This window comes from Garra rufa, chromosome 6 (assembly GCF_049309525.1).
Source record: "Garra rufa chromosome 6, GarRuf1.0, whole genome shotgun sequence".
Classification (NCBI taxonomy): Eukaryota; Metazoa; Chordata; class Actinopteri; order Cypriniformes; family Cyprinidae; genus Garra; species Garra rufa.
In genome coordinates, this window is record NC_133366.1 from 48,523,167 (window position 1) to 48,595,255 (window position 72,089).

Sequence of the window (72,089 nt, forward strand, 5' to 3'; positions counted from 1 at the left end):
AAGATGGATCTTATAATCATACAGTCATTGTTTGAAAGTGTTCAAATACACATAAATGCTGAAAAACCAAAGAATTTGTGGGACCTGAAAGATTTTTCTGAAGAACAGCGAGCAGTTTGTACTGTTCAGGACAAACAAGGGACTCATGAACTGTCACTAAAAAAAACAAAAAAACATTAAGGATCATTAGGTAACAGCACAGCATTAAGAATCAGGTGTATGTTAACTTTTGAAAGGTCATTTTTATAATCTTTTTGAACATATTTTATGTGAAATATCTTATTCAGGTCAGTACTAAATTTAAAAAAAACTTATTTTGCAAGGTGCATGTAAACTTTTGACCTTAACTGTATATGACAAACCTTTGCATTTACTGTAAATGGGTTCAGACAAAATGTGTCAATAACAATTAAAAATCTACAAAATAAACCTAAATAAACTACATTGACATAAAACTAAAAGGCATGGAATTTTCATCAATTTGACTAATCTGAATATAAAAGAACAATCAAAACAAGACCAAAAAACAATAACAACCCATCTGGATGTGGAATCAAGACTCTGAGGCATTTTCAGTGAGATAAACAGCTTTATACAATCATCTGTGCTGAAACAAACAAAACAAAAAAAAAGAGAAAAATGTGGAGCTCTGAAAGCTGTTATCCAATCAACAGTCAGCTGTTGCAGAGCAAGTGAACGGTGCAAAATTGAAGTGGTACAGAAAGTCAAAAGCAGCAGCTTTCTAGTAACAAACACCAGCAGAAAAGCAGAACTTAGTGTGATCGCAGTCTGAAGCCTCTGGTTTCATTTAAAGAAACAGTTCAGCCAAAATGAAAATTCTGATCATTTTCTCAATTCTCAAATCCACAGGACTTTTATGCTGCTTTTATACATGTGTTTGGAAAGGCAAGAGGTTAAATAAATAACAGAAATAAGACCCTGGACCACAAAACCAGTCATAAGGGTCAGTTTTTTTAATGACATTTATACATCACGTGAAAGCTAAGTAAATAAGCTTTTTGTGGTGATGTATCATGTATGGTCTGTTAGGGTAGGATAATATTTGGATGAGATACAACTATTTGAAAATATGGAATCTGACGTTGCAAAAACAATCGAAAAATAAAGATGTCTAAATGAAGTTCTTAGCAATGCATATTACTAATCAAAAATTAAGTTTTGATATATTTCAATAGGAAATGTACAAAATATCTTCATGGAAAATGATCTTTACTAAACATCCTAATGATTTTTGTCAAAAGAATTAATTTTGACCCATACAATGTATTTTTGGCAGTCCAGGGTCACAAATTTTCTTTTTAGCTGAACTATTCCATTAAATCTCCAGATAAACCATACATACATATATATTCGGTAATACATTTTGATCTTCAAACAACAACAACAAAAAAAACAATTGTTTCCCCATTGTATATGTCTTTTTTAACATTGTGTAAAACATCATCGTGAAAAAGCTCTAAAAAGTCAAATAAGGAGAAAAATTGGGGCTTTTAAAATTTGTAGAATTTTTCCCCCTTTTTTTAATCAAACAAAACGTGGACAAAAGAGGGTTGGGACAGTCTACGGCAGCCCTAAACCTTTGGTACATTCAGCACAAGTATCAGCACGGCACTGCAATAGCCTCAATACAAAAAGACGCAGATCTGTCTGGTTTGTATTAATGATATAGCCAGCCATAATCGAATTGACAATAAATGATATGCTCGTGTTTTTTCCTCAAAATTTGACGGACCTCATAAAGCCCCATGGCAGTTTCAACTACACCAGTTTTCACTGGAAGTGATATTAGTTTCTTACACAAAATTCAGATTACAAAACATTCAGAACTAGAGTTCAATCCAGCGTCCCGCAGCCACGGCAGTGTTTCATAAAGGCTGAGTCGAGTTAACGCAAATGGAAAAGTCTGGAATGTATTGATATGCTTTCATGGGCTTGATATTCCAGTTGCAGATCATACAAGAAATCAGGGGGGAAAAGATTAAAGAAAAGCTGTGTTTGCATCAGCAAACATTAATGTCAAACAAAAGCTATAAAGGGATATGGAAATAATAATAAAGTCAACATGTTATACCATAATAGAGTCTGTTTTAATTTCATATTGACTTCTATAGCTTCATTCAGTGGGTTTCTAACCACTTTCCTTTTTCAAATGTCATCAGAAATAAAGCGGTGTTATCCGAGGACAACAGAAAGGCCTATAAAGTCCAAAAAAATCATTTTCTGTTGTTGATTTTTTTATCAGTTGCACATAGTGGTCACATTCATGATGTAAGTGTAACATGCCCTTTGAAAACATCGCTTGTGAGAGTATATAAACAACTGGAATCATTCAAAAGCGTCACAAATGTGACAGGACAGCTATTGGACAGCGTACGGTGTTGAAACAAACATATAAGATAGGCTTAACATATAAATATGATAAAAAGAAGAGAAAACATACATTTCAATTCAATATAGGGCAGCACTGTCATGTGTGTGAGAGCGTTTGAGGCGATCAGAAAAAGCTTTCACAACACAATGTTCGTTCATTCACGCTGCTTCGTAGAAAAGTCGTTTTTTTTACAGATAAAAAGTGTGTGAGAATATCAAAGTCCTTTGGGATTGTTTCATTCCTCATTTTGATCAGTTATCAACTCAGCTTTGCATTTGGCTGGTCACCTCATCCTCGATTCTCCCAGAGCTGAGAAACAGTTCGGACGACATCAAATCCAGTGACTGACTGATTTCGTTTCTGTCCGAGGAACTATTTTTAAGTGATACGGTGTACAAAATATACGTCTTCTAAGTGCTTCTGGTGTCTGTTTAGTTGTTACTTCCTTTGCTCCTCCTGACGGCTCGTGGAAATGAAGTATGTTTGAGCAGCTCAAAAAGTGCAAAAATCAACATTCACTCCAAACCGAAAGTGCTGGTCTCCTCTACTGCCGTCAGCATCTTCTCGTACAGCATGGAGAACGAGGGGTACGGGGGGAGGTCCAGACGATTGAAACACGTGTGAGCTCTGCAATCACAAATAAACATGCGAAAACTATTAGTATTTGCATCCAAACTATTTTTAAGCGGCTGTTTTATGAATGTGCCATCTTGTGGATCACGTAAGCAATGACGATTGTGGGGAAAATGGGTTGTTTGGGACAAATCTGCTATTATTGAACTACACTAAACATGAACCGTGATTTTTTTGGGGGGTTAGATTGTAAAATTGTAATATATGTTATTTTTATTTATGTGGGAATTTGTGGTAAATGTTTAATATATAACACTGGACACTTTTTTAGCACACAACGATTTTATTTTGTGATTTTTATTTTATTTTTTTAATTTTATTTAATTTTAGGGTTTTTTTTCAGGGTTTTTTGCTCCTAAATTCAGCAAAAATTCAAAATTCAACCAAGTATGAACCCAGGTTATAAATACATACATACATATATATATATTTTAAATTTAATTTAATTATTTTGAAAAAAATGAAGAATAAAGAAAGTAATATTTAGCGTAAAGACATTTACAACATTACAAAAAATTATACTACTATATAAATTATATTCTTTTGAACTATTTAAAAAACTAACTTTTTAACAAAAAATAAACAAACAGATGCATATAAACTACTGTTAAATGTTTGGTCAGTTTTTCAAAACGTAATTTAATTTAATTTAATTTAATTTAATTATTTTGAAATGAAGAAGAAAGAAATTAATACTTTTTCTTAGCAAGGATGCATTAAATTTATCAAAAGTGAGGGTAAAGACATTTATAATGTTATAAAAAAATTATATTTTAAATAAATGTTAAATAAATTATATTCTATATAACTTTAGCAAGGATGCATTAAATTGATTAAAAGACATTTATAATTTTAGAAATTATATTTTAAATAAATAATATTTTTTAACTTCAGTTCATCAAAAAATATACATTATAAACAAATGCATAAAAAATACTGTTAAAAAAGTAAAAAAAAAAAGATTTAGTTAAAAAAATAAAATTAAATTAAATTAAATATTTAGGAAAAAAATAAAAAGAAAGAAATTAATACTTTTATTTAGCAATGGTGCATTCAATGAATTAAAATGGCAAATTTATAATTTAGTGAAAATTATATTTCAAATAAATGATATTCTTTTGAACTTCTGTTCTTCAAAAAAATCCTGAAAAATGGATCACAGTATCTACAAATTTTTTTAAAAGTAGCTCAACTGTTTGCAACATTAATAAATAATAATAATACATATTTTATAAGCAAAATCAGCATATTAGAGTGATTTCTAAAGGATCGTGTGACCCTGAGGACTGGCGTAATGAAGCTGGAAATTCAGCTTTAATCACAGAAATAAATTACACTTCAACATGCATTAAAATAGAAAAGAGTTATTTAAAATTGTAAAAAATATTTCACAATATTACTGTTTTTATTGTATTTTTGATCAAATAAATACAGCCTTGATAAGCAGAAGATAAAAAAAGACTTTTATATATTTCTATAGATACTCCCCTAAATTTATTTTAGTAAATTGCTACTAATTCTTTTTTATTAATTTATTTTTATTTTATTTTTTTGTAGTGGGCATCAAACAAAGAAATGCATTCTAATGATAAAATAACGTTCAAAACTTTTCTAAACAGGACCTTGAATTAAGAGGCATGTTACCTGGGCAGAGACGTGATTTTCCCCCATTTCTCCACACAGAAGCGGCGCGGCCCGTTGCTGCCCCTGAGAGAGGCGAAGCCCTCATAAGGGATACTGGACGTCCCTGTCACAAACTGAGACAACAGAGACATTTCATCCACAGGTCAAGCACACACACCATACTCTGTCTTATAAAAAGAGCTTGTGTTTCTCTTTCATCACTCACTTGCAGCAACCTCAGTCTCTGCTCATTGTTGAATCGCTCCACTGCCGCCCAGAACCAGCGAATCACGATGTGGTTGTCATGGTAACCTGGAAGGAAAACCAATAAACTTGTCCCAATAAACTCCAAATGTGACCTGTAGGGCTAGGAGACGCTGTAAAAGCCCACAGTCTATCTGACGGATAATATTTCGCTCATAAATCAGATCAGATACCATGTTTTGGAATCTACGATTATGGTAATGAATTAGTGAAGTGAACCTGTCAAGACTATCGTTACCTCCTCTGTACTCTGTGTTGTTCCTCCAGTCTCCCAGATCGATCTCCGCCGTCCCAGCAATCACCAGCTCCAGCTCTCGTGCATCAAACACAGACACCAGCCGTGCATCTACAACCTACAGTCAATACACAGCCGTAAAACATCTGCTTCCAGCTCAGTGCCAGCCTTATAAAATATGATGTGAACAGTAAGATTTTTAATGTTTTTTAAATAAGTCTCTAATGCTCACCAAACCTGCATTTCCAAAAAAAAAAAAAAAGCAAAAAGCAAAAACTGTAAAATTTTGAAATATTTTTACTATTTAAAATGTCATTTATTCCTGTGATCAAAGCTGTATTTTCAGCATCATTACTCCAGTCTTCAGTGTCACATGATCCTTCAGAAATCATTCTAATATGCTGATTTGCTGTTCAAGAAACATGTTTTATTATTATTATAATTATTATTATTATCATCAATATTTATTATTATTTACTCAGCTGTTTTCAACAACCTTCAGCGTTTAGAATTTTTTTAAATGATTTCTAAACATTTTATGTAGTTGTAACGCTGTAAAACTACTTGAATTTTAAATGTAACATTATTAAATTACATTATTCAATAATATTAACTAACTATATTTACTATATTTATATACAGTTCACTTTTAAAATTAATAAACATACTGTATGTGAGTTTTATAGTTTTTTTTTTTCAAATAACTTCTGTTCAAAAGTCTGAGGTCAGTAAGATTTTTTAAGTTTTTGAAGGATGTCTTTTACGCTTTTTTTATCTACAATACAGTAAAAACAATAATATTGCGAAATAATATTACAATCTATTTGAATATATTTTAAAATGTATTTTATTCCTGTGATCAAAGCTAACTTTTCAGCATCATTACTTCAGTCTTCAGTGTCACATGATCCTTCAGAAATCTTTCTAATGTGCTGATTTTTTTTTTTTTTTTTTTTTGGTCAAGAAATTATAGAAAATTAATACTTTCATTCAGCAAGGATGCTTCAAATTTATATAAAGTGCTGATAATAACATTTATAATGTTAGAAAATACTTCCATTTCAGATAAATGCTGTTCTTCTGAACTTTTTATTCATCAAAGAAACCTGAAAAAGAAAATCAACTCAGCTGTTTTCAACATAATAATAATAAATGTTTTTTGAGCAGCAAATCAGAATATTAGAATGATTTCTGTAGGATCATGTGACTGGAGTAATGATGCTAAAAATACAGCTTTGAAATCACAGGAATAAATTAGATTTTAAAACATATTCAAATAAAATAATATGTTTTTTAAATAGTAAAAATATTTCAAAATTCTACGGATTTTGCTGTACTTTGGATCAAATAAATGCAGGCTTCTTTTAAAAAACAACATTACAAATCTTTTGACTGGTAGTGTATAAATGGAAACCTGTATTCCTGTTGGGTACAAGTATAAGTAGACGCACCTGAAGATATTTCAGAAATGAAACTCATCAATCATACATTAAACCTACCATACTGTATTAATTAATTCATCTTCTTTCTCATTTCATTCAAGGTTACACTAAATAATTTAGGATTTTTAAAAATACATTTTCTTTCTCATTGGCTGACTTGATGCTTTGTCAGTGATGCTAATTAAAGCATTAAAAAGTCACAGAATTAAGAGAAAAAATCTATAAGAAGACTTTTTAAAATTACATCATGTTCCACAAATAAAAAAACAACAGTACATGAGAGTGAAAAAAAAAATGATTTAATTTTTATTTATGTTCCTGTTTCTTTAAGATTATTTTAATGAAGGAAGCAGGCATTATAATCATATAATGGCCAGGGGTACTGAAATAATTTTTTAATTAAAAACTAACTTGATTTGATTAACCACACTGACATTTAAAAACTGACCTACTTAAAAAAAAAATATATATATATATATATAGAATTTAAAAATGTAATATTATTAAACTACATTAATAAATTATATTAACTAACAATATTTAAAACTTAACATTTAAAAGATATAGTTAACTAAACATTTAAAATATATACTCATACGTGACCACAAAACCAGTTATAAGGGTCAGTTTTTTGAAATTGAGATTTATACTTCATCTGAAAGCTGAATAAATAAGTATAGTTATAGTTTGTATAGTTTGTTAGGATAGGACTATTTGAAAATCCAGAATCTGAGGGTGCAAAAAATCGAAATATTGAGAAAATCACCTTTAAAGTTGTTCAAATTAAGTTCTTAGCAGTGCATATTACTAAACAAAATTAAGTTTTGATATATTTACAGTAGGAAATGTACAAAATATCTTAATGGAACATGATCTTTACTTAATATACTAACGATTTTTGGCATAAAAGAAAAATCGATCATTTTGACCCAAACAATGTATTGTTGGCTATTGCTACAAATATACCTGGGTTTTGTGGTCCAGAGTCACATGTGTGAATTTTATAGTTTTTTTCCTAATAGGTGCTGTTCAAAAATACAGTAAAAACAGTAGTATTGTGAAATAATATTACAATTTAAAATAGCTGTTTTCTATTTTAATATACTGTACAAAGTAATTTATTCCTGTGATCAAAGCTGCATTTTCAGCATCATTACTTCAGTCTTCAGTTTCACATGATCCTTCAGAAATCATTTAAATATGCTGATTTGCTGTTCAAGAAACATTTATTATTATCGTCAATGTATAAAAAACATTGTTGTAGAAATAATGCATTTTCATTTTCATGATTCTTTAATGAGTAGAAAGCTTGAAAGAACAGCATTTATTTGAAATAGAATTTTTTAACATTATAAAATGTCTTTATTGTCACTTTTGAGCAATTGAATGCATCCTTGCTGAATAAAAAGTAATAATTCTTTTAAAAAAACTTTTTTAAAAATTGTTCAGACCCCAAACTTTGAAATGACAAGCAAGACGTCTTGCTCTATTAAAGCAAACGAAAGCACTTGAAACCAAAATTGTACCACGACCCAAACCTATCAAACAGAAATCCAATAAAAAGCATTCTGGAATATCTCAGGGCAACTCTACAGGGCATGTTTTTATGTGACTGAAAGCTACTGGAGTGCTGATTGGATTTCAGTACCTCATAAAAGCCTCGCACTAGACTCTCCGTCTGTTGGACGACACCCCGCTCTATACGCCACTTCACCATGCGCTCGATGTACTCCTTCTTATTCTTCTCTGACACAGGGATATTTGCACCGCCAGGCTTCAGCTCCCGCTCTGTGATCTAACACACACATATGCTTCTGTAAGAGGTTGGACAAGCTTACAGACTGTTCGTATACATAAATAGTCAGACACTGACTTGTCCGAACACTTCCTCGTTGACGGTGAAGGTCAGGTCCAGCATGTCCTCTATGTCATTGTCCTTCATCCACTGAAGACTCTGATGAAACTCCTCATCGAGGTACTCCAGGTCACTCAGATCACACGGACTACACACAGGTATCAATAAAGACACATTTGACCCTGGACCACAAAACCAGTCATAAGTAGCACGGCTATATTTGTAGCCATCGATACATTACATCCATCTTTTATGCCAAAAATTGTATCAAAATGTAATTTTTATTAGTAATATGCATTGCTAAGAACGTCATTTTAAAAATTTAAAGGTGATTTTCTCAATATTTCTATTTTTTTTTTTTTGCACCCTGAGATTAAAGATTTTTAAATAGTTGTATCATAGCCAAATATTTTCCTATCCATACATCCAAACCATACATTAATGGAAAGCTTATTTATTCAGCACTCAGATAACGTATAAATCTCAATTTTAAAAAAAGAGACCATTATGACTGGTTTTGTAGTCACATATAAACTAGAATGATGGCTGTGATCTAGGAAACAGAGTGTCTAAAGTCTAGTTCAAGCACCTAAGATCTCTTAAAGAAATGTTAGTTAGTATTAATATAAACAGAGATGCTAATTAAAGGTTAAAAAGCCAAGAAAAATTAGCAGGGATGAAATTTCAGAATTAAGACACTGAAAACTAAAAGAAGGGACTCAAAAATGAGTAATAATGACTGAATTGTATTATTCTTTATTTATTTTATTTTTCATATTTTGTTCTTTACTTTGTATTTGTTCCTGTTCCTTGCTTTTCTTGGTTGAAGCAGGTATTCTAATCATATAATGATAAAAAAATATATATATATGAAAAGCAAACATAATTTGATTACAATGACATTTAAACATTGACTCTTCAAAAATCATAATTATGTGAAATAATTATGTAATTGAGCCTTCAAAAATCATAATCATCTTATGATTTGGTAATGACTATAACTTTTAGCATCAAGAAATACTATATGTATTAATATTGTAATACTTTTCAAGATTTTATATAACTTCACTTTTATTATTTTTATATTATTATTATTATACATTGTAAAAATTAAATATTAAATGATATTACTAAATTATATTAACATGAGCACACATATGAATTTTTTATTTTAGAATTATAATTTTACTCCACATCTGTCAATTTTAGAATTTTTTATTATACAGGTTTTTGTTATTTATTATTATTAATGTCTATATATATATATATATATATATATATATATATATATATATATATATATATATATATATATATATATATATATATATATATATTTATATAAATAATGTATAAAACACTTAAACATAACACTTTTTTTCAAGATTTTATATAGCTGTAACTTCACTAATATTATTTTTATATTATTATTATACATTTAAAAAATTAAAACTTATTAAATTATATTACTAAATGATATTAACATGAGCACACATATGAATTTTATATTTTAGAATTATAATTGTACTCTACGTATGTCAATTTTAGAATTTTTAATTATACAGATTTTTGTTTTATTTTGTAACTATATTATTTATAATGTTAATTTAAAAAAGATATTTTTTAAATGTTGAAAATGTTAATTTAATTATTAAAATTATTAAAGTTTATATTATAATATAAAAATATTTTTAAAAATAGTTATACTACAACAAAATCCTGACACTTAAACATAACGCTTTTTTTCAAGATTTTATACAGCTGTAACTTCACTAGTATTATTTTTATATTATTATTATACATTTAAAAAATTAAATATTATTAAATTATATTACTAAATGATATTAACATGAGCACACATATGAATTTTATATTTTAGAATTATAATTGTACTCTACGTATGTCAATTTTAGAATTTTTAATTATTCAGATTTTTGTAACTATATTAACTATATTATTTATAATGTTAATTTTAAAAAAGATATTTTTTAAATGTTGAAAATGTTAATTTAATTATTAAAATTATTCAATTTTATATTATAATAATATAAAAATATTTTTAAAAATAGTTATACCACAACAAAATCCTGACACTTAAACATAACGCTTTTTTTCAAGATTTTATATAGCTGTAACTTCACTAGTATTATTTTTATATTATTATTATTATTATACATTTAAAAAATTAAATATTATTAAATTATATTACTAAATGATATTAACATGAGCACACATATGAATTTTATATTTTAGAATTATAATTGTACTCTACGTATGACAATTTTAGAATTTTTAATTATTCAGATTTTTGTTTTATTTTGTAACTATATTATTTATAATGTTAATTTAAAAAAAATATATTTTTTAAATGTTGAAAATGTTAATTTAATTATTAAAATTATTCAATTCTATTATAATAATATAAAAATATTTGTAAAAATAGTTATAACACAACAAAATGCTGACACTTGAACATAATGCTTGATGTTAAAGGTTATTGTCATAATCACATATTGTCTAGATGTTAAACATGTAAACAATACATGTTTTTTTATATACAAATACTAACGTGATCACATTTAAGTAACATTCGAATAATGTCCCTGCAGTAACTTTATACTAATCGTTTTATTTCAATCTAGAATTTAAAAAATAGTTTTAGAAATCTATTCACTAAAAGTAAAGTGTCATAAATGTTTAACTCACATTCGCAGTAGGCCTTTGTAGAAAGGTCTTGTGAAGAAGGCATCCAGCAGGTATTGATGGATAAGAGCCAGACCCAGAATACGACCACTAAACCGAAACCTGAAGATAGAACATGTTTAAAAATATTGAGGTACATTTCTATTAGTTCAGTCTATTAAAGAACATCTTGTGGGCACAGATTGAGCCAAGTACTTTCTAAATCCTCCATTTAATATTGGATGTGCACTGATCAAATCAAACCAAGCTCCAAAGCAAAAGAAAATGTGCACTCACCATTCATGATGGTTGTCAACGAAGGCAGACATTGGGCTGATCTGGACGGTGTAAGTGTCATTGGCTGAATACTCAAACAGGCCGTAGTATGGGTTAAAAAGCTCCCGCGACACCAGAAAGAAGAACTCTCGTGACGGGCCACTGTAGTCCAGTCTGAACAGAAGCGAAAAATAAACAAATGTGTTTAGAATCAAAAGAAAATTTTAAATTTAATTTAAAAAAAATAGTGTGAAAAATTAATGTAAAAAAAGAAAAAATCATAAAAAATAATCACCATTTGAAGATAATAATAACAGGCTTTGAATATTGGAAAAATTTTTTATTTTTGACTATTTATTTTTAATTAAATACTGTATATTTTTTATTAAAATTGTGTAAACACTGACCCCTCTTCTCCGACAAAGCTGACGTAGAGTTTACTCCTCTGCAGATCTTTGCGAGAGTAGCACATGATCTGATTGAAGGCGTCCTCCAGCAGATGATCTCTGCGGATTATCAACCTAAAACAAGCACAACGAATCAGCATGAGTGTGAAAATGTGTTAAAACAGTAGACCTCAGGGTATGAGTACTGTACACATGCTTACTTGACTTTGCCTGGACCCTGTCCGTAGCCTTTAGTCTCCAGTTTGCGATAGAAATTTCGAAGTTTAGCTTCAAAGTCACGTTTGTATGGTGCAGGGGCCCGTGCGTTGGCTCGCTGTGTACCTGAGAGGAAACAGATGATAGTTACAATACAGTATGGCTAAAAAAAGTGGCAAAGAAGTGACAAGAGCCAAAGAATCAAACATAGAGAAATGTGTAGAAAATTTATAGATAATGCCGAAAAATGATTAGGTTTATTTGAAATCTCTTTTATGTCCAATTAAATTAAATTGAATTTAACTGAGTTTTCTATTATTTTTCCTGAGATACTGTATAACCTGTGAGCAATGAAAATGTCCACTGGGGAAAGATAAATAAATAAAAAAAATAAAAATAAAAAAAGTTAAATTAAATATTTTTTTTTTATTAAATTAAATTAAAAATAACTGAGATTTCCAATTTATTTCCTGAGATACTATATAACCTCTGAGCAATGAAAATGTCCACTGGGGAAAGAAAAATAAATAAATAAACAAAAATAAATAAAATAAAATAAAATAAAATAAAATACAATTTAAATTAAATTAAATTAAATTAAATTAAATTAAATTGATATTTCCATTACATTTCCTGAGATACTGTATAACCTCTGAACAATGAAGATGTCCACTGGAAAAAATAAAATAAAATAAAATAAAATAAAATAAAATAAAATAAAATAAAATAAAATTAAATTAAATTAAATTAAATTAAATTAAATTAAATTAAATAAAACTGAGATCTCCATTATATTTCCTGGGATGCTGTATAACCTCTAAGCAATGAAAATGTCCAATGAGGAAATAACAATAAATAAATAAAATACATTTTGAATAAAATAAAATAAAATAAAATTTAATTTAATTGATTAAATTTAATTTAAGTTCTCCATTATATTTCCTGAGATACTGTATAACCTCTGAACAATGAAGATGTCCACTGGAAAAAAAAATAAATAAATAAATAAAATAAAATTAAAAAAAATAATATAAAATTAAATAAAATAAAATAAAATAAAATTAAATTAAATTAAATTAAATTAAACTGAGATCTCCATTATATTTCCTGGGATGCTGTATAACCTCTAAGCAATGAAAATGTCCAATGAGGAAATAACAATAAATAAATAAAATACATTTTGAATAAAATAAAATAAAATTAAATTAAATTTAATTGATTAAATTTAATTTAAGTTCTCCATTATATTTCCTGAGATAACCTCGCAGCAATGAAAACGTCCACTGGAATAAGAAAATAAATAAATAAATAAATAAATAAAATGTAAATTTAACTGAGTTCTCCATTATATTTCCTGAGACACTGTATAATGTCTGAGCACTTAAAAAGTTCCACTGGGAAAAGAAAAATAAATAAATATAAACAAACAAACAAACAAAATAAATGTAAGGTTTTAATTAAATTTACTGTAGTTGGTATATGGCTTTACACTATTTTATTCTTTAGTATGAAGTCCAGTTAATGTTTATCAGAATGGCTTTTAATCAAGCAAAAAAAAAAAAAAAGACCTGCAGAATCCCTTCTAACCAGTGAACAGTGTAATCCCTGAGTGTCAGCGGTGACTAAAGTCAGATCATGCTGAGTTAGACCATGATTCCCTCTGGCACTGTGATGTCCGCCAGACTCCAAACAGACTTGTGAAAATCAGAGTGTCAGTATAACGGTTAAAAACCAGCCGGCAGGGATTAACCAAAAACCCTGGACTCCAACTACACATCAAATCCCAAATAGTGGATTTGATGCTTTGGCAGCTAACTGAAAATAATACCCAGGAAATCTGGTCGACTGCATGTCAAGCTCTACGACCAAACCAAAGCAATGCTGTGGAAGGTTGGCAGACCCAGATACATTACATTTTTTTTAATACTATTCATATGCTTCTTGAACTTTTTTAATGTGACTGACCAGGAGAGTTCTGAGGGGAGGAGACCGGAGACCCTCGTGGTGATTGACAGTAGCTGGGGTGCAGTAAGGCATGAGGTGGCACATACGACATCACTTCCTCTTCAAACAAGCTACAGCAAAAAAAACAGACAAAGATTGTTAGTGTTTTCGGCGGGCCAAATTTGCTTAAAGGGAACCCTGGGTATTAAGACTTGTATGGCTTGATGTCTCTTAGTGAAATATGTAGTAGAAAACCCATGAAAGATTAAATAATAAAATACTGATATGAAGACCGCAGCTACTGAAAGAGCATACAGGTGGCAATGGATGTAGGTGCAGGCATAAACAAAATGCAGTATCATCACACTTTTTCCCAACAAGGAGTTTAAATGCCCCCAGGAATCGAGTGAAATCCACACTAAGAAAGTCCTATTTCAGTATTTTATTTTCCGAGTTGTGTTGTGATAAAAACAGCAACAGGAAGCACCAGTCACTCACTAAGTGCAACTATTTCATTCAATAATGGTGCCCTCCATAGTCCAAAATATGTATAAAACGATGTTGATTTTTCAAACAACGTAAATCTTTCATGTATTTTCTACTTCATATTTCAGTAAGAGACATTATTTATATTATATTAAGCCATACTCATTAAAGCACCCTGCATCATATTTGCTAAATAAAAAAACAATACTTGTTTCTTACTCATTTTGGGGTCCTGATTCTGGAAATAATGCCTGTTTTGCACTTGCATTTCACTCTTTCTCATGAAATATGTATTATTTTTGTACTATTTTTGCTGTTGATAACCACCTGTAAGGTGTAGATGTTTTGTATTGTGCCTTTATTTGTTCATTTTCACATGTATGAATAATTGTGAAAACATTATTTTATGCCTAATCCTGATTTCAAGTTTAGAATTATGACCAGTGGCAAGAAAATGCAAACATGACCCAAATGTTTCTGCTGCATCTGTGGGTGTTTCACTACATCCAAACTTTTTTTTTGTTTGTTTGACAATAAATTGAGCATTTGAACATATTTTCCCACTTTTTTGCAGATCATAAGTTGAATAATCGTTTTTCTCATTTAGAGACTGTTTTTTATTTTGTTAAATGTATTAAAGTTGAAACATATATAATAAGTTTGGTATCAGTAAGATTTGTACGTTTTTTTAAAGAAGTCTCTTATGCTCATCAAAGTTCCATTTATTTGATCAAAAATACAGAAAAAATGTAATATTATGAAATATTATTGCAATTTAAAACAACAGTTTTCAAATTAAAATAACAGTTGTGCTGCTTAATATTTTTTGGAACCTAAATAGAAATCTTTTCTAACAATACAAGTCTTTACTGTCACTTTTTATCAATTTAACACGTCCTTGCTGAATAAAAGTATTCATTTCTCTAGAAGAAAGAATGAAAGGAAACATTTTACTGACCCCAAACTTTGAACGGTAGTGTATAATGTTAGAAAAGATTTCTATTTTAAATGAATGAGGTTCTTTTTAACATTTTATTCATCAAAGAATCCTGAAAAAAGTATCACAGATTAAAAAAATATATATATTAAGCAGCACGACTGTTTCCAACATTGATAATAAATCAGCAAATTAGAATGATTTCTGAAGGATCATGTGACACTGAAGACTGGAGTAATGATGCTGAAAATGCAGCTTTGCATCACAGGAATAAATTACATTTTAAAGTATATTCAAATAGAAAACCACTATTTTAAATTGCAATATTATTTCCCAATATTACTGCTTTTCTGTACTTTTAATTAAATGAACTCAGCCTTGATCAACATCATCAAATTAGCTAATATTAGGTCTTTTTTACAAATCAGAAACTGTGTTCAATTTGATTTCAGAGAAAGGTTTTGTTCCAAGCTTAAACCTTCCAAAATGTGTTATTTCATATTTTCAGATATGTTTTTGCAGGGTAAAATTCACAGAAAAGTACCTGAGCAAAATCACCAAGTCTGCGTCGCTGGAGAGGCGAGCTAAACCCGACGCTCCTTCATTACGAATAAACTGCACCTTCTCCCTGCGGATTAGAAAAGTCAACATTTTCATAATCAGTAGCTCAAGACTGAGGTTTGTTTTGCAATATTTCTGCGAGTCTCACCTGAGTGAGTGATTCCTAATGAGCTCAGGCTGCCTCTCCTGAAGGATCTCAAATATGCTTGGCTGCCGCAAAAACGCCACTATTTTGTCATTATAGGCTATAAAGAGTGGAACAAAGCAATTGGTGAAATGTCAAACTAAGACTATTCAAAGGTTATAACACCTTTTTAGAAAACAATGCATTATGAAGGATTTAACAAGATGAAGAAATCAAATTCTGTCCGAAAAACTTTCTGAAGAAGCTTGGCTTGTAACGACTCACCAACAGGAACTAAATCTTGACACTGGTTGCGATTGGCTGTGAAGGTGTTGGAGGGGCGTGGCAGTACAGCGGGTCCAGCATGACGAGGGTCATCGCCCACCTACAACACAAAAACAAAACAGGAAGTGACCACTATGCACTTCAAATGCACACCATGTCACACAAGAAAACACCAGTTTACTGCAGAAATACTGTATCGAATTCATAGTCAACTACCAATACATATTATAGACGTTTCAAAAATATATATTTATAATTTTTTTTATTTTATAATATTAAATGTTAATTTTTGCATATATGTTAAAAAGTTTCTCTCTCTATATATATATATATAATAAATTAAATGTATAATAAATACATTTTAAACAACGACAAAATATTAAACTGTTTTATTCTGCATATATACATGCATACAACACATTAGCTGAAAATAAATTAATAAAATGAATAATTAATACATTTTAAACAACGAAAAAATATTATAAACTTATATTATGCATATAAAAATCTTTTTTTAATATATAAAATAATGTTAAAAAATGAATATATTTATTATTTTATAATTTTATTTTATATATATATATATATATATATATATATATATATATATATATATAAAATGTATAATTAATACATTTTAAACAATGACAAAATATTGTTATAAAATTTTATTATGCATATATAGTACATGCATACAAAACAGTTTATAAAAAGTCTGATTTTTTTAAATATATAAAATATGTTTAAAATTATAAATATATTTATTATTTTATAATTTTGTAATATTACATGTTAATTTATACATATATATGTATACATATATATATATATATATATATATATATATATATATATGATTACAATTAATAAAATGTATAATACATTATAAACAATGACAAAATACTGCTATAAAATTTTATTATACTTATATATGCATACAACACATTATTTAAAAAAATGTTTTTTAAAATATATAAAATGATGTTTAAAAAATATTTATATATATATATATATATATATATATATAAATACATATTTGTACTTTTTAATATATATGTATAAATGTAAAAATGTTTAATATTACAAAAACATACCACAATACACATTAATATGCAACAATTAATTTATATAAAATTTAAAAAATATATGTGTACAAATACACACCAACATTTTTATACACACATACAAAACAATAAAGACAAAATCTATGTAATAATTAATTAAGCTGCAACGTTGTCACTTTCCTGTAAATACTAAATTACGAGGCTTCAGCTTTTGCATAATTTACCAAATATTTGCTCCCTAGTGAGTGCACTTTAAAGATGAAAGCTTCATTAAGGGCCCTCCGACTAAAGATCTGACAGCTCTTTTGCTAAAGCTGAGTGGATTGTAAAACTTTTCCCTGGCATTTATTCCCGAGGTGTTCATATGAGAAGGGGACTTTTTTAATTAAGTGGGTTAATTTGCATTTTTATGTTACAAAGACGCAGAGGATTTAAAGACTAGTGGAATAATATTTAGACACATGTTTACATGCATTTACATATGGCCACTGACAAACACACACACACACAGGGGACTGTGGGTGGACTGACGTGAAAATGACACAGTGCATGCTGGGACGCAGCAGAGACTGCTGCTATGAAATTAATCAGCATATCTAAAGAGGCCTGAGAGGGCGAACTGTTCTCCACACGGCCACAACCTGACAGAAGATCAGATTCCCTAATGAGAAACCTGCTGAGAATATTTTATGATGTAAAGATTTATGTGAAACTGTTACAACTAAAAATACATTAAATTAAAAGTTTCATACAAGTTTACATCCACCTTTTCAGAATCTGCAAAATGTTAATTATTTTACCAAAATAAGAGGGATCATACAAAATGCATGTTGGTTTTTATTTAGTACTGACCTGAATAAGATATTTCACATAAAAGATGTTTACATATAGTAATAGTCAAAAAAACAATAGTTGAATTTATAAAATTGACCCTGTTCAAAAGTTTACATATGCTTGATTCCTAATACTGTGTTGTTACCTGAATGATCCACAGCTTGTTTTTTTGTTTTGTTTTGTTTAGTGATAGTTGTTCATGAGCCCCTTGTTTGTCCTGAACAGTTAAACTGCCTGCTCTTCTTCAGAAAAATCCTTCAGGTCCCACAAATTCTTTGGATTTCATCATTTTTGTGTATTTGAACCCTTTCCAACAATGACTGTATGATTTTGAGATCCATCTTTTCACACTGAGGACGACTGAGGGACTCATATGCAACTGTTACAGAAAGTTCAAATGCTCACTGATGCTCCAGGAGGAAAAATTATGCATAAAGAGTTGTGGGTGAAAACTTTTGAATGGAATGAAGATGTATAAATGTTTCATATTTTCCCTAAATATCATATGTTTTTCATTTAGTACTGCCCTTCAGAAACTACAGAAAATACTAACATTTTTCCCAGAAGACAAAATAAGTTACATTTACCCTGATTTTCAAAAGTTTTCACCCCCTGCTCTTAATGCATCATGTTTCCTTCTGAAGCATCAGTGAGCGTTTGAACCTTCTGTAATAGTTGCATATGAGTCCCTCAGTTGTCCTCAGTGTGAAAAGATGGATCTCAAAATCATACAGTCATTGTTGGAAAGGGTTCAAATACACAAAAATACTGGAAAACCAAAGAATTTGACCTGAATGATTTTTCTGACCAAAGAATGTGTGGGACCTGAAGGATTTTTTTCCTGAGGAATATCAGGCAGTTTAACTGTTCAGGACAAACCAAGGACTCATGAACAACTAAACCAAAAAAAAAACAAAAAAAAACAGCTGTGGATCATTCAGGTAACAACACAGTATTAAGAAACAAGTGTATGTAAACTTTTGAATGGGGTCATTTTTATAAATTCAACTATTATTTTCTCTTGTGGACTATATGTAAACATCTTATATGTGAAACATCTTATTCAGGTCAGTACTAAAAAAAAAAAATAACATGCATTTTGTATGATCCCTCTTATTTTGCTAAAATAATTACTATTTTGCAGATTCTGCAAGGTGTATGTAAACTTTTGACCTCAACTGTGTTTGATTAAAAACAGAAAAATCTGTAAAATTGTGAAACAATTTAAAATACCTGTTTTCTATTTTAAAACATTTTAAAATGAAATTTATTCCTGTGATGCAAAGCTGAATTTACAGCATCATTACTCCAGTCTTCAGTGTCACATGAGCCTTTTGAAATCATTCTAATATGCTGATTTCCTCATTTTTACTGCACATTTTTTCTTAGGGTGTAGCGAGTGTTTGACCAAACTAAAAACAGCCTCAAAGTGTAATACTTAGGGTTAGAGGTTAATTAAAATCGCTTCTGCATTGATAACTAGTACAAACCACGTAGGAGGAGCTTGAATTCTAATCTCAAGCATCTGATTGGAGGAGGCCTCTAGTGGGCGTGTGTATGGCAGGCTCACCAGACGTCGTGTGCTCACCTCCCCTGCGCTGTGGCTGCGCTGGCGACTGAGGTGCTGGCGATGGGCGAGGAGGCTGCTGGGTCGGGCGCTCTGCAGTGGCAGTCGTGGGTCTATGAAGGTGGTCGCCCTGCAGTTATGGTCCACGAAGAAAGGCTGAGGAGAAGACACAATCATGTCAAGCAAGTAGGTCGAGGGATTTAAAAGCACAAACGTAACACTTATATTCATGCTGAAGCACTTCCACTTCCACACTAACACATGAAATATTTACAGTAAGTGTTTCGGTTGCATTTGTAAAGCATTTTTAAACATTTATCTGTGGTATGTCTGTTTCCCTGCTAAGCTTGCATTATAAGCGCATTACTGTAAAGTTCTTCCCGACAGATCAAAATGATTTAATATGGTAATTGACAACTAGCCACTGGTGAATATAATATGAATTCACTTACAATACACTGCTGTTAAAAAGTTTGGGATGAGTAAGATTATTAATTGTTTTTAAAAAGTATTTTCTGCTCATCAAGACTCTGTTTATTTGATTAAAAATACAAAAAAACAGTAATAATGTGAAATATTATTGCAATTCAAAATAGTGGTTTTCTATTTTCCTACACTTTAAAATAAAATTTATTTCTGTGATGCAAAGCTGAATTTTCAGCATCATTACTAGAATCTTCAGTGTCACATGATCCTTCAGAAATCATTCTAATATGCAGATTTATTATCAGAATTGGAAACAGTTGCTGCTTAATATTTTTCGGAACCTGTGATACTTTATTCAGGATTCGTTGATTAATAAAGTGTTAAAAAGGATTATTTTTTAAAATATTTCTTCACTATCAATTTGTATCAATTTAACACATCCTTGCAGAATAAAAATTTACTGACCCCAAACTTTAAATGGTAGTGTATATTGTCACAAAAAAAGTATTTTTTAAAAATGCTGTTCTTTTTAACGTTTTATTCATCACAGTTTCTATAGGCAGCACAACTGGTTCCAACACTGATAATAAATCAGCATATTAGAATGATGTCTGAAGGATCATGTGACACTGAAGACTGTAATAATACTGAAAATGTAGCATTGCATCACAGAAATAAAATGCATTTTAAAATATATTAAAATAGAAAACCACTATTTTAAATTGCAATAATATTTCACAATATTACAGTTTTATCTGCAAAAAATACTTCTTTAAAAAACATAAAAAATCTTACTCACCCCAAACTAAATATAAATATATATATATATACACACACACACTCCCGTTCAAAAGTTTGGGGTCAGTACATTTTTCACAATATTACTGTTCTCTCATCAAATAAACGGGGCCTTGATGAGCAGAACATTCTTCTTTAAAAACATAAAAAGTCTTAGTGATCCCAAACATATATATATAGAGTAGTCAACATTCGAAGTGGATCAAAAAAGTTCATCAAAAGTTGTCCTAAGATAAGAACGGATATTCTTTTTGGTTTTAGAACAAATTTGATGAAAGGTTTGGATCCACTTCGAATGTTGACTACTGTATATATATATATAGAGAGAGAGAGAGAGAGAGAGAGAGAGAGAGAGACATAGAAAGTGAATGACATAAAAAAAAGAAAAATAATTATGTACATTATACATAAATGTTAATATTGTATAATATATTTAAAATTATACTTTTATTCAGCAAGGATGCCTTTAATTGATCAAAAGTGATAGTAAATTAATTTATAGTAATATAAAAATTGAATATTTAAAAAAAATGCAGTTTCGTTTAATTAATATTTAATAAAACCAAAATATCAAAATACGAATAACAAGACATGTCTCTTAATCAGAAAATCAGCATATAAGAATAATTTCTGAGAGATCATGTGACGCTGAGGATTGGAGTAATGATGCTGAAAATTCAGCTTTGCAACACAGAGCATTTTTATATTACATTTGAAAATATACTTAAGTATAGAAATTATATTTTCACAACATTACTGTTTTATTATATTTTTAATCAAGTAAAAATATAATCTTGGCGAGGAGACTTTTTTCAAAAACATGACAAAAAAATCTTACCACCTCCAAATTTTTGCTATATTTTACATTCATATTCATATTTTATGACCAAAAAATAAACAACATTTTATTCGATTTAGAAATCCACTGAAAAATTAAAAGCAGGGGGTAGAAAAAAATGGCTAAAAAGAGAAACGGATACAGGGATATATATCTAGAAGTGAACACATTTCCAAACCTTTCCCGTGTGGTCGTGCTTCATTTCCCAGCCCCGCGGGAGATCCAGCTGTTTGTTGGCGAACATGTTGAGGAAGGCAACCAGGTCTCGATTGTGCTGGTAGCGCTCGAAGTGGTGCGCATCCCGTCGCACTTTACTGATCATGTGTTTCAGACACGTGTTACTTGTAAACATGCGGTAGGCACTCTGTGAAAGAGAAAACAACAGAGAAGAGTGATTTGTAGTGTTTAACTAATGCTAAAAAAATGCAAGTGACTTTTACAACAACATACCATGTTACTTTGGAAAGTAATGTTTCGCCAAAATGAATGACAGAACCAGATGACGGGTTTGTGAGAAACAACAAAATTACCACAAAAATTCCTTCAAGCGGCCGAAAATTGGCTTGTGGTAAAAGAAGTGTGAATAATTAATGTGTTTGGAGACTAACAGGGTTGGAATGCAGTACGCTGAAGAAATCCGGGCTGGTGAGAAACTTGGCGCTGGGGGACTGAAGCAGCAGAGACAAGCGCGAGCGGGAGCTAGTGGGCCCAACTACGCCGTCCCGACGGTACTCTGAAAGAGAGGACAACCATAAATCAAAAGATCTATTTTTCTCTCTCTCTCTCTCTCTTCCATATTTCCTTGTATCTAAAGAGAGAGTACCAGGTATGGTTTGATGCAGCAGGTCATTTTCGTCTGTTGGCATCTCTGCAGCTTGTTCGTCTGTCCTCTCGTTGGTTATTGTCCTCCGAATACTCTGATACCTGAACAAAACAAAGAGATACTTAGATCTATTGCCATTTTTTGTTTTACTTTTTACATAATAATATTTTCACAGGTATAGTTGTATTTTATCATTATCAAATAAATCAAATAAAAAAAACGAAAACAAAACTGGCAAACAAATATGCAAATAATGCGAAATAAAAAATAAATAATAAATAAATAACTGAAATAAAAATATATATTCTTTAAATTTAGTAATAGAATTTAGTAATATCCATTTGATTTCATTAGCCAGTATTATTGTGATTATAAATATTTTAATAAAATAAATTTAAAAGAATAATTTAAATAAAAATTAAATTAAATTAACATCATCAATTTGATTTTATTTGCCAGTATTACTGAAATTATAAATATTTTTATTTAATTTAATGTAATTTAAAGCAAAAACTCTTTTCACAAATAAAGTTGTATTTTATCATTCATAATTATACTTTGTTGCTTCTGTAATGTATTTATTACTGCTGAATTAGCTATTTCTATCTGAGCCAACTCTGCTGTTTTAAACAAAAAAAGTAATACAATATAATGCTAAAAAACATATATAAGTATATGTATATATATATATATATATATATATATACATACACAGTACAGACCAAAATGAATGAGAAGGTGTGTTCAAACTTTTGGTCTGTACTGTATATTTTTCTGTTTATTAAAGTTTTTACTCTACATTTGTGCAGTTTTCAGTGGGTTAGTGATATTTTTTAAATATATATAAATTAATAAATACATATTTTTTAAATGGGTTTTTATACAAAAACTGCTTTTTTATGTAAAATTCACTTTATAAAAGACTCACATTTCTAACTTTAATTCATAAGGGTTAAAATGGATAATGTCACATGGTTTAGTGTAAGATTTTGCCCATCTTTTGGAAAATCAAGTTTTAAAAGTAAAAAAATAACTTTTACCAGTAGGTGGCTGCAGAGCTCCACTATTTGCTATTTGCTATTTGACCACCTGAAAGATATTTTTTCACAAGTTTTTTTCAGTTGAATTCATATCTACAGTACAGACCAAACGTTTGGACACTTCTCATTCATTTGAATGAGAAGGTGTGTCCAAACATTTGGTCTGTACTGTATATATATATATATATATATATATATATATATATATACACATATATATACACACACACACATATATATATATATATATATATATATATATATATATATACACACACACACACATATATATATATATAAATAATTTAAAACACACAAAAATATATATTCTGTATAATAAATGTGGATATTAATATACAATATTATATGTATATATTAATAGTTTTATTCAGCAAGGATCACAGCATTTTTATTGTAATTATAAATATTTTAATTTAAAATTTAAATGACTGACACAAAATTAAAAATTAAATTAAATTATTTAATTTAGCATCTTCCACTTGATTTCATTTGTCAGTATTATTTGCCAGAAATATTGTAATTATAAATATTTTAATTTAATTTTATGCAATTTAAAGCAAAAAACACTTGCAAATGAAATTAAATGAATGATGCTAAATTAAATTAAACTACATTTTTATTTAATTTAGCGTCACCCATTTGATTTAATTTGTCAGTATTATTGTAATCATAAATATTTAAATTTAATATAATGTAATTTAAAGTGAAAAATACTGGCAAATGAAATCATGATGCTAAATGAAATCAAATGAAATTAAATGAAATTTAATTTAATTAAACAATTAAATTTTATTTGCCAGTATTATTGAAACTAAACATTTTTTATTTAATTTAATGTCATTTAAGGCAAAAATACTAGCAAATCAAATGAATAATGCTAAATTGATTTAAAATTGAATTGAATTGAAGTAAATTAAATTAAACTTTTTATTTAATTTAGCATTATCACCTTGATTTTATTTACCTGTATTATTTGACAGTATTTTTACAATGATAAATATTTTAATTTAATGTATTTTAAAGGGAAAAATACTGGCAAATGAAATCAAATGAATGATGAAAAATTACTTTAAAATTAAATTAAATTGTTGCATCATTCATTTCCTTTTTTTGCCAGTGTTATTTGCCAATATTATTGTAATTATAAATAAAAGTGAAAAAATAAAGTGAAAAATAAAGTGAAAAGAAAACTGGCAAATAAAATCAAATGAATGATGCTAAAAAAAAAACAAATAAATAAATAAATATATTTTTAAAATTTAAATTAGCATTATCCATTTGATTATTATGATTCTAAATATTATTATAATGTAATGCAATTTAAAGTAAAAATACTTAAGTAATTTAATTTAATATAACATCATCAATTTGATTATATATATATTTTTTTATTTTATTTAATTTAACATAATTTAAAGCAAAAAATGCTGACAATTGAAATCAAATGAATGAATTTGATTTGATTTTATCCACTTGATTTCATTCGCCAATATTATTGGATATTATTTGACAAATTGAATTAAATGAAATTTGTAATTTAATTTAGCATCATCCATTTGCTTTCATTTACCAGTATTATTGTGATTATAAATATTTTAATTTAATTTAATGTAATTTAAAGCAAAAAATACTGGAAGCGAAATGGAATTAAATGAAATTTCATTAAATTGTGCCAAACCTGTGAATTACAAACACGTATACGCCACAAATGATTTTCTCCGGCCATGACACTGCATTTTGCATTATTTTTAGCTGTTGAGAGAATATTCCACAGATGTGACCCTGGACCACAAAACCAGTCATAAGGTTAAATTTTACAAAACTGAGATGTATACATCATATGAAAGTTCAATAATTAAGCTTTCTATTGATGTATGGTTTGTTTGGATAGGACAATATTTGGTCGAGATACATCTATTTGAAAATCTGGAATCTGAGGGTGCAAAAAAATCAAAATACTGAGAAAATCACCTTTAAAGTTGTCCAAGTTAAGTTCTTAACAATGCATATTACTAATCAAAATTTACATTTTGATATATTTACAGTAGGAATTTTACAAAAATTCTTCATGGAACATGATCTTTACTTAATACCCTAATGATTTTAGGCATAAAAGAAAAATCAATAATTTTGACCCATACAAAGTATTTTTGGCTATTGCTACAAATATACCCCAGCGACTTAAGACTGGTTTTGTGGTCCAGGGTCACATATGTTCCTAGATTTAAAAAAGCTTGATTTGACTCTCATCTTTACTGACATTTTATGCTTGGCGAACTGTTGCTGTATACAGCTATGCTACAATTGCTTTTGCATTTGAAATGCATGCTAATAAACCAAAATAAATTGAAATCAAGTTGAGGGAGAGAGAGAGCAGATGCGAGAGCTTGAGAGATGTTTTGACAGAGCCTGATAATGGCAGAACAGATTAGGTTGCTCTGGTGACTGCTGCGTGACATTTTAAAGAGCTGTTTTTCCATACAAGCGAGGATTAACAAATGGCATTTCAAACATTGGAACTTAAGGTCACTGTGCACTCAAAACTCTCCTCTTATCAGAAGTGACTCTAATCACAGCTGATTTCATGCCATCTTCATAGATATCTGCTGCTGTAAACACACTGACCTTCGGTTGAGCTGCTCCATCTGCTGAATGGAGTTGGACCTCTGTAGGACCTGAGGTGCAGCTGGAGCAGTGGGCCGCTGCCAGGTGGTGGTTCTGTTCACGTGATCCACGTAGAAAATCCTGCCGTGGCTGTCGATACGAGCCTCCCAGTCTACAATGTACACATTTAAAGACCACTTATAACGTTACAATGAAACATACAAAGATAATGAGCAAAAAACGAAATCAAATTTTCCATTAATTGTCTCAAAACAAAAACAAAAATATTGTCTCACTTGGTGGAAGAGGCTCGTCCACTCTCTGATAGCGGCTGATGTCGTGACGCACTGAAGGAAGAGACCGCATTGGCTGATGGCCGTTCACTTGAGCACTGGCTCCTCCTTCAGAAGAGCAAAAAGGGGTATTTGTGTTGTGAATATTAAAAAAAACATACATACTGTACATTTCTTACAAACACAAATTATTCATAAACTCTCCTGTTATTCCTATTTTATAAAGCCAGACAATAAGTTAACTATTTCAGTTGAATATAATTAATTTCTGATTGATAATATAATGACTTTTAAAAAATAAAATACTATTTTGTATAATATTGTTTTATAAAATATTAAAATATTTTATTACTTTTAATATTATTATTATTCATGCTCTTAATATTCACACAATAATGCATTTATTGAATAAATTAATTAAATATTAATTATTTTTTTCTTTATTGTGATGTTTATTTTTCATATATTGGCATTGATGTTGGTGGTGCTGTTGTTGATATGCTATTTTATATTTTTATATTATAAAAAATACTTCTTAAAATAATATTTTTCTCAATGGTTATATAATAATAATGTATTTTAATAAAAACAATTGCTATTTTTATTTACTGTTATTTACTATACTATATTTTATTTTAATAGAATTAATATTTGAATAATACTATGTTGACTTTTTAATATAATATTAAAATGTAATATTTTATTTTTAATGTAATATATATTATTGTTATTATTACTATTATTATTATAAATATTATTAATGTTTTTATATATTGTTATTATTTAATCAATAATATTATAATGAAATTAGATAATTTAGATAATTAGATATGAATTATTAGATAATTCATATAAGATTATTATCAATAATATATTTTAATAATATGTATTATTATTTGTATTTATTGTGATATGTTTATTTTTCAAATTATTATTATTAGTAATATTATTATCATCAACAATATTTTTTTAATATTTTACATTTTAATATAATAAACATTATTTTAATATTAATATTATTTATGTTCTTATTATTTATATAATATTATATTTTAATAATAACATATTCATTTACAACAACAAACCAGATATACTATTTTATATTTTAATTAATTTAATTAACATTATTTATGTTCTTAATATTTACATAGTTTATTTAGTTTATTTACATATTATAAAAAATATATATTTTAAAATCCTTTTCATATATTGTTATCATTATCATCAGCATTAACAACAACAACAAATTCAACATACTATTTAATATTTAAAAAAATATAATATTAAAAATGTTCTTGACAGTTAATATTTATTTAAATATTTATTAATAAACAAACTTTTTTTTAATTATTTCTCCTATTGCATCCTACTGCTGATTTACCAAACAAATAACACAAGAAGTTACCTGTCTCTTCATCTGTTACTGTGGCAGCCTGTGCTGTGTCAGCTGGCCTTCTCGCTTCATTAGTTACTTCCGTCCCTTCAGCCTGTGATACGTTCCCTGATGCCTGCAGACTCCGCCTCCTCTGCCAGACTTCGGCATCTTCCTCCTCCTCATTGGCCGTCTCGTTGGAGTTCCCCTGCTCCGGCTGCTTAGCTGCTGTGGCTCCGCCCCCTTCACTAGCTGCATTACTGGCAGATGCTGAAGACTCTGTGACTGTAGCGGCCTCTGATGATCCTTCATCCCCAGTGACTGCCTTGGGTGCAACTCCTTCCTCATCCTGTAAGAAATGTATTTAGGTGTAATGATGCAAAGGAAGAGCTACATAACAAGTGGGAAAATGATGATGATGAAGATCATTATTATTACTTAAAATGACGGCTGAGACGTGTAAAAAAAAATGCAGTTTTATGCTTAAATCAACTGAATAATTTCTACTTAAAATATATGGAATATTTTTTTTCTGTATAAATAGATAGATGGATTAATGTATTTAAAAATGAAAACAGTAAAAGTTAAAAAGGTAAAAAACATTTTTTAATATATCCATATCTATCATAAAATGTAATAATATATTATTATATACTGTAATAATTTTGTATATTTTATATATATACTCATACACATAAGATGTCAAATAAAAAATAAAAAAGATAAATTAAAAATACAATTAAAAAAATAAAATCTAATTAAAAATAAATAAATTAATTAAATAAACTAATACAAATTTAAATTAAATAATAAAAAGAAAAAATAAATACAATCTAATTAAAAATAAATAAATAAACAAATACATCAAATGGAAAATGTATTTAACTGTATACATATTTAGAAAGTTAACAGAAAATATGTAAAACCTGCATGGAAACTAGGGTAATACAATTTATTCCAATATAAAATTTGTGTATTCTGAAATAAAATGAAGATTAAAAAAAATAAGATAATATTAAACAAAATAAATAAATAAATAAATAAATAAAATAAAATAATAAAATATAAGAGAAAAGAAAATAATAAAAAGAAAACAATAAAAAAAAACTTAACCATTTATATAGTTTTAAAAAGTTTACAAAAACTATGTAAAACTTGCATGGTAAAAAATAAAATACAGTAAAAAATGTTTTTAATAAAATAAAGCAAAATAAAATAAAAGTAATTAAATACAAAATAAGAAAATATAGTAATAAAAATGTTTATTTAAAACAAAACTTAACCATATACATATTTTTAGAAACTGGGGTAATAAAATGTATTCCCATAGAAGGTGAGGTAAAATACTACTACTACTAATAATAATAAAATAAAATAAAACAAACTTAACCATATACATATTAGAACATATTTGAAGAAACCTGCATGGAAACTGGAGTAATAAAATGTATTCATATATTCCCATAAGAGATAAAAAATTTAATTAAAATAAAATAAAATAAAAAAAATAAATTCAAATAAAACAGACCTGTATTTTGGGAGCTGGCTGCTGAGAGCTGCTAGTGCCCTGCGTAGATTCTCCAGAGGCGACAGCTCCGTCCTGAACATCCTCAGCACCTCCATTTTGGCTCTTTGTTGTCCCACTGCTCGACCCCGACGCCGTAGCTTCCGTATCTGTGGTGCTGCTCGCTCCTTCTGACTCCAGCCTTTCTTTGATAGGACCCTCAGCTTTGTCCTGTTCAGAGGAGGTGTGTCCCTCAGCCCTCTGAGCCCCATTGGTCAATGCCGTATCCCGGGAAGCGTGTCCCTCCTCGTCTTCATCAGAGTCTATATGTAACATAGCATTGAGCCGCGTGTCAGTGGGGAAACTAGAGCGTAGTTTAGGTGAGGCAGCCCCAAGCGGTCTGTCTCCAGGGCCCTTAGGGGCCTCAATAGCATCCAGGTAGTCATTAAGCGAGGCCTGGCGATGAGTGTGGACTGGTGTTCCTTCAGCCAAGTCTGGGGCTCCGTCTCTCAAAAGCCGATCCTCATCAGGATCCATGATGCACTCATCAGTCCTAAAGGCATCACCATGCAGGGACCCTTCGGAACCGGTGGGCGAGGGGCCCCTGGCCATGCGGGACGAAGGATGCAAAACGTCCTCGTCGTCCGATGGGCTCCCAGGATCTCCATTCATAGAGGAGGCTCCTAGCAGAGATCCCATGGCATCTACAAAAGCATAATAGTTTTATTCAGCAAGGATGCATTCAATTGATCAAAAGTGACAGTAAAGACTGTTATAAATGTTACAAAATAAATGATTGTTTCTTGTCACTAAAGAATCCTGAAAATAAAAGACTAAAGAATCCTGTCTTGTAAGACATGACACACTACACCCATTCTTATATATATATATATATATATATATATATATATATACACACACTGCCTGGCCAAAAAAAACAGTCGCCACCTGGATTTAACTAAGTGGTATGATCTGCGGTTGCTGCAGTTGGTCAGGTCTAGGTTCAGCAACAGTATGTGCTCAAAGAATGGGGTCAGCTGACTACCTGAATACATGGAAGGTTATTCCATCAATGGATTTTTTCTTCCTTGATGGCACGGGCATATTCAAAGATGACAATGCCAGGATTAATTTTGAAATTGTGGTTTAGGGAGCATGAGATATCATTTTTACACATGGATTGGCCACCACAGAGTCCAGACCTTAACCCCATTGAGAATCTTTGGGATGTGCTGGAGAAGGCTCAGACTCTACCATCATCAATGCAAGATCTTGGTGAAAAATTAATGCAACACTGGATGGAAATAAATCTTGTGACATTGCAGAAGCTTATCGAAACAATGCCACAGCGAATGCATGCCGTAATCAAATCTAAAGGTGGTCCAACAAAATATTAGAGTGCATGAGCTTTTTTTTTTTGGTGGCGACTTTTTTTTGGCCAGGCAGTGTGTATATATTAGGGCTGTCAAAATTAACGCGTTAACGCAAATTAATTTTAACGGCATTAATTTTATTAACGTGCACAATTAATGCAGTGCGCATTTTCTGTTTGACCCACTACCTAGCCCATGATTAAAGAACTGGATGCACAATGTTGCCAACCTAGCGAAAAGTGTCTAGCAACAACACATAAACACATGATTTGGACAAACCTAATATAGTTTCTGAGGCTCTCCGGTTTTGCCGAACGAGCGCAAGGTCTCCAAATGTGCCGCACAACTCCCTCTCTTTATATCTGCGTCTGCTCTGTTCAGCGAGTGGAAGTGCAGCAGCGCTTTCAGTTAAACCAGATATTATGTTGCTTCCAGTGCTTGAAGTGGGCCGGTACGCAGGCACTTCTATATTTTATCCTTTTACGTACTTGCACTTTTTCGTGCGTACCGGCACTTCTGCCATATTGAATGAATGCAAGCAGAATCAGTCTACGTTAGGATTGTTGATTAATCGCGAGTTAACTCATGACAACCATGCGATTAATCGCGATTAAAAAATGTAACCGATTGACAGCCATAATATATATGTTGACTGAGTAATATGCTTCATTAGGTAACTGTATTCTGTTTATAGTTTACATTTATGGAAGTATTTTACGACAAATTCGAGCACTGATATTTTCATTATTTTTATTATCTATATTACATCCTTATTTATTATAAAATATAAAACACCTTGATTTATTTAATAATTGACAATGTTAGTAATAATAATTACAAATAACCATTCTTATTAAACAATAATATATTATTATATATTAATATATATAGTATATTATATTTATGGAAACTGGGGTAATAAAATGTGAAATTAAATGAAATAAAATTAAATACAATTAAATAAAACCAAAAAATGTAATAAAATTCAAAGGAATTAATAAATAAAATGAATAAATTAAGTACAATGAAATGAAATAAAATTAAAAAATGAAATAAAATAAAATGAAAGTAAATCAAATCAAATCAAAGAAATGAAAGAAAAGAAAATATAATTAAATTAAATTAAAAATTAAATTAAATTAAATTAAATAAAATTTAAATTAAATGAAAGGAAATACAATTAAATAAAATTAAAATTAAATGAAAAGAAATAAAATTAAATTAAATAATTGAAACGATAAAATTAAAAAATAAAATGAAATAAAATTAAATTAAATTAAAATGTAATACAATTAAAATAAATTAAAATAAATGAAACAAAATTAAATTAAATTAAATTAAATTAAATTAAATTAAATTAAATTAAATTAAATTAAATTAAATTAAATTAAATGAACTGAAATAAAATAAAATAAAATAATAAAGACATTTATACACACACAATTTTAAGTTACAAAAAACTTTTACTTTTAAATTTTAATGTCATTTGTTCCCCAAAAAATCCACAAAATATTAAGTATCACAACTGTTTTTACCTTTAATAATATTATGAAATGTTTGTTGAACAGCAAATCAGCAAATTTCTGAAGGATCATGTGACACTAAAGACTAAAGTAATGATGCTGAAAATTCAGCTTTGTTCATAGGAATAAATTATATTTAATAAAACATTTTAAAGTAAGAAAAACATTTTTTTTTAATTGTACTAATATTTCACAATAGTCCCATTATTACTGTATTTTTTAATCTAATAAATGCAACTTTGGTGAGCAATAAGAGGCTTTTTTCAAAATCATTAAAAAAGGGATCAACCCCAAACGTTTGAGTGATATTGAATGTATTATTAATCTACTGTAATCTGTACCTTCATGTCCGTTGGAGGTGATCTCCACCCTGAAGTGAAGCTGTCCGCTCACATGTTCAGTCGGCAGACGACGACAAAGCGTGTAGCTCACATGTTGATCCCTTTTTTCCAAAAAAAATCACACAGATAACAATTATTGTATTGTAATAAAATCACTTTGTAATATATTTCATAAAAAGAAAACATCTGTTTTACAGAGGTATTGTTTTGCCAATACAATTGTAACAAAATATCTCTAAATATAACATCTTGGGATGCAATTAAATAAAATTTAATTCCTGAATTATTACACAAGATATATTTACATAAACATCAGTGTGGAGAAATAAACTGCAGGATACTTGGAGGATATAACTTATACATAATAGATCATCGCAGGTATATTTCAGTAGTGAATACTGACCCGGCTGTGTGTCTCTCCAGCAGTCTCTGCACTGGTATTATCAGCTGACCTAAAAAACGTTTGATGATCGGGCGACTTTTTGCAAATTTGTCCTTGACCTCGATTTCCAAAACATCTGTCATCAGAGCAACAAAAGTGTACTTCTGCAGTGGGAAAAAAATAAGCAGCATGGAAATGAAGGGTTACAGTTATGTTTGTTTTTATGTCCAGGGGAAGTAAAAATAATATTCAGTCTTACAGTATATTCAGTTTCATATACACTACCAGTCAAAAGTTTTTGAGCAGAAAAAAGAAGTCTCTTCTGTTCACAAAGCCTGCATTTATTTGATCCAAAATACAGCGAAAGCAGTAATTTTGTGAAATAGTTTTACTATTTAAAATAACAGCTTTCTATTTGAATATATTTTAAAATGTAATTTATTTCTGTGATGCAAAGCTGAATATTCAGCATCATTACTCCAGTCTTCAGTGTCACATAATCCTTCAGAAATCATTCTAAGATACTCATTTGCTTTTCAAGAAACATTTATTATTATTATTATTATTATATTCATCAATATTTAAAACAGTACATTTTCTCAGGTTTCTTTTATGAATACAAAGATCCAAAGATCAGCATGTATCTGAAGTATTTATTATAATTTATTTATAGTGTCATGATCCTTCAGAAATCATTCTCATGCTGATTTGCTGTTCAACAAACATTTCTTAATATTTTTAAAGTTAAAAACAGTTGTGATGCTTGATATTTTGAACAAATAGCATTTATTTAAAATTTAAAATGTAAAGATTTGTTGTAACTATAGATTGTGTATATATGTTGTTAAATTAAATATTTTTATTAAATTTTTTTTATTGTTTCATTTAATTTAATTAAATTTTTATTTTACTTTGTTTTATTATAATTAATTTAATTTATTTATTTATATTTTTTATTCCATTTCAATTTAATAGATTTTGTTTAATCTCATTTTATATTATTTCATTTTAATTAAATTTATTTTTCTTTTTTTTTAATTCTTTTCATTTCATTTTAATTAAATACAATTTTATTTAATTTATTTTTATTTCATTGCATTTCATTTCATTTAATTTCATTGTATTTTACTTCATTTTACGTCATTTAATTTATTTTGTTTCATTGTATTTCATTTTATTTCATTTCCATTCCTTAATTTAATTTAATTAATTTAATTATTTAATTTGATTTAATTACATTTTTACCTTTTGTGGGGGGGGGTATTATAGAAATTAATAATTTTATTCAGTATGGATGTGCTAAAAGTGATGAAAAAGACAATTATAATGTTACAGAAGATTTCTACTTCAGATAAATGCTGTTTTTCTAAACTTTCTATTCATCAAAGAAACCTGAAAAAAATCTATTTCTAATATTTTTGAGCGGCAAATCAGAATATTAGAATGATTTCTGAAGGATCATGTGAATGGAGCAATGATGCTAAAATTCAGATTTGAAAATCAGGAATATATTACATTATAAAATATATTCAAATAGAAAGCAGGTATTTTAAATCGTAAAAATATTTCATTGTTGTTTTTGCTGTACTTTGGATCAAATAAATGCAAAAAAAACATTTAAAATCGTACTGTCCAAAAACTGGTAGTGTATGGTAACAAATTTTTTTAAACCTTTTGGAAATGTACCATGGTAGTATTCTTAAAAAAAAAAAAAACAAAAAAAAAAAAACAAAGTACCATGTAAATACATTATTATAGTTCATATAATTTAGCACCATTCACTACATTTTTATAATAAAGAAAAATATTTACATTCAGGAGATGTTACCAACTGTACAGTCCAGTCATTTCTGGAGAAATCTGAGGTTATGGCTTTGCTCAAGGGTGTTTACTGAGAACTTCTTATTTCAGAGTCAACCCTACTTGGTTACATCCCATTAAGTTCTCAGCTCCTCTCAGTGGACTGACAGCAGAGGCGTTACCCTGCAGCACCCAGAGGTTAAGCGCTGAAGAGGTGAACACAAACAGCACGTCTCATTAACTGCCATATGAATATCAAGTACCTCTCCGTGCCACACAGGGTTAGTGGTGTTGGATATGATGGAGGTTCGTCTCTCCTGGCCGTGGTGAGTGAATGTAGGGAAGCCGTTCCTCTTGCCTGGCTGAATGCTCATTTTCAGATAAGGGTCCGGATTAAAAAACATGCCCTTCTTCAGACCCTGAGCCCTTATATCTGGAATAGACACACACAATGTGAGTTTGCAGCATAAAAAAGTCTATCCATCTATGTATGTATCTATCTATGTATCTATCTTTCTATCTATGTGCACTAGCAGCTCATTGCCACAAGAGGGCAGATACATAGAGGAGTTTTAATTAAGAAGACAAAACATCAATTTATATGTAGGATGAGACTCTAAATTAGTCTGAAATATTAAGCAAAGCTAACTATATTACTTGGTGTATTAATTGTTTATTGTTAGTAAAAAAGGTATAATATATTTTTTATAATGTATCCATTATTGCACTGTCATAAACAGCATTATACTATTTAAAGTTGTGTATTGCAATGATTTTACCATGGTGAAAGAAAGTTTGGGTGGAAGAAATCACGAATCTCTTAATAAAATGAGAGTAAGAGTGGTAAATATTCATCATTCTTACCTGACAGAGTAAAGCTGACCAATTTTCTGCAGTGTTCGGTGACAGACTGTCCATCCACTTGCCCTTCTGCCCCAACCTGTAGAGGACACACACAATTACACATTAAGATATGGAGAAACAGAAAAGTGATTATATATATATATATTAATTTTAATGTCTATATAGTTTATTTTTTATTTCATTTATTAAGCTTTTTTTTTCTTTTTCTTTAATGTCTATATCGTTTATTTATTTATTTCATTTTTAAGCAAGTTTGCTGTTTTTTTATCATATTTTTTTAACATCTATATAGTTTTTAATTTTTCATAAATTGTTTTATTTAATTCTTCAAGCAATTTAGCTGTTTTTTAATTATAATTTGTTATTTTTTGATGTCTATATAGTTTATTTTTTATTTAATTTTTTAGCAATTGTGCAGTTTTTTAATTATTATTTTTTTAATGTCTATATAGGGTATATATTTTTTATTTCAGTTTTTTATTTTAGCAATTTTCTGTGTTTTTATTATTATTTTGTATTTTTTAATGCTTATATAGTTTTTTAATTAATTTTATATTTATTTATTTATTTTAATTAAATGTATTTATTTATTATAATTACATTTTATTAAATTATTTTGTAAGGTCTATATAGTTTATTTCTTTATTTCATTTATTAAGCAATTTTGTTGTTATTTAATTATTATTTAAATTTTTTATGTCTATATAGTTTATTTTCATATCGCTTTTAAGCAATTTTGCTGTTTTTTATTACTATTTTTAACATCTATATAGTTTATCAATTGTTTTATTTCTTTTTTTAGCAATTTTGCTGTTTTTTGTTATTATTTAGTATTTTTTGTGTATATAGTTTATTTATTTAATTTTTTTTTTCATTTATTTACAAACGCTGCTACAGCAAGGTTTTATTGTATAATATTTATTAATACTGTATAATATATTTAATTATATTTACATTTAATTATTTTATATATTTAGTTAATTTTTATTTTATTTCAAGTAATATATATGGCAAAATATACAGAGCTGAAGTGATCACAATTAAACAGTTGTAATCTGGCATTAACCAACATTTTAACACAAAATAAATGGTAAGACTTTACAATTTACAATTAAGCAAATTAACTAACATGAACGATAAACAATGAATTCATTATACTCTTTATTAATCTTGGTTAATGTTAATAAAAATACAGTCATTCATTGTTTGTTCACAACTTGTGATTTAAAAAAATGCAAACGGTAAAATGCTGAAATTAACATATTATATTTTACAGCTGCATTTTGGTTAAAAACTGTGGTTATCATGTTAAATTTTAGATAGGTTCAGGATCATAGTCATGAATAATTCAATGACGTTATAATGTTCCTGCTCATTAGTGTGGCAGTGTGTGATTTATGATTATAGACTTTCGTTCAGCCACAGAGCCCTACAATGACGACTTCTGAACGGTCGTAAGACAAAGATATTATAATTTCCATATGTTAAGCCTAATGCACATTAAACTTACATTAAGTCAATTGTTGTATGCATCAATTCAAACCATACAAAGCAGCAAGCAGCAAAGTTAAAAACTCAGATAGAAGAAAATGTCTCCATCCCATCTGTAATCGTGTTCAATTTGCCTGAGGAATTGCAGATGCATGCACACCTAAGATCACAGTCACATGATATGATGCATTCATTCACTTCCATAGCACAAAAAGGTGTTCAAACAGTAATAGTGATGCTTAGCGAGTGAATCGGTCTGTTAAATCTAGGGGTTCAAGTTCAATCTCATGTCACAGAGTGCAGAATGTGCCCTTTGCTCTAGTTCTGGGGCGTTTTGACAGCACTAAGCATCAAAGAGCGCTCTCTACTTCCTGTGCATTCCCTGCATGCCTGTGAACATGATACGTCTCTGTGGAGTTCAGTCAAACTCCAGTGTCTGATAATGGAGCTTGGAGACACACAGGCAGAGAAAGACTTAGAAACACGCACAGGTGGAGATGATGTGAAAATATGAAGCGTGTGAAGATTGCACATTTATCTAATGAAATTCGAAAGTAACCTATATGCACAAACATCAAATGAATTTTACATTAAGGGAAGACACTGCAGTTACTGTTAAGTGTTTTTTTTTTAATAGCACTTTCTTTATTTGATTTCAATCACAATTCATATTTTTAAATCCTGTTTTCTCAAAATGAGTTTTTTTCTCCTACATTGAGCCAAAAATCTTCACTTCAGTAGCCCTCACATACACCAAACTTTACATTTGTATTCCTGGCTATATCCTGAAGGTTTTTTTATAGGTTTATAATTGTTTTCTGTCTGTTCTAAGTATTTAATGAATTATGGAGTGACTAAAATAAGACAAAATTCCCTCAGTAGTAATGTTTGAAAACTTGTAATACATAAAATATTTGCAACTATCAGTGTAATCAATCAACTGGTTAAGCAAGGCAATAACTATCAGTAAAAAAAATTGCCCTATTCGCTTGCAGTGTCTCCCCTTAATGCAATAGGTTAATTTGCTGCTTAAGAACCATAAACAGCCTTATAAATACTGGTTAGGCTAGTACTTTGACTTTACACTATAATTTTTTCACAAATATTTCTATTTCATATACATGCTGTTATTTTGAACTTTTTATTTATCAAAGAATGCTTAAAAAGATCACAGTATCCACAAAAAATATTAAGCCGCTCAATTTTTTAAATTTTGATAATAATAATGTTTTTGAGCAGCAAATCAGCATATTAGAATGATTTCTGAAGAATCGTGTGACACTGAAGACTGTAATGATGCTGAAAATTTAATAAATAAATTTCGTTTTAAACTATATTTAAGTAGGAAACAGTTATTTTAAATAGTAATAATATTTCACATTATAACTGTTTTTACTGCATTTTCGATCAAATAAATGCAGCCTTGGTAAGCAGAAGAGACTTCTTTCAAAAACATTGAAAAATCTTACTGTTTACATTTAAAAATGTTATTTAAATATTGCATTTATCATTTATTTAAACATCTGTTTATTAGTCAATAAAAAAGGGTAACAAATAATAAGGTTCATTAGTTAACATTAGTTAACATGAACTAAGAATGAACAACGCTTCTACAGCATTTATAATGGTAATATCAGCATTTACTAATGCATTATTACATTTACATTTACATTTATTCATTTAGCAGACGCTTTTATCCAAAGCGACTTACAATTGGGGATGCAACAAGTGATTCGTCCTAAGGAGGCAGGTCAACCTAGGAAGTGCTCAAAAATACCATATATCGGCATTGTTAGATAAGTACTGGATAGAAAGGGAAGATCAAGAAAAGAGAGAAGTTTTTTATTTTTTTTTAATTTATTTTTTTTTTTTATTATTGAGTCAAATAGTGTCGAAAGAGATGGGTTTTCAGAAGTCGCTTGAAGGCAGTTAGGGAATGTGCATTTCGGATATGGGAGGGAAGGTCATTCCACCAGGCAGGACTATTGAACGAGAATGTTCTGGACAGTGATTTCATGCCTCTCTGTGGTGGTACAACGAGGCGTCTTTCATTAGAGGATCTCAGAGATCTAGAGGGAGTGTAAATTCGTAATAGTGAACGTAGGTAAGCAGGTGATGAGCCGGTGGCTGTCCTATATGCCAGCATCAGTGTCTTGAACTTAATGCGAGCCGCCACTGGTAGCCAGTGAAGGGATATGAAGAGAGGTGTGACATGGGCCTTTTTTGGTTCATTGAAGACCAGGCGTGCTGCTGCATTCTGAATCATTTGTAGAGGCCTGATTGTACATGCTGGAAGACCAGCTAGTAGAGCATTGCAGTAGTCCAGCCTGGAAATGACCAGGGCCTGGACGAGGAGTTGTGCAGCGTGCTCTGTTAGGAAGGGCCTGATCTTTCTGATGTTGTGCAGTGCAAACCTGCAAGATCGAGCAGTTTTAGCTATGTGGTCTTTAAAAGTCAATTGGTCATCAAACATTACACCAAGATTTCTGGCTGAAATTGAAGGGGTAACTGTTGATGAACCTAACTGGATTGAGAAGTCATGTTGTAGAGTCGGCGTGGCAGGGAAAACAAGGAGCTCAGTCTTTGCTAGATTGAGTTGGAGATGGTGTTCCTTCATCCATGCAGAGATATCCGCCAGGCAGCCTGAGATTCGTGCAGCTACCGATGGATCATCTGGTTTGAATGAGAGATAGAGCTGTGTGTCATCAGCATAGCAATGGTAGGAGAAGCCATGTGCTTGTATGATGGGGCCTAGAGATATAGTGTATATGGAGAAGAGGAGGGGTCCAAGAACTGATCCCTGAGGAACCCCAGTAACCAGTTGTTGAGTTTTGGATACCTCACCACCCCAGGCCACCCTGAAAGACCTACCAGTGAGGTAGGATTTGAACCAGTGAAGTGAAGTTCCTGTGATGCCCAGCGATGAGAGGGTGGACAAAAGGATCTGATGATTCACTGTGTCGAAAGCAGCAGATAGGTCCAGCAAAATGAGAACCGATGATTTGGAATCAGCTTTTGCAATCCGTAAGGCTTCAGTGACAGAATCATTATTAAAATCACAAGTTGTGTTTGTTAACATTAGTTAATGCACTTGTGAACTAACATGAACAAACAATGAACGACTGTATTTGTGTTAACTAACATTAACAAATATGAATAAATAGTGCAATAAATGAGTGTAAAAAATAAGTGTTACCAAAAAATTCATAAATTGTTAAGTGGAGCACCAAGTCCTCAAAACGTTCTGTGCTACAGCTCTGTTTTTTGTCCTTTTTTATTATTTTCAGTAGTCCAGTGGACAGAAATGAAATATGGAAATATAACAAACGTGATCTGAACCTGTGCTCTTCAAGTAAGCACTACGGCTTAGTGCATTGGAACGTGTCCATTAACCTCTAGGCTACAGCTCTGACATTTAAAACAACTAAAAAAATGTCGATGAGTGATGCTTTCACTAGACACAATCACTTTTTCACATTATGAGTGAAAACACTCCTTTAAAGCATAATTCAAAGAGTGACTGATTAACAGGAGCATTTAGTAGCTCAACGACTCAATGTTTTAAAACCTAACCTCAATGTTTAAACTAAAACTCATCACAGACTTACTGTAACGCCAGGGTTCTTGACCGTGATGCAGGGTGTCGTGGCCCTCAATGCTCCACTAACTCCGTGGTAATATTTGAAGCAGATTTTGGTCTCAGCTGAGAAACATAAACACAAGATCATTGTTCTAAAAGCTCAAACATTTGAAATATAAACAGCACATACAGTATCTCCATTATTATTCTCACATAATAACATATTTTATCATTGTTTAAGTCTCAGACAACATGCTCATAGACAATCTGATCCACAATGAACACAAAAAAAGCCAAGGTAAAAACTCAATGTGATTGGCTAGCCTCATGTAATTCCCAGGAATCAATGTGCACATGATTTATCAGTCTGCTAAGAAACAAAATTATGTTTTTCTAAATTTGTACGCTGCTACACTGAAAAGAAATGGTGTAGAAACTCTGAAATTGTTAGTAAATCTTACAAATAAATGGAAGTGTTCAACAAGCATTTTAAACAAGAAATAATCATGAAGTTCATGGATTAGATTCATAGCATCTAATCAACAGTTTTGTTAAATACATTTAGTAGTAGGGAAACTATAGGAAACTCTTCCAGACAAAAAGTGTAGTTTTTAAAATATATTAAAATGTCTGATTCTAACATAAAAGGTCTTTAAAGTTGTGTTTTGAGCCATTATGTTTTGGCAAAGTATCTGTCAAACTAACTAAATGGCTTAATCCCTTCATGAAGTTTGTTTTTTCGTGCACTTCGTTCAGGCGATCAGCTCATGATTCGGTATTTTCTGCGCCTCAGAGAGGCTCAGTCCACTATAAATGCAATGAACTCACTTATTGCATGTGATGTGAGTTTAGCGTGCATTTGGGAACACAACGGCCAACAGTTATGTGTTATTTTCGTGACAGATGATTACAGCATTTTACTAGATTTGTAGTGAGATGCGTTTTTGTAAGCCGGGTTTTACTGAAGCTGGAGTCTTCTATCAAAATAAAAGTTCTACTATAATTTCCGTCATAAAAATTTTCAGTTTAAATGGGTAACGTTACTGCAGTCCAAATTCAAAATATCTCTTTTAAGTGTAGAAATTAAGAAATAAGTATTGTAATGTCCCTACTGCAGGGAACTGTTTTAAAATATATGGCTATTACTGTCATAGGACTAACAATAACATAAAATTGTTATCATTATATTCTAACTTGTTTGGCTTCTTAAAACACCAGTGTGAATGTAATTTGACTCAGATAGTATACCAGATATAAAAAGAGTTTTAAGTTCAGGTACAAGTTTAAGTTCAATGACTTTTTTCGGACTGAAGTTTTCTTTGTTAAGAACATGGGTTGGACTCTTAATGTTGAACTCTCAAAGTGCATTAGATTGAACAATTTAACTTTAAAATGTACAAAATTTTACTTAATTTGTCTTTTTTAAAAACATTGTAATAAATATATTGTGGACTTCATATCACGATATTATCGTCTCATGAGATTTTGATATTGTTACAATATTACAAAAAAGATTAATATATATTATAAATATAAATATATCAATATTTTGCAATTTGTTGTTGTGTTTTTATATACTGCATAGAGGCAGGTTTATCTAATCAAATTAATGCCACAACAGCAAATGTGCATTAAAAATTTGTGTACAATTTCACAAAATATGCTCTTTTGCTCTTGAAAATGAAGTTAGTTTGCTATTGCTACTCAGGTGAAACTGTACATATCTACACAACTGTTCAAAAGATTGGGGTGTTTTTGAAAGAAGCTTCTCATTGTCATCAAGGCTGCATTTATTTGCTCAAAAATAATGTAAAATCAGTAATACTGAAATATTATTACAATTTAAAACCACTTATTTCTATTTCAATATATGTGACCCTGGACCACAAAACCAGTCATAAGGTTAAATTTTACAAAACTGAGATGTGTACATCATATGAATACTCAATGAATAAGCTTTCTATTGATGTATGGTTTGTTAGGATAGGACAATATTTGGTCGAGATACATCTATTTGAAAATCTGCAATCTGAGGGTGCAAAAAAATCAAAATACTGAGAAAATCACCTTTAAAGTTGTCCAAATTAAGTTCTTAACAATGCATATTACTAAACAAAAATTACATTTTGATATATTTACAGTAGGAATTTTACAAAGAATCATCATGGAACATGATCTTTACTTAATTTCCTAATGATTTTTGGCATAAAAGAAAAATCAAAAATTTTGACCCATGCAATGTATTTTTGGCTATTGCTACAAATATACCCCAGCGACTTAAGACTGGTTTTGTGGTCCAGGGTCACATATAATAAAATGTAATTTATTTCTGATTCAAAGCTGAATTTTCAGCATCATTACTCCAGTCTTCAGTGTCACGCGATCCTTCAGAAATCATTCTAATCTGCTGACTTGATAATCTAGAAAATTATATATAATAAAGACTCCAAACTTCTGAATGATAGAGTAACAACAAAACTTGATCAAATCCATTCCTCATCCATTCTTGAAATAGAAAGTGCATATCATTTTTCAAAACTCTCACTTACGCTCCATGAAGTACGGTCCGGGCTCCAGCCTCCAGACGATCTGCCCTCTCTGAGTCCCATTCACCCCGCGGTTCTTCGAATCCCAAACGTTAGCGGGACACGTCTCATCTGTGTTGGAACAAAAGCGTGTAAATATTTGTCACATAACTACAAAGAAAGGCCTCCACCAGGAGTCAATAGATCTCATTATAAACGCGTGGCTGTGAAACAATAGAGGGTTGACAGATCGATTGTGCCACACCTCAGGCCTATTCTTCTCAAGAGCTTAAAGCCTTTTCTAAGGGTCTTGAGAACAAACAAATGGCAAAGTGCTTATCCTGAAGGTAAGGGAGCATGTTCTTAGCTGGTGTTTCCTGTTCTTTAACTTCTCAACTCAACATGACCCTGATCACACAAACCTCCTACCTGCTCCCATCTGTTTGGCTCTCATAAAAATTCTACTCCGTACAGAGCACAGTATAATCAAGCATGCATAATAAATATACAGTAGGCAAACACAAATGCACCTTTAAATAACTATATGCACACACTGATATATATATAATACAAAACATACATTGCATAAAATATATTCTATATATTAAAAATATTACGTGTAATCAGATGTGGAACAATGTATATTGATTAATCTCGATTACATGTAGACCATCCAGTGGTAAAGTAAAAAGAGGGCACTAATGAATTGATTGGCAGTGATTCAAAGCAGACAGGATGCATTGTGGGTGAACTGAGTCCATGAGCACATTAGTTTCAATTTCCAGTCTGAGCCTGTATAATCAATACAGCCACATAAACCAGAGACCCAATGACCCACTGCTGATTATCTCTCTGTGACACAATCTGTTTCTCCTTTCTGCCCTCTAATTCAGGACAAACATTATCAGAACAAAAGAATGAATCACATCTAAAACTCGCAATTAAGCAATCGGCCCACTTGAGGGAGAATTAGGCCTTATTAGGAGTATGCCATCTGAGAAATAAAATAAAATACAAAAGTAGATTAAAATTAAATAAAAAAGTAAATTAAAATAATTTAAAAAGTATAATAAAATAAAATAAATATATGACAAAACTCCCAATTAAGCAATCAGTCCAGACAGTCTGAGCAACAAAACAACACTAAACAAAATTCAAGAAAAATCTGAACTATAGAATGAATGACATCTAAAACTCGCAATTAAGCAATTAGTCCACCTGAGTTAGAATTAGGCCTTATTAGGAGTTTGTAGTTTGAGAATAAAATAAAATAAAATAAAATAAAATAAAATAAATTAAAATAAAATAAATTTATGACAAAACTCCCAATTAAGCAATCAGTCTTAACAGTCTGAGCCTCAAAACAAATTTCAGGAAAAATCTAAACAAAAGAATGAATAACATCTAATGATAAAACTCCCAGTTAAGAATTAGGCCTTATTGGGAGTATTTAGTTTGAGAATAAAAAAATAAAAATAAAATAAAATAAAATAAATAAAATAAAATAAAATAAAATAAAATAAAATAAAATAAAATAAAATAAAATAAAATAAAATAAAATAAAATAAAATAAAATAAAATAAAATAAAATAAAATAAAATAAAATAAAATAAAATAAAATATCAGGCCAGTATCTGAACAAAAGAATGAATAAGATCCAATGACAAAAAATAAAATACAGTAAAAAAAAATAAATAATAATAAAATAAAATAAAACAAATTAAATACAAAATAAGAAAAAAATATAATAAAAAATATCATTTAAATCAAAACTTAACCATATACATATTTTTAAAAAGTTTACAAAAACTATGTAAAACCTGCATGATAAAAATAAAATGTATTCCCACAAGAGGTCAAATAAAATAAAATAAATTAAAAAAATAAGAAAAAAAATATATAAAACAGTTTAAAACAAACTTAACCATATACATTTTAAATTCAAATATAAATTCAATATAAAAAAAAGTTTATTTTTGATTTAGGCAGTTTATTAGAAATGTGGCATGCTTTTATCTTCAGATATACCAGAAAGACCACTTACAAATAAATGGCAAGTAACAAGTGTTCAACAAGCATTTTAAACCAAAAATATTAATGAAGTTCATGGATTAGATTCATGGCATCTAATCAAGTGTTTTGTTAAATACATTTAGTAGTAGGGAAACTATAGGAAACTCTTCCAGACAAAAAGTGTAGCTTTTAAAATATATTAAAATGTCTGATTCTAACATAAAAGGTCTTTAAAGTTGTGTTTTGAGCCATTATGTTTTGGCAAAGTATCTGTCAAACGAACTAAAACTGGAAGCACAATATGGCTTAATCCCTTCATGAAGTCTGTTTTCGTGCACTTCGTTCAGGCGATCATTTATACAGACATTAGTATTTTTTCTATACTATGAAAGTCAATGGCTGCCATCAACTGTTTAAAGCTCTGAAAGAAAAACCTTTGAGCGATACAATTTTCTTTAAAGTGAGTGTATCAAAAAAAATTACAAGAATCAGATATTTAGAAGTGAGCTTGTTGTGAGGAAAGGTTTACAGCCCCTGTTTCTCTCTAGGTGTGATGACAGCCTGTGATCAACAATTGTGGGACACTCTTCATTCTGTCAGACCTTCTGTGAATAGAACAGCCTTGTCTATGGTGATCTACAGCTGCTCATCTGAAACTATATCACAGCGCTGACACTCTGTTACCGAACGTCTACAAGAAGCCACAATTCACCCGACCCGGTCACATGACTCACGTAAAAATCAATCATCTCTGACTTCAGCACAGCAGTGCCCTGCATCATCCAGTTTCCTGGAAAAACTAGCTAAACGCATTACTGTAAAATCAGGATATATTCTGAGCACACGATCAACGATAAGACACATAAATAATGTTAAGATTACAGATGAATTCAATGAGTTAAATGTCATTTGACATTAAAAGAAGAGAAATAACAGAAACTGCACAACTGTCTATGACTATTGTTTATCAGCAAATGTTAAAAAGACTTTCTTAACTGCAAAAAAATATATATATGTGACCCTGGACCACAAAACCAGTCATAAGGTTAAATTTGACAAAACTGATATTTATACATCATATGAAAGCTCAATGAATAAGCTTTCTATTGATGTATGGTTTGTTAGGATAGGACAATATTTGGCTGAGATACATCTATTTGAAATCAGAAATCTGAGGATGCAAAAAAATCAAAAATACTGAGAAAATCACCTTTAAAGTTGTCCAAATTAGGTTCTTAACAATGCATATTACAAATCAAAAATTACATTTTAACATGTTTACAGTAGGAATTTTACAAAAAAATCTTCATGGAACATGATCTTCACTTAATTTCTTAATGATTTTTGGCATAAAAGAAAAATCTAAAATTTTGACCCATTCAATGTATTTTTGGCTATTGCTACAAATATACCCCAGCGACTTAAGACTGGTTTTGTGGTCCAGGGTCACACACATATATATATATATATATATATATATATATATATAGATGTCCACATCAAAAAAAAATTACAAAAGTGATTTTATGTCCATAGAAAGTACATCAAATGTAGGTAAAGTGTCCACTTTTGGGGTTCAAAAAAGTTTTGAGAATAAAATGTCAATATTTGTTTGAAATAATGTTACATTGTCATTCAGTGTAACATAATATTTATGTAAAAATTCAAACAACATGCTTATCCTGACTTATAGATATATTTAAAAGAATAAGGGAGAATATTACATTTTATTGTGTTTTAAATTAGTAAAAAAAATCTTATTGACAAATGGGCAAAACCTATGATAGTGGCAAAAAAAAAAAAAAAAACTAGAATTACAACTAATTAGTATTTGGGGTGAAAGTAATTGGTTTTTTAATATGTCAGCAACTGATTTTTGTTGTAAATATGCCTGACAAGATTGTTACACTCAATGACATTTTAGTGGGTGTCTTTTGTAAATTAGGGGAAAAAATATATATTTTTGATTAGAAAAACAAAAACAAAAAATGCAATTAAATTAAACCGAAAACTTTTTAAAAAATCTTGGAAAAACAATTTTTAAGCAGTTTCACACTTACTGTTTTTATGCTTTAACCTTTTTTTTACGTTTTAAAAGTTTAACACCATTATGATCTTTCCCTTGTGACATTATTTAAATGAAAATGAAGTAAGATTTTCCTTCAAGTATTCATTAACATAAAGGGTCAAAATGTGAAAATCAAGTTACATAATTTAAACCAGTATAAAAAAAGCAGTAGAACTAATATTAATAGAACTAATATTACCATAACATTAAATTTTTTTATGATGTATAACATGTCCTACTTATATTTTATGATATATATATATAGATTCAGATCAGACAACTTTTGGACTGGAGAAAGCAACATTATGGATAGTGGACTTCTATTTTGGCTAGAAGCAACAGTTAACTGTGACAGTTTAAACTGCCTTAAAGATGGCTCCACAAGATATGAAGTCGTGTGGATTACTTACGTTGTTTTTACCGGCTATTTGGACTCTCATTCTGATGGCACCCATTCACTGCAATGGATCCATTGGTGAGCTAGTGATGCAATGCTATATTTCTCCAAATTCTGTTCTGATGAAGAAACAAACTCATCTACATCTGTATGGCCTGAGGCTGGGTACATTCTCAACAAATCTTTGCATTTTTGAGTGAACTATTCCTTTAAGGCAGTTGTTCTTTTTGTGTGTAACACGAGCCATAAATCAGGCCCTGGTCACTCCCATGGGGAAAATAAGACTGAATGAAACTCCAGAGGATCTGAGCGGATCGATGGCTGGCACAATCCCTCAGCGGAGGCCTTTCTCTGGGACTGGCTATAGAGGAATTCCCCCGTCCTGATCAATGGCCCCATGAAGCCGGCTATAGTAGTGTGAGGGATCGGCTTTCACTGGCCGTGACTGTCAAACAGATCCTGAACCCTGCGCTCATACTACATGACAAAGATTACAGCATAATGAGAATAAAATCTTGTTTACTGACACACTGTATATAATACTTTAAATTGAAAAACAAACACAAATCTTACGCAAACTATATTTTTACTATTTCTGAAAAAACGACTGCATGCTTTTGTGGATCCTAAGCAGTTTTATGATATCAGTATTCAGTCAGGTCCCTTCAAAATACTTTTCCGCCTGGTTTATCAATTGCAAACTGGAAGACAGATCACAGAAAAGTAACAGCACCCCGAGCTGCACAATTCATGGTATCATTACAATTGCACACACCACTAAATTCCCACTTCCAAGAAGCCAAATCTATAGAGACTGTATTTCTGAATCAGTCTTGATCCATTTGATTTATTCTAATGCTTTACTTTAGCTGAGAAAATCATATAAAGTATCATTTTTCTTTTTTATGCCCGAAGGAAAATATCACTGTTTGCATTACAATTACAACAAAAATGCATGGTTTTTTATGGGTGCACATGTTGGAAGTGTTTTCCACATTAGGTTAACAACTTTTGCAGTTGTTCACAATTTAAAAACACAGACCCAGAAAGACAGATCCCAAAAAGGACTTGCAGGTAATTTACAACACTTTCTTAATTTTGTCACTTGCATTGTTTAAAGGAAAAGTTCACTTCCAGAACAAAACATTTACAGATAATTTACTCACACTGCAAATAATGCTTTCTTACTTAATTTTTTTTCTCTTGTTTCCAGCCAAAAAAAAAAAAAAAAAAAATTCTAGACAAGTAAAAAATATTGTCTTGTTTTCAGAAACAACTAGCCAAAATTAAGTGCATTTTTGCTTGAAACAAGCTAAATAATCTGAAGAAAAATAATCTTGTTTTCTGTTTGAAATAAGATTTTTTTGTGTGACCCCATTGGCAGATTATTTAGCTTGTTCTAAGCAAAACTTGTTTTTTTCTGAAAACATGAAAATATTTTTTGCTTGTCAAGAAAATCCTTCTTGATTTAAGAATTTTTAGATATTTTGACTGGAAACAAGACAAAAAAAAATCGAAGTTAAAAAAAAAGATTTTGCAGTGCACTCCCTTGTCATCCAAGATGTTCATGTCTTTCTTTCTTCAATTGTTAAGTAATTATGTGTTTTGAGGAAAACATTTACATTTTCTCTCTATTTAATGGACTTCTATGGTGCCCACAAGTTTGAACTTCCAAAATCCAGTTTAAATGCAGCTTCAAATGGCTCTAAAGGATCCCTCCCATTTGAGGAAAAGGTGCCTTATCTAGCAAAACGATTGGCTATCTTCAAATTTTTTTTTTGACAATTTATATACTTTTTAACCTTAAACACTTGTCTTGTCTAGCTCTGCCTGAACTCTGCGTATTCCGGTTCAAGAGAGTTAGCGTAGGTCAAAAATTCCCGTCTTATTTTTTCCTCCAACTTTAAAATTGTTCTACATCACTGCAGAAGTACCAACCCAGTGTTTACAAAGGGAACATGCAAAGAAGATTAAACCCCCTTTACAAAAAAACAGCGATGTAGGGCGATTTTGAAGTTGGAGGAGAAAATAAGATAGGAGTTTTCCGACCTATCTTAACTGTCTTGAACAGGAATACACAGTTCACGCAGAATTATAGACAAGATGAGCATCTGAGGTTAAATAAGTATATAAAGTGTAATTTTTTTTAGAAAATAACCAATCGTTTCACCAGACAGGACCCTTCTTCCTCGACTGAAGCTGCATTTAAACTGCATTTTGGAAGTTTAAACTTGGGGGCAGGGGCACTATAGAAGTCCAATAGATGAAATGTTTTCCTCAAAAAACTATTTCTTTATGACTAAAGAAAGAAAGACATGAACATCTTGGATGACAAGGGGGTGAGTAAATTATCTGTAAATTTTAGCGCTGGAAGTGAACTTCTCTTTTGAAAATATGATGCCAAAAAGATTTGCACATCACACACTACTAATTATTTTAATTAAAGATCTTTAAATAGCTTAACATCACTACATTATAATCTAAATGATAGTAGAATAATGTGTCTGAACATAACAAATGTGTGTATAGTTCACTGCAAGTCAGTGAATGGTTAACTATTATTGCAGTTGCTCTTATAGTCTGTATCTAGGGATACTGGTGGGTTGAGCTTCTTCATGGTTTCTTGTCTCATGGGACACGTTTCGCTCATCTTCCCACCTCTGCTCTACAAATCAAAACTACGGCGGTTATGGGCTCTCAAAGCCATCAGAAATAGTGCTGAGTAACTAGATTCATCCATCAGCGCAAGTGCGGAGGAGAGGATGAGATAAAATGTATCTAATGACACGGTGCAATTAAGCCAGAGTCAGCAGTTCATCTGTTTTCATTTGCTCATTCACTTGCTTGAGTTGCTTCATCAACATATTAAACCACACAGTAGGTCACATTCGGGCTGGGAGGTATGAGAGTATTTACCGTGCATAGAAATGTATGGTTTCTGTTATATTACCTTGTTGATTATAATGGGAGTGATTTAGTTTAAATGTAGCGTTACATTCAGTGTGGACACAATGTGACCCTAGACCACAAAACCAATCATAAGGAGCACGGGTATATTTGTAGCAGTAGCCAAAAATACATTGTCTGGGTCAAAATAATCGATTTTTCCTTTTATGCCAAAATCATTAGGAAATAAGTAAAGATCATGTTCCATGAAGATATTTTGTAAATTTACTACCATAAATATATCAAAACTTAGTTTTTGATTAGTAATATGCATTGCTAAGAACTTCATTTGGACAACTTTAAAGGCGATTTTCGCAGTATTTTTTGCAGCCTCAGATTCCAGCTTTTCAAATAGTTGTATCTCAGCCAAATATTATCCTATCCTAACAAACCATACATCAAAAAAAAAAAAGCTTATAACTGGTTATAAAGGGTCACAAATAGTCTTTTATTTTGGTTTGCGTTCATTACATCTTGGTTCATGTCCAATCAAATGATGTAAGTGTATGTGTGTGTGTTGATTCAGCGTTTCCACCAGTCATCCACCTTTTCAACCCAGAAATGTTTTCTCTTTTATTTCTACAGCCTGTTCATGTCAAAGCATGACTTAAACACTAACAAAATTACCCAAGTTAAGGTCTTGGTGCTTAGTTCCACCCAGAAATATGTGACTCTGGATCACAAAACCAGTCATCATTTTTTGAAATTGAGATTTATACAACAACAACAACAATATTTGGCCGAGATACAACTTTTTGAAAATCTGGAATCTGAGGGTGCACAAAAATCAAAATATTGAGAAAATCTGGTTTTGTGCTCCAGGGTCACAATTATGGAAGTAGAGGTTTTTGCAAACAACATTTCATGCTGACTTCAAAGTATACACTGTATCATGTAGCCATTTTGGCCAAAGCCAAACATCCAGTCTACACAAATGAGTTTTGCAAGCTGCCAAAAAAAGACAAAACTTTCTAAACTGTAATCACAATATCTATAGACTACATTCTCTGTATGAAAAAATGACTATTTTGAGAAGACAAACCCTTTGCCACCAAACAGAACTGCAATCTGCTTGCTGGAGTATCCTTAATTAACAACATTACCTGAAACAAAGCTGTAAGTTTCAATTAGAACTGCCCATTTGTCTTTTTATGCATTGACGCATTATAAGACCTGCAGGTAGTGTTTCCATTACTGAAGGGAAATAACTGGTGATGCAGTATTAAAAAAGAATGCAAAATTAAGTAACAGTAAGTAAATAAGTAATAAGTTATGGCAGTGAATGGGTGTTGAGATTTTGAAGTCTTTTTCTGCAAACAAAGTGCATCAATCTATCATAAAAAGTACTCCACATGGCTCCAGGGGGTTAATAAAGGCCTTCTGGAGCAATACAATGTGTTTGTGTAAGACAAATATCCATATTTAAAACTTTATAAACCATAATCTGTCGCTTCCCCTAACTGTCATACATGTGTTCACTAGTGAGTGGCGTTCCTCACGTATGACGGTTAATGGAAGCATGAGATTACAGTTTACAGTTTACAAGTTGTAAATATGGATATTTTTAGGGCCACACGATTAATCGAAGGCGATTATCATACGCATTTTGTCAGTAAAGCCGGTTGTGAAAATCAGTAGTAAATCTCCAGCACATGCTTTCAGATGTAGCAGCAGTTACTACACAGAGCCGTAGTTCACTGACAAGCTACCCAATATCGCGTTCATTATCACAGACGATTTAAATTAGGCAATAATGAAATCGAAGCTATCGTTCTGCGATAATGACAGGTAAAAGCTTCTACATCTGAAAGCACATTTAATAACTTTTTAATCTAAACTCACTTCATAACTTCAGTCGAGTGTTTGAAATAAATCCTTCTGTGAGATGATGTGGCTTCTTACACAGAATAAGGCACATAACATATTTGATAGTATTCTAAGCAGTGATGAAGGCATTGTATTTATATCCTTTGTCATGAGGAAAATTAGTCATGTGTTTATTAGTCACGTTGAATCAATGAATGCAGTTAAATCTTCTGTTTATTCAGCTGCAGCGATCATGATTTCCTGGGTTTCTTATTCGGGGCGTATTTAGAGTTTCGGCGCAAAAGCACCCTATGGCCTTTGGATGGAGATTTACTACTGATCGCAGCTTTTGCTTTATCACGATTGTGATTTCATTGCGATTTATTGGGCAGCCCTAACATTTTTCTTACACAAACACATAATTTTCATTTCAGAAGGCCTTTATTAACCCCTAGGAGGCATGTGGAGCACTTTTTTTTTTAAATGGAAGCATGGACTTTATTGGACTTCAAAATCTCAATAGCTATTCAATGCCATTATAAAGCCAGGACATTTTTAAATGTCCAATTGTATTTGTCTGCAAGAAGAAAGTCATATACACCTAGGATGGCTTGAGGGTGAAAATCCCTTTAAAAGGAATTACTTTCAATAGAGAGTTTCCCCACACCCCAAAACATCTTACCAATGTGGTACAGCCCGATCCAGTCAGTGGCATCCACCTCCTCTTTGATGTCCCAAGAGATGACCAGGTTTTGCCCTCGCCCGAGCGTGAACTGGAACGTAGAGGCTGTTAAGGAGGAACGGCTATCCGACGTCACCAGGTCGGTGTCACTGTTGGCCCGTTGCAGGCCCATTGGTTCAGGAGCTCCTCCTCTAGAGCTCCCCCCATTCCTAGAGCCACTCTGCGCTGAAAGGCTGCGGAGGTTTTCTGGGCTCAGCGTATAGCGCATGTGCGGGGTGCGCCTCCGCACCACCAGGAGATGTTCACGGGCAGTGGTGGTAGTACCGGTGGCCATGGTGACTTGGGTGGAGGGGTGAGAAGTATGGTGTGGGGAAGGGGTTGGGTGATGAGAAGGGGGAGGGTGGGGGCGGGAACGGGGAGGGAGGACTGCCGTGGCCAGCGAGGGGCGAATGGTGGAGGTCGGGACGAGATGGAGGTAAGAAATAGGTGCCAAATGGCCAAAAGGGTGGGGAGGGGTAGGGATTGGTGTTTAAGACCAAGAAGCGCCAACAAACTCTAATTGACCGAAGTTTTCTCCTTCCTTAAGTTCACTAGAAGTGGTGGTGTCATCTAAAATGATGAGTATATATATTTGATTTCTGAAATTCCTAACAATTTGGGTTTATGATCTTGAGAACCTTCAAAGTCTTTGAGGAAGGGTCATCATGCAGAGGTTATTTCTGGGTGCCAAATGGCCAACATGGCTGAGATTTGGGTTCAGTCCCAAGACTGCCTTGTTGGCACAAGCCCTAGTTGGCAGAAGTTTTGTTCTTCCTTCAGTTCTCCAGAAGTGGCATCTAAAATCATGAGTATATATATTTGATTTCAGTATCTTAAACACAACAAATTCTAAAGATTTTTTGAATCAGAAAACATCTAGTACCAGTCAGATCTCTTAAAAGTTCATTTGCAAAGTCTTAAGGAAATGGTGGAAGTCATGCAGAGGTTATTTTTGCATGACGAATGGCCATAAATCAAGGTTGAGATTTGGGTTTAGGCCCAAATGGGCCAACAAAACCCACTCACAGTACTAGATGACGAGGTTTTCTCCTTTCCCAAGTAGTCCAGAATTGGGGTTTGGCAACTAAACAGACAATTATACGACCCACTTCTGAAATAACCAACAGCACTTGCGTTTATGCCATTGAGGTATCAAATAAGCATCCAATCCAGAAAAGAAAACCCAACTCAAAGGCTGTCGGATACCACTCAAAGGTCCATATTCAGAGTCTGCGAAGGACTAAAGAAGGTCTAATGAACTGAATATAAAAACTTTCTCAGTATCATAACAGTTTCTGTCCAAATCATCTGCTATGGGAATTACTGCTCCTTTTGTTCAATGCAGGCTGGATCGATCCTGTCCATTTGTAGTAGCCAAGAGTGAAACAACAATTGGATTTGGGATGCAAGAGATCTGATCTCCACTTTGCCTTTAGGTCCAGAAGATTAGTTAAGACGGTGTGGTATTCCACGATAGGGTTTGGTCAACGGGACAAGAACCAGCAGACGTAAAAGTAGGATGAGTGATCCCTAAAAGAAACAGAAGAAAAAAGGAGCATGATGATTAGGTAGAAATACAGATTTTGTTTAAAAATTTTCTCATACTTTTACCAAACCCATTCATTTTTACCCATGTCATCCAAGATGTTCATGTCTTTCTTTATTCAGTCAAAAAGAAATAAGGTTTTTGAGGAAAGCATTCCAGGATTTTTCTCCATATAGTGGACTTTAATGGGAGCCAACGGGTTGAAGGTCCAAATTGAAGCTTCAAAGGGCTCTACACAATCCCAGCCAAGGAATAAGGGTCTTATCTAGCAAAACGGTCTGCCATTTTCTAAAACTATTCAAATTTAGATACTTTTTAACCATAAATGCTAATTTTGCACTAACTCTATGATGCACGTTTGTGACTTCACGCATTATGTAATTATGTTGGATAGGTCATGTGTGCTTACTTCTTCGTCTTTTATATTTTCAACTCATTTTCTTCTCCAACTTCAAAATCGCCAGACATCTTTGTTTTTCCTTTTTTTGTAAAGAGCGTTTCACTTTGTTTGCTTGGTAAACACTGCACTTATTTTAAACTTTTTTAGAAAATGGCTGATCATTTTGCTAGATAAGACTCTTATTCCTTGGCTGGGATCGTGTAGAGCCCTTTGAAGCCGCATTGGAGCTACAAATTTGGACCTTCTACCCCTTGGCTTCAATTGAAATCCACTATATGGAGAAAAATCCTGGATGTTTTCCTCAACAACCCTTATTTCTTTTTGACTGAAGAAAGAAAGACATGAACATCTTGGATGACGTGGGGTGAGTAAACTATCAGGAAATTTTTACTCTGGAAATGAACTAATCCTTTAAACTGCAGTGATAAAAAAATTTTTGAGAGTGTAAGTTGATTAATATGCTACTTTTTCTGATTACTACTAGTTTTAAGAAATCATTCAATTGTTTTATATCAGCATAAGTCATTAACCACCCTGCTTTTTTCATATCAGCATCGACATCTCCCTGGAAAAATCTGTATGAATCAACAACAAATTAATTGTGCTTCTGCAACCCTACATTGGACAAGCAGTTTGAAGAATGAATAGATTGAAAAAACTTGAACTTGGATCATTTCAAAATCCACAGCAATAGCAAAAACATGCAAAATATCTCATAATACTGCCCAGGAGCATTACTGGGTAATCCTTGTGTAAATCTCTTTCTTATACTCCACCGATTACACCACCTTTCTCCTCCCATTTTCCCCTCCCTTTATCTCTCTCACAGTCAGCCCTGCTTTCTAAAAGCGTAGATAAACGTGCATCTCCCCAGCGGCTCCTAAATCAGCTATTTCTGCTCGAGTTGTCGACGCAGATTTGCAAAAGGGTGTGAAACACCGGCCTGCCCAGCTTACCTCAGCATGTCCTGGCCAACGACCAAACAACAAGAACCTTTTATACAACTGCCAAAATCATCCGTGAGCTGACAGACTATGTCTGTAGGCCAGTCTATAGTCACGGCCTCATCCCAATACCTTGCTTTGAAGTAAATAGTACATAAATGTGGTGATTAAACATTTTTTTTCTTATTTTTCTGTTTTCAAATACACCACAACTCTTTTGATTTTGACAGAGTGAAGCCATTGTGATAAATCACCGTGCACTGGTTTAATATGGATGCAATTATCCAGATCTAGAGAAATGGGAAACAGAGACAGATGGAGCAACTGAGAAACAGAAGAGAAAGCGATGAAACTCAGGAGAGAAAGTGTGATGGAGATCAGACGGTGCAGTGGAAGTTACATAACTACAGCGGAGACAGAGCAAGGGAGAGAGAGAAAATGAAAACCATATATCAGCTATGACATATGAACACAAGCAAGGTATTAGATCATAAATATAAGACGTTAATGACATCTGTAGCCAAATACTGTTTACACGGTGAGGTTTGTGCAGATGGGCAATGGCTTATTTAGTCATGTTTTTTAAACCTGTATGACAGTCTTTCTACTGTGAAACACAAAGGATTTTCTGAAATTTTTAGATATAATAATAGTGCACTGGCGCTGTCAAGCTTCAAATAGCAAAACTGTCTGTCATTATTCAATGAAAATTTTGACACCTGCCTTTGCTCTACTTAGTGCATTCATGATTAAGAAAGATGTCATTTTTTTGAGACAGTTCTTGTTTGTAAATTATTGATTCAATTCACAAAATTGGTCACCATGATTTGTTCACAAATTGGACTGATTGAAGGTTTCTAAATGAAAAAAAAAAAGCAAAATGTGGTGATACTTGTAGGACACTTCTGTTGTGCTTTTATGTCCTTTTTGAAGCTCAGAAGCATTAGTCCTGTTATACTGTGATTGTACGGCAAACAGCATCCAACAAATTTTCTTTTTCTCCCTTCAAGTTCCAAAAAAAAAAAAGAGTCATAAGGGTTTGTAAAAACATAAAGATGAGTCAGTCATGACAAAAATTTCACACAGCCATTCTAATACTCTGGAGAACAAAACTTAAAGCTCAGTGAGCAGCATGCCAAAAATAGTCACATTTCAGATGCTGTGCCCTAAAATATCTCAGCGTGTTTTTTTTCTTCTTACACTGACGTGCAGGCGTGCACATATTTATCATTTAATTTAATTTTCTTTTAATAAAAAAAAAAAGAAAAAGGTTTTTACGCTACTATTTAGTACACTCTACAAAAACATATATTTTAATTTATAATATAAAAATATTATAAACAATAATATATATTACAGTGACACTGAAGACTGGAGTAATGATGCTAAAAAATTCAGCTTCGCATCCCAGGAATAAATTGCATTTTAAAACACATTAAGACAGAAAAACGTTATTTTAAATTGTAATAATATTTCTAGGGCTGTCAGTAAATTCCTAATTAATCGCAAAATAAATTTGACTAAAATACCCACAAAATATTGTTTAAAGCTAATTTATGTTAAATGAGAAAGTATCACGTAGAGATACAAATTGTAGCTTTAGAAAGAAATATTTGATTTGATTCAACATAAAATTAATTACACAAACATTTAGGCTATAACAGCCTAACATAAACTATGGAACAAAAAAGAAGATAATTTGAGAAACATCTCGGTACTTTGTTCACACAATGAAGGTCATTGGTAACCAAAACAGCTTTGTTACCAACAGTCTTCAAAATTTGTTTATGTTTCACAAAAGAAAGTTCTGAAACAACATGAGGGTGAGTAAATATTGAAAGAAGGCTGGGAAAGTGGCCAAAACCTCTCTTAAACCAGCCTGCTGACCAGCTAAAACCAGACAACTAGCTTTGTCTGGTTTTAGCTGTTTTTTTTTCAGCAGGGTTCTAATTTTTTATTTAATTTTTTTTATGAAATTATACTCTGAATAAGAAACTAAATCTTCCAGCAGGTGGCGATAAATACCTTTATGATTTGTTCAAAGGCTGATTCATTCAGGAAAGAAGTAAATGGCTCTCTTTATGAATAGTCCTTTGAATCCCAAGATTTGTTCAAAACACCTATTCGTTCAGAAACTAAACACGCGTTACTCCGAGACACACAACATTTCTGCTATAGCTCCAATATCTTGAATTTTAGAACATAACTGCATTTATGGAGTTGTTGCCCTGCATCATATTTGTCATATTTGTGAGATTTCACCGTGGTTCGCAAATCATTTGATTGAGATCAGTATTTTGAGCATGGTTCACAAATTATTAGATTGCATCATTTTTGTCAAATGCAAGATGATGCACCGATCTGGCGGACCGCGTGTTAACTGTGTTAAAATATTTGAATTTCGTTATTTTTTCATTACTAATAGAAAGGTTCTTATTTCCCAATATCACTATGTTTTGATCAAATTAATCAAATAAACTTAAAAATCTTACAGATTTTTGTACTTTTGAACACCAGTTTAGTTAACCATGTGAATACGCTGTTGTAAATGTGGCTGAATAAGTGTAAGCGATAAAAAAAGTGGACAAGTGAGGCTGTTGAGCAGAAGTTGAGAAGGTCCCACTGGGCGGTCTGAAGCTTATATAACTGCCATGCTGTTCACTCACTCTCCCACACATCTCTGCTGCATTGTTTAAAAGTGTGACAGCGAGGAACTTTCCTGGGAAATGTCACTATCAATGAAAACGGGAAGAAGGGAGGTTGAGGGGTAACAGGTGAAGTGTGTTTACCTTTCTGTGAAGCATACACGTTTGTAGTCTTACTCTCAGGAGTGAAGGATCGCACATGCTGTCAAACACAACACGCAGGCCAGTCTTAATGTGCTGCAGTACACTGAGCTAAGTGGGGTGACATTCAAACAGCGGTTAGAGTTATGCAGTGCGATGTCTGAAAAGCTGTGGTAAATGTAATCTGTAAATACGGGTCATTCTACAGAACTGGTGCAAACTGATGCCCCACAACCAAAAAACACATTTAAAAAGCATTTAGGTATTCAAATCTAATTTTTACTAAGATGCTTCTATTATCTATTGAAACCCACAATAATATTGAAAATATCAGTTAGTCTTAAAGGATTAGTTCACTTTCATAACAACAATGCACAGAGAATGTACTCACCCCCTTGTCATCCAAGATGTTCATGTCTTTCTTTCCTCAGTCATATATAAATTATGTTTTTTTTTTGAGGATTTCTCTCTTTATAATGGATATTGATGGCGCCCCGAAGTTTGAACTTCCAAAATGCAGTTTAAATGCAGCTTCAAACGCTCTAAACAATCCCAGCCGATGAGGAAGGGTCTTATCTAGCGAAACATGAAAAAATATGACAATTTATATACTTTTTAACCAGTGTTGTTTTTGACAACCATCTTAGATTTAGTCTTAGTCTTAGTCTTTTGGACTAAAATGGTTATTAGTTTTAGTCAAATTTTAGTCACTTCTATATGTGATAGTTTTAGTCCAATTTTAGTCGACGAAAAGTCAAGAAGGTTTTAGTCTAGTTTTAGTCGACGAAAAGTCAAAAAGGTTTTAGTCTAGTTTTAGTCAAAAAAAGGGGAAAAAGTAGTCTTTTAACAAATTAATGTAGGTCAGTAAGTAATTTGCTGTTGGGTAGTGTCACTTATAAGTTGTGAAAATAGCAGATCTATAGTTCAATACAATGTGAGCTTCCGGATCGACTATTTTCACCAATAATTACAATAATGAAGGAATGTTTTAGAACATAAAAGACAAACAAGGATGGAATGCTAAAACGGCTTGCCATACTAGTATGGCAAAGAGCATTTAATGCTAAAACGGCTTGCCATAGCGGCAGGTACTTTTTTCGGTTTTAATTGGCATGCACAATAAGCAGAAATGTCATGCATTTTAAACGTCTGACGGACCACCCACTAACATTTTCGTCTATTCTCGTCTCGTCAACGAAAACTCACTCACGTCTCGTCATGTTTTAGTCATCAACGAGCCATTTTTATCTCGTCATCGTCTCGTTATCGTCATGGAAAAAAGTGGCGTCAACGAAATGATTTCGTCATCGTCATCATTGATGAAAACAACACTGTTTTTAACCTCAAATGCTCGTCTTGTCTCATCTCTGCGCAGCACATGCGATCTCTGTGTGATTCTTGTAAATACAGTTAGGGTACGTCTAAAAACTCCGATCTCATTTATGTCTTCAATGTCAACATCGTCCTACAATGCGGTTTTTAAATTTTTTGTTAAGGGCGTTTGAGTTTCTTTGAATGTTCACTTTGTAAACACTATGTCCATACTTTTGAAGCAATCTAAAGTGATTTTGAAGTTAGGGAAGAAAATGAGATGGGAGTTTTTAGACGTACCCTAACTGTATTTAGCTGAATCACACAGAGATCGCATGCGCTGCGCAGAGATGAGACAAGACGAGCATTTGAAGTTAAAAAGTAAATAAATTGTCTTTTTTTTTTTAAATAACCGATCGTTTCGCTAGATAAGACCCTTCCTCATCGGCTGGGATTGTTTAGAGTGTTTGAAGCTGCATTTAAACTGCATTTCGGAAGTTCAAACTTCGGGGCGCCATCCATTTCCATTATAAAGAGAAATCCTGAAATGTCTTCCTCAAAAAAACAATTTCTTTACGACTGAGGAAAGAAAGACATGAACATCTTGGATGACAAGGGGGTGAGTACATTATCTGTGCGTTGTTGTTATGAAAGTGAACTAATCCTTTAATATATATAAAATCATAATTTAGTCGGTACTTGCAATTGGGAGGTTGCTGTCCCAAACCCTGATCCCTAAATTTCAATTCATGAAAATGATATTGAAATTATTTTAGCATTTTATTCCATAGTTGTTTTTAAAAATATGTTTTTAATTTTGTAAAAAAATGAAGTTAAATAAATCCTCCCACTCTCTCTATTGAAATCAACACGGAAGTAACTTAACCCCTTAGAGTTCCTGTCAAACTTAACTCAATGCAAAACGTTCCGCCGGTGGAACGTTGGAACACTAATGGTGCGTTCACACCGGACGCGACTTGCGCGGAAAAAACGCACTATTCGCGCGTAGTTGAACGCTTGAACATTTGAGTTTACTCGCGTCATTCGTGCGTGACATTTTCTTCACAACAGACGCGAATTCGTGTCAAGGGAGGGGCTTCTGCCAGACTGCCACTCGTCAGCGGGAAAGTAGTTGTAAAATAGGTGAATGAGCTCAATTTGCCAGCTTTAGCTTGCTTGTCTCAATATGTATGTATATGTAGGTCAAATTGAGTAAAGAGCGTTTTTTAAAACTAACCAGATTGTCCGACCTCTTCACTCACTTTATTCCTAGCAAGATCCCTTTTATTCCTGTTTCTACAAAAGTCCAAAGATGTATCGTACAGCTCCGAGGAACCACAGACAGCAACGGTGATTTTGTCCGCCATTGTTGTTTCGGATTTCTGCCTCCGCCACTACTAGAGCAAGCTCCTGATTGGTTAACGCGGCGCGGATTTTCGCCAAAGTTCAGATTTTTGAACTCGCGCGAATGGCGCGGCAATCGCTTGAAACGCTCAATGCGCGCCGCGCGTTTCGCGCTGCAGGATGGCTATTCGCGTCTTTGCATTGACTTAACATGTAAATCACTCTCGCTTGCCGCTTCATTCGCGTCCGGTGTGAACGCACCTTAAGGGGTTAAACTGCAATTTATCCACTGGCCGCTAAAGACTGGCTCCAAAAGGGAGTCAATCCCATAGACTTCCTATGTTAAAACGCCCAACTTTACAGCAGAAAAAAATGTGTTTACAGCTTGGTACAAAAAGTGGTTTTGGTCTATATAGCTAATTTCGCCCTTCATGTCAACTGTGAAGGGGTGAATTCTTTTATAACTCATCCGTTTAAGTAATATTAAGAATTAAAGCTCTGCATAATTAAGGGGCGTGGCCACTTGAGTGACAGGTGGATCGCCGCTGTTGTCACAACTGTCGCGCTATGTGGGCGTGGTTTCAGCAACCAGTTCAACCCACGTCCCGCCTTATTGCCCATTTGCAATTATCCAGGTGTGACACACGTGACGAAACCTATGGGTGACATTTTTTTTTACAGTCTATGGTGTTATCCCATAAAATTGTCATTACAGTAACAGTCCCGACCAAAACATGTCAACATTGTTTCAGTAGTGACAAAAGGGAACACATAATCTTTTATTTGGGGGAAACAAACAAAATATGACTACAGTTATGCAATTTTTTTGTGTTTTAGTATCTGAGTTAAAATTCTGTAATGTCATTTGGTCACTACGAAAAATGTTTTGTCAAAATTGAATGCATACTGAATAATCAACTAAGATGTTATGATAATTTTTGATTCAATGTATATTCAAACTAATGAATCCTTAAGTTTGAAATCAGTATGATCTACTTTTTGCCTTTTACAAAGAAAAACTGGATTCAAAATACAACAAATCTCATAAATCACACTGGAAATATTGTTAAAATTGTAATTGTTATTGACTGACCTCTTAAAACTTTTTAATAAAATAGAAATAAATATATCTACAAGAAAGATGTAAACAAAATCTTAATAGGTCAATATAACCCCTCTGATTTAATTACAAATTACTGTGTTTCAGTAGTGACAAATTTGGAGAGAGGACAAATATTCCAAAACTTTCTGAAAATACAATACGAGAATTAACTGCACAGTTACTAGAATATTATACAACTGGCATACATTAAAAAAATTGTGGAAAAGACACATTTTCTTTAAGACGTTTCCAACTCTTTTCTGTAGAATTCCCCATATATTAAAAATGAAATTCCCTCAAGTTCTCCCAAACCTGCTTCTTTCTTCTTCTGAGCACAAAAGAATATATTTTGAAGAATGTTGGTGACCAAAAAGTTGAATGTAGCTAATATGTTAAAGGCTACCGTACACTGTTTGGTTACTGACATTCTTCAGAATATCTTCTTTTGTGCTCAACAGAAGAAAGCAACTCATACAGATTTGGGAGAACTTTTAAATATTTCTAATATCGACACAGCTTTCAGACGTCACACTAACTCGCTTGCGACGTGTTGTGCTCGCCGACACCATCAGATATTTCAGGTTTTTTCCCGTCCTCACCTTTTTTTACTGCTAAAATTAGCCCTCGTCACAGTTACGCAAAGCTTCCAATGAAACTTTTCATCATTACTTCAACAGCTCATCTGTACGCCGCTGTCAGAGCAAATCCTCAGAGGAGCAACTGCTCTATTTTGCAACAGCAGACAGTGGAAAGCATTGTAACACGTAGCCCGTGCGCATTCGGATGGCATGTTAAAGATAAATTTATCTAATTATCTGGCCGTTGGTTAGTTGGGAAACCAAATATTAGACCTTCATGATTCTGGGAAGCTGGTGTAAACAGCATTTCAGGTCTTGTCCACACTGGCCGAGAAATGGCCAATTAGATTACTATGACTAATATGTGACCCTGGACCACAAAACCTTAAGTCTTAAGTCGCTGGGGTATATTTGTAGCAATAGCCAAAAATACATTGCATGGGTCAAAATTTTTGATTTTTCTTTTATGCCAAAAATCATTAAGAAATTAAGTAAAGATCATGTTCCATGAAGATTTTTTGTAAAATTCCTACTGTAAACATATCAAAATGTAATTTTTGATTTGTAATATGCATTGTTAAGAACCTAATTTGGACAACTTTAAAGGTGATTTTCTCAGTCTTTTTGATTTTTTTCCATCCTCAGATTTCTGATTTCAAATAGATGTATCTCAGCCAAATATTGTCATATTGTCTCAGTTTTGTCAAATTTAACCTTATGACTGGTTTTGTGGTCCAGGGTCACATATGTTAAAGGGATAGTTCACACAAAAATTTAAATTCTGTCATTAATTACTTACCATCATGTTGTTCCAAAACCGTAAGACCTTTGTCCGTCTTCAGAACACAAATTAAGATATTATTGATGAGTCCGAGAGCTTTCTGACCCTCCATAGACAGCAAGGGTTCTACCTCGTTCATAAAATCAGTTGTATTGCTGTTTATGCAGAGTCAAAAAGCTTTTGGATTTCATCAAAGATATCTTAATTTGTGTTACGAAGATGAACGAAGGTCTAACAGGTTCGGAACGACATGAGGGTGAGTAATTAATGACAGAATTTTCATTTTTGCCTGAACTATCTCTTTAAAACATCCCTCCCGTTGTGCCTTTCCTCTCCTCTTAAACTCATCAATTACTGTAGTCTCAGATTGCTCTGAGAGCATCACAGTTGGTGTTGGTAGCAGGTGAAACGAAATAGGATCAAAAGGAGTTTCGCACTACCAGAGGAGCTGACAGGAAGTGTTAGATATCTCATTCATTATTCCCCTCTGATGTGAGCGCTTCATGTGATGGTCAGCAGGATATCTTCACACCAGAGCGCTCCACGCTGAGATGGCTGGTAGGGCTGTCGCGGTTAAGGAATTTCCCTTGCGGTAATTTTGAGTGGCTCAGTAGCGCGGTATGCGGTATTACCGCCATATATATATATATATATATATATATATAATATATAATTTTGTGTAGGCTGTTACAATGTAAAGTCATATTCAGAAATCAATAAACCGAAACCAAATCGCGTTGATACATGAAGTGAAGTAAACCGAAACCAAATCGCGTTGATACATGAAGTGAAGTAAACCGAAACCAAATCGCGTTGATACATGAAGTGAAGTAAACAGTACTTACATAGAAACCTAGCCAGAAAGAAATGCTAATTTTTAAGAAAAATGTCAGACATATTTAGAGGCTTTGTATCTGAAATCTTCGTGTATATAACAGTTATAGCGCGCACCCTCGAGTCTGACTGGACGAGAGACTTTCTGTCAGTATTTCACCTGCGTGTTCTAGGCGAGCTGTCAGTCAGTGCAGTTTCATTTTTACGCCACAAGATGGAGGCAAGAGACTATCTTTGAGTAAGTCTTTAAACCGTTCATTCAACTACACGTTCAAAAACGCTTATTTATTCAAAGAGAGACGTAATGAAACACGAAGTTGAAATCATTTTAACTTTAATCGCCACTTTTAAAGGCTCAGCTGACCAGCAGAGCATCGATGTTAAGACAGAGATTTCACTTTCCTTGGACATGACAAGCTAGTTTCACATACATACCTGACTCGATCTGAAAGACAGACGCAGGTAATCGCACAAGCTCAGTCGATCTCTCTCATTTGCTGTCTGTTTAGGCTTGTTAAATGCATATCTACTGAGCCTCATAATAAACACATTATGTTATCATTACTAACTTATTACTAATTTAATATTCAGCACACAGGCATTAAGTGAGAAGGGCAAATCCTTAGGAAAAAAGAAAACAGGCAAATATCGCGGTTGATGCGGTTGTTGCATTCCTCTGCGGTTATGCACGTCAATAGCGCGGTATTGCGATATTGCGGTTATCGCGACAGCCCTAATGGCTGGGATTCAATCGGAAGGGTGAAGTTTTGAGGAAAACTGGTTCAGTCTTTTTCCTGATGTCCCACACACACCAAAACTACACAGAGTTTTTGAATCTATTTTAAAACATGCCACATTTACAAGCAGTGTTGCTACAAATATTAAAGCTGTTTGATTAACTAAATTTCTAAGTCGTGAGGTAACAGTACCACTATTTTTCAAATTATGTAACTAAACACTACAAATGCTACTGTTTTCGATTTCAAGCACAAGACTGTGTACTTAATCATGGCTTTAACGGGGGAAAAGAACTAGTGTTGGGCGATATGCTCAATTTTCATATCGTCAGCCTGTGAGATCGCCGATACACGATGCTATCGTGCTAATTTATTTAATAATATGTGACCCTGGACCACAAAACCAGTCATAAGGTTAAATTTTACAAAACTGAGATGTATACATACTATGAAAGATCAATAAATAAGCTTTCTATTGATGTATGGTTTGTTAGGATAGGACAATATTTGGCCGAGATACAACTATTTGAAAATCTGGAATCTGAGGGTGCAAAAAAATCAAAATACTGAGAAAATCACCGTTAAAGTTGTCTAAATTAAGTTCTTAACAATGCATATTACTAATCAAAAATTAAATTTTGATAAATTTACAGTAGGAATTTTACAAAAAATCTTCATGGAACATGATCTTTACTTAATTTCCTAATGATTTTTGGCATAACAGAAAAATCAATAATTTTGACCCATACAATGTATTTTTGGCTATTGCTACAAACATACCCCAGCGACTTAAGACTGGTTTTGTGGTCCAGGGTCACATATGTAAATATGTCAATATGTAATAAATTCCTTATTCGTTTTGTAAGGGTAGTGCATGTGGCGTGACAGTTGTGCGTGTACAGGGCTCTGACGGTAGTTCTGTTGGATAGGTTCAAGTTTACTTTCGGTTTCATTCTCTGCTATCTTCAGGGAGTGGTAAATGTGCGTGCGTGAATGTAAATTAATCTTTCTTTACCCGTCATATGGCGATAATGTTACCACTGTATGTCTGATCTTTGTCATCAGTTCATGTTGTAGTTCAGTTCATATAGAATGTGGAGAAGCGATGTGCGTGTAATTCACGTGCATATGTTTAGCGCCATTTTATCACATCGTTCTAGTTAACGCATACAGATATTACTGAAATGAATGTTTATGTTTACTATACAGACGGATTCACATATATCGTATTTAATTCAGCCTAAACCACATTTTACTACCTCGGTTATCCTAATGACTGTCTACACTTAAGTCTACACTTAATCTACGTACACTGTATGATGAATAAATGTCTTACCCATTTTCACTGCACACATCTGTGGCGCAACGCAGCCACTGTATGCTTGTGTTTATACCGCGGCAAGTTTCTGAGGCATCCTAGAACCGACTCTCCACGCCGCATCGCTAAAGTTAGGTGCCTTTTTGACTCATAATAATAATAATCGTCTTACTATCGTCAAAGGCATCAGCAACAGGCGATATCTCTGACTATCGTTGATACACGATACTATCGTCTAGCGGCACAACCGTAAAAAGAACTACAGTTTTATAAATCATTGCAAATGACAATGCAAAAGCCAAAACCTATTCATTTCAAGATGTTGTTTATATGTATTGAGAAAAATATTTACAGTTGAGGTCAAAAGTGCAGAACCGGCAAAATGTTAATTTTACCAAAATAGGGGGCTCATACAAAATGCATGTTATTTTTTATCTAGTACTGACCTGAATAAGACATTTCACAGAAAATACATTTACATATAGTCCACATTAGAAAATAATAGTTGAATTTATAAAAATGAAAGTTTACATACACTTGATTCTTAATACTGTGTTGTTACCTGAATGATTCACAGCTGTTTGTCCTGAACTGTTGTTCTTCAGAAAAATCCTTTAGGTCCCACAAATTCTTTGGTATTTCTGCATTTTTGTGTATTTGAACCCTTTCGAACAATGACTGGATGATTTTGAGATCCATCTTTTCACACTGAGGACAACTGAGGGACTCATATATGCAACTATTACAGAAGGTTCAAACACTCACTGATGCTTCAGAAGGAAAAACAATGCATTAAGAGCTGGGGGGTGAAAACTTTTTGAATTTAAAGATCGGGGTAAATGTAACTTATTTTGTCTTGTGTGGACCATGTAAGTATCTTCTGTAGCTTCTGAAGGGCACTACTAAATGAAAAAAAAAATTATATTTAGACAAAATTAGAAAAATCTACACATCTTCATTCTGTTCGAAAGTTTTCAACCCGCCCCTCCCCTCGATACTCTTAATACATAATAATTTCTACTGAAGCATCAGTGAGTGTTTGAACCTTCTGTAACAGTTGCATATGAGTCCCTCAGTTGTCCTCAGTGTGAAAAGATGGATCTCAAAATCATACAGTCATTGCTGGAAAGGGTTTAAATACACAAAAATGCTGAAAAACCAAAGCATTTGTAGGACCAGAAGGATTTTTCTGAAGAACAGCGGGCAGTTTACCTGTTCAGGACAAACAAGAGACTCATGAACAACATGGATCATACAGGTAACAACAAAGTATTAAGAATCAAGGGGATGTAAACTTTTGAACAGGGTAATTTTTCTAAATTCAACTAATATTTATTCTTTATTACTCTTGTGAACATCTTTTATGTGAAATATCTTATTCAGGTCAGTACTAAATAAAAAATAACATGCATTTTGTATGATCCCTCTTATTTTGGTAAAATAATTAACATTTTGCAGATTCTGAAAGAGGGTGTAAACTTTTGACTGTATATATATATATCCCTAAGACTTCTAATATACAAATGTTTCATAAATAAATCACTGACATGTCTGGTTCCACATGCAAAGCACGCTAACTGGCACGCATACAGTAGGTGTGCGTCTGATGGCTGGGCGAGGATTAGCGGGTGAAGGGGTGGATTTAGCGGTGACAGAACTCTTCTATTAATCCCTGTATTACCACGCCAGTCTCATCTCATTTCTGTGGCCGAATCGGCCCTCCCTCCATCTCTCTTCACAAACACAACTGCAGCCATCTCATATTTTATCTCTGCCTCCTCCACCTGTCCTTCTGAGATTTTTCATTACGCTGTAATTTCGTCCTAACATGTTTTTCCTCGACTACACAGCATATGTCTCTCTTATCTTTTTGGATTACTATAAAGCACTTTATCTTTCTCCAATAATACATAGCATATCCTCTTTTTTATGCTTTATATTGTACAATACTTTTGTATATTTTTAGGGGTATGTCTAAAATATACCATATGCATCCAAATTCTGAGTTATAATAGCTAAATAGTAAACTAGTTTGTGCTTGCGAAACATGTGATGAAGCTAGAAATACTATAATACTATATAAATAATACTAAAACTATCTTTTAATTAGTGTCTGGCCCTTTTAATTAGTTCTGGAAACTAGATATGACTATACAGGTATATGGATCCCTGCATGAATTTAGGTTTTGTCATTCACAATGGCGAAAGTTCATTGTTTTGTGGTCTGAAGCCCTGCTAATCCAGATTTGGCTCAAAGTCAACCTACAAATCGCTCTCAATCACTGAGAGTAGAGAGATTAGTCAAAGATGTCAACTATAAGCAAGCCATTAAGGAATTGGGGAAATGATGAATACAACAGATTGTTTGCTCTATAAATTCAGTATGAGGTTAAGCCTTGCAAACAATTACTTTATTTTTTTTTTACATTTTCTGTCCAGAGTGAAAGAGCCCATTGACAATGGGCTCAGAGTGCAAATAAACCAACTTAAAGAGAAAGTTTCCAACTTAAAATTACGACTTTGTGGTGGCATTCATATTCCGACACAACTTTAATGCACCATTCATATAGAGTAATGTTTTAGTAATGTTTAGGTCAGTTAAACTAATAGTTAGCTATAAGTTGTATATAAATGGTTAAAAACAAGAAAAACTAATAAAAATGACAAAGCACATGACAAAATTGCTAAAACGTAGGCTAAAAGTTAAATTAAAAATCAAACTGAAACTGCAAAATATATTTTTTAAAAACTGAAAATATAAAAATAAAAACAAACTCACCAATTCAAATAAAAAATAATACTAAAAATTACTAAAGTTATAATATAGAAAAGTTAGCTATAATATGTATAAAAATGGTTAAAAACAACAAAACTAAAAAAAAGACAAAAGCACATGACAAAATTGCTAAAACTTAGGTTGAAATTACAATTATGAAGTAAAACTGAAACTGAAAAAACCTGAAAATATAAAAAAAAACAATTCACCATTTCAAATAAAAAATACAAAAAATAACTAGTTATAATGTAGAAAAATAGCTATAATTTGTATATAAATGGTTAAAAACAAGAAAAACTAATAAAAATGACAAAGCACATGACAAAATTGCTCAAACTTATGCTAAAATTAAAATTCTGAAGTAAAACTGAAACTGAAAAATATAAAAATAAAAACTGAAAATATACAAATAAAAACTAATGCACTAATTCAAAATAAAAAATTACCAAAATTACTAAAAGTTATAATATAGAAAAGTTATTCATAAGCTGTACAGAAATGGTTAAAAACAGCAAAAACTAATAAAAATGACCAAAGAACATGACAAAATTGCTAAAACTTGTGCTAAATTTAAAATTATGAAGTAAACCTGAAACTGAAAAATATAAAACTAATTAAAAACTGAAAATATACAAATAAAAACTAATGCACTAATTCAAAATAATATATATAAATAATAATAATATATGCTATAATTATATAGAAATGGTGAACAACACCAAAAACTGATAAAAATGACAAAAGAACATGACAAAACTTAAGCTAAAATTAAAATTACAAAGTCAAACTGAAACTGAAGAAAAAAACTAATAGAAAACTCAAAATAAAATAAATAAAAAAATATTTACTAATTCGAAATTAAAAATAACTAAAAATTACTAAAAGTTATAATATAGAAAAGTAAGCTATAAGTTGTATAGAAATGGTGAACAACAACAAAAATGACAAAAGCACATCGCAAAATTGCTAAAACTTACGCTAAAATTAAACAAAAAGTAAATCTGAAACTGAAAAATATATAAATACAAAAACTAATAAAAAACTGAAAATATACAAATAAAAATACCCAAATTACTAAAAGGTAGCTATAAGTTGTATAAAAATGGTTAAAAAACAACAAAAACTAATAAAAATTAGAAAAGCACATGACAAACTTGCTAAAACAATTCTAATTATATTGTAAAACTGAAACTGAAAAATAAAAAAATAAAAAACCTGAAAATATACAAATAAAAATGAATGCACTAATTCGAAAACAAAAACAAAACTAAAAGTTATAATATAGCAAAGTTAGCTATATAGAAATTGTAAAAAAAAAAACTGAAACTAATAAAAAGGCTAAAATTAAAATTATAAAGTAAAACTGAAACTGAAAAATAAAAACAACAAATAAAAAAACGGGAAATATAAAAATATGAATAGATACTATAATGGTAAATAAATAATACTAAATAATATTAAAATAGAAAAAATGTTGTGGTGGTTGCTAGGTGGTTTCAGAAGAGTCTCTGGCCCAAACCTTTATGATCTTCAGGAAACTAGATAATCATATAAATACATAGATTCCTCCATCAATGTAAGTTATGTTGTTCGCAAAGTGAAAGTCCAATAAAACCATTCAAAAGCCAAACAAGCAAAGAAACAACTAAACACGCAACCATAAACCTTACCCCTCCATCAGTCCAGTTAGTACGGTCCATACAACTTCAACTGCTGGTCACTGGGCCGCGCCAACACGCCTAGAGTAATGGGGGAGGGAGATATGTGCCTTCAGCAGGTCTGTCTGTGGCGCCGACGCCTGTGGCTGTTACTCTGCCAGGAACGGTCAGCTCACCTAAGATGCATTAGCTAATGATCTTACATCCTGTCCCCTCCTCAGAGCACTTCCTCCCGAAGCCGTTCAGGCAGCGGATGACTGACTCAGCGCTCCCGGTCTGAGGCAGCATGGCTAAATCCTGTCTAATGCCTCCGTTGAGAGACCTTACCTTTGAACCTCAGAGCACTCAGGCTAAACGCTGGCCTGATGGGACGTCGCACGCACCACGCTAAATGATTATCAATATGCAGTTTTCATTATATGCATATCTGTTTTGCTAGATTCACATTTAGGCAGGATAGGAAAATGACCACATAAATAGATGCCGTGAGTCTGATGCTTCAGAAGGAAACACGATGCATTAACTTTTTGAATTTGAAGACCAAGGTAAATTTAACTTAGTTTGTCTTATGGGAAAAATTTAAGTATTTTCTGCAGCTTTTGGAGGGCAGTACTAAATG

General features: G+C 31.8%; 2 protein-coding genes across 5 annotated transcripts; both read right to left on the reverse strand.

Moving 5' to 3' along the window:
* Positions 1 to 1,762: 1,762 nt before the first annotated feature.
* On the reverse strand, positions 1,763 to 43,531 carry hecw2b (HECT, C2 and WW domain containing E3 ubiquitin protein ligase 2b). Of its 4 annotated transcripts, none has more exons than XM_073841948.1 (28): positions 43,429 to 43,531; positions 40,908 to 41,002; positions 35,809 to 35,884; positions 35,208 to 35,377; positions 33,166 to 33,308; positions 32,763 to 32,863; positions 29,550 to 30,229; positions 28,055 to 28,370; positions 26,653 to 26,757; positions 26,378 to 26,528; positions 22,692 to 22,792; positions 22,477 to 22,601; positions 22,047 to 22,232; positions 19,828 to 19,962; positions 16,342 to 16,441; positions 16,081 to 16,177; positions 15,916 to 15,999; positions 13,970 to 14,079; positions 12,010 to 12,130; positions 11,810 to 11,923; positions 11,424 to 11,576; positions 11,151 to 11,249; positions 8,463 to 8,592; positions 8,238 to 8,384; positions 5,151 to 5,265; positions 4,875 to 4,960; positions 4,670 to 4,782; positions 1,763 to 3,019 (listed from the first exon to the last, which is right to left on the reverse strand). In XM_073841948.1, exons 1-28 carry the CDS (start codon positions 43,433 to 43,435, stop codon positions 2,908 to 2,910), a joined length of 3,972 nt encoding a protein of 1,323 aa, XP_073698049.1. In that variant the 5' UTR covers positions 43,436 to 43,531; the 3' UTR covers positions 1,763 to 2,907. The 4 variants fall into 4 exon arrangements, with proteins under 4 accessions (XP_073698049.1, XP_073698048.1, XP_073698047.1 ...); XM_073841947.1 differs by having other exon boundaries at positions 19,810 to 19,962; XM_073841946.1 differs by having other exon boundaries at positions 22,477 to 22,792.
* A 647-nt stretch (positions 43,532 to 44,178) lies between these two features.
* LOC141336967 (E3 ubiquitin-protein ligase HECW2-like) lies at positions 44,179 to 54,873 on the reverse strand. The gene is made up of 2 exons (XM_073842687.1): positions 53,317 to 54,873; positions 44,179 to 44,288 (listed from the first exon to the last, which is right to left on the reverse strand). The coding sequence occupies exons 1-2, from the start codon at positions 53,648 to 53,650 to the stop codon at positions 44,179 to 44,181; spliced, it is 444 nt and encodes a 147-aa protein (XP_073698788.1). The 5' UTR covers positions 53,651 to 54,873.
* Between the last annotated feature and the right edge of the window lie 17,216 nt (positions 54,874 to 72,089).

Excerpts from the sequence above, each read along its gene's own strand:
- LOC141336967 (XM_073842687.1), bottom strand. The coding sequence starts at position 53,650 with ATGGCCACCGGTACTACCACCACTGCCCGTGAACATCTCCTGGTGGTG. Across the intron at positions 44,289-53,316 it reads GATCGGGCTGTACCACATTG|AGGGCAGAAAGGAGAAACAG; the intron begins GTAAGATGTTTT and ends GTCCTGAATTAG.
- hecw2b (XM_073841945.1), bottom strand. Across the intron at positions 30,230-32,762 it reads CACCTCCAACGGACATGAAG|ATGCCATGGGATCTCTGCTA; the intron begins GTACAGATTACA and ends ATGCTTTTGTAG. Across the intron at positions 8,385-8,462 it reads ACGAGGAAGTGTTCGGACAA|ATCACAGAGCGGGAGCTGAA; the intron begins GTCAGTGTCTGA and ends TGTGTGTGTTAG.